Below are 60,948 nucleotides of genomic sequence, written 5' to 3' on the forward strand. Positions count from 1 at the left end.
ACGAAATAAAAAGAAATTAGTTTGGAAAAACAGATTAGAAGTCGCCACCATAATTTATTTTGGAAAACTATGGAAAACCATTAAAATAAGATAAAGTATGTGAAAACCAAATTTAGGGTCTAAAAGTCGGTTACAAGTAGGGAAGGTATTAGCACCTTACAACGTTCGCCCAAAGGCGGTACCTTTAATTACATTTGCAAAGGAGATGTGTTTATTTTATAATATTTATTTTTCCCAAAAATAACAAAATAAATTTAACAAATATATATTTTGTGTAAAAAGGACCTGACAAGGGTTAAAACCTTGGTCCTACGTATTCTCATTAAAAATAAAAAATTAGGGCTACATAGTTCTTTATAAAATGATTTGAAAATGATTTGAAAATGATTTCAAAAACCTTTTGATTTTTGGTAAGTGAATCTGACAAGGACTTGCCTTGCTCATACGTATCTTCATTCATAATAGAGAATCAAGGATCATGTAGATCTTGACAAAACATGATTAGATAATTTAATATTTAAAATTGTCTTTTGACATTTTTGAAAATAAGTGTCATGCGATGTGTGCGGCCGGGTTGACACCAATTTTTTTTTTATATTTTGTATTTTTGAAAGGGAGTGTCGTGCGACACGAGCGGTCGATTAGACACTAAAACATTTCTATAATTTTTATATTTTGAGAAGGAGTGTCGTGCGACGCGAGCGGTCGATGAGACACCAAAACTATTCTATGATTTTTATATTTTGAAAAGGAGTGTCATGCGACGTGAGTGAGTCGATTAGACACCAAAACAATTTTTATAATTTTAAAAAATGAGTGACGTGCGACGCGAGCGGTCGATTAGACACCAAAAAAGTTTTATAATTTTTTATTTTAAAAGGAAGTTTCGTGCGACGCGAATGGTCGATTAGACACTAAAAGAAAAAATAAAGAAAATAATTTTAAATTTTTATTTGTTCTTATTTTTATCATTTTTGAAAACTATTTTAATTTCTATTTCAATTTAAAATATTTTTATTATTTTTGAAAATAATGTGATTGAAATGTGATATTTTATTTAATTAGAAAAAAAGGTAAAATTGGAAATAGAAAATGGGAGTGCATAAGTGAATATATGGGTGCAATGAGAAAAATTATACACATGGAAATTGGATGCATAAAGAGAAATGTGTGGTGCACAAGGTAAACACATCCTAGCCTAAAACAAGTAAATTAAAAGAGTGGGGTGTGTGCTTCGCAGGTACATAAAGTAAAATAAAACTAAATGAAAAGGGGTGTGGAGTTATTACATTGGGGAGTACATGAAGTAAATAAATAAACAAAACCCAAATTAAAAATAGGGTTGCACAAATTAAATTATGGAGGTGCGTGCAGAAATAATTAAATCTGCCTTAAAATCATCAAAACGCAACAATTGACCTAACTCTTAAACTTCATCTTCTTCCTTCAGTAAAAGGCCACCATGAGAGCACCATCACTGCCCCTATTCAAGACCCATAACCAGAACACCGGCGGTGACACGGCCAACAACGCCATCGGCCGCCATCGTCAAACCATCACCAACAACGGCGACAACCACAAATTCACCTACCTCCATCCATACACCTAACATCTTCCTCATAAAGCCAGCGCCACTATCCGTGACTTTGACAGGACTACCAGCAGCGATAGTGCGACCCCAATGTCGTCAACGATGTCACTAGCGCCAACACGTTCTCGCATTCATCACATCATCCCATAATCAAAAACTGGTTCAACCGTGACACACCGTCTCCCTTGCCACGACCACCACAGCAACGTCAGTGACCACCGTGAACCACCACACCAGCATTATACACTACCAAGGCCATCATTAGAGTTGTCTCAAACACTAAAGCACACCTTGAACGTAAGCACCATCCATCGTGTATGAATTTCACTCCTCTGTTAAGACCAAAACCAAAAGGTTTCCTCTCCAATAACCTTTACTAAATGATTCCAACACCAACCATGGCTGGCCCGCGATTCCCACAACATCAATGCTCACTACCACAACCCTATTTTATAGTGGCAATCTAACTCCTTTCTATTTCTCTTCGATTTCATTGTTAATTGGTTTGTCATTGTATGAAAACTGAGAAGTGTTTTTTGACGTGATATTCATTTCAATTGGGATTTTTTTACTGGTATATAATCAACAACCATGCCCCCAACTCAGATCATCATACAACATTAAAAAAAAGTTTGTCGATAGAAAATGTGTACCTATTTTGAACCTCTGTTTCTTGATTCCAAATGTTGTTGTTTATTGATTGGTTCTCCTTTATTACAATTATGGATTCTCAAGAGAAGAAATAAGAAATCCCCTTTGATTATTAATGTGCCTTTCAAATTTGAACAAAATGGAGATTTAATGTGCTGACTGTTGTTTGTACCAATGATTGAATGAAGATTGTTTTGCATAGAAGTGGTGCAAAAGGATGTAGAGGATGTTTGATGATGGATCAACGTGTAAGTGGAAGATCCTGGTGCTTGTGGAGTTGTGATATATATGAAAATGAATGTGTCCCCCAAAACTTAATTAGAGGATGTCATGAGCGGTTGGAGGAACCGTGAGATGAAGTTGAAACCATGAGAAACTGCTATTCCAATTTTTAAAACTATTCTTTATTTTTTTCTATTTCTTAATATTTAATATTTAATTTTTGAATTTAATTATTTAAAAACGAAAAATATTTAATAATTAATAATTTTTTAATCTAAAACACAAAATTATTATTTTACTAAACTTTAAAAACATAAATTTAGGAAACTTTTTACTACTATTTATTTTAAGACAAATTATTTTTATCCTTTTTATTTAACATTTATTTTCTTTTAGATTTTTTGGAAACAATTTTTTTTAATCACCTGAACGAAATTGGGTGTTGACAGTTGCCCCTCTTTTCTTATAATTTACTTGATAATATAAAAATTTGATATTTTCATTTTATCATAGGTCATTCATATAAATGAAGAGGACCATCAATCCAAATAACCAGAGAATTCATGCTTTAATCATTTTTGTTTGAACATTGATGATGATATGCATATGATTTTTTTTATTCTAACACATGTTTATGTTTTTCATTTCAAATATAATGATGCATGATTATGCTAATATGTGAATGGAAAATGCATGGAAAATTTGTTCTTTTCTTTTCCTTCTAGATGGAATATTTATGTGTCAAATCTTCTGTGTTAGGATCAAGGTTTCGAAACCTCAATATGCACATGAACACATGAATGCATGACATTTTTTATTTATCTTTATTTCTTATTTTTCTTTCTCTCTTTCTCTTTTCTTCAATTTTTTGGAGTCAAATTGTTTTCTTTGAAATCATCAAATTCATGTTTGTTTCAAATTTCTTTTTTTCTTCTTCTCATTATTTATTTTCAACACTTTATTTCCAAAAAATGGGGATGTCACAAATTCTGAAGCCTAATTTTAAAATCATGTTTCAACACTGATGCATGCATGCTTGATTATGGATTGGCGAAAAACGTTAGGGATATGTGAAAAAATATTGGTAGAGATTGAGACAACCTTGCGTATGTTACTTCTCATAATCTTCTCCAGGAGGTAAATCTTATGAACATTATGATGAGACATATGTGAGACCATAAAGTTGCCCCAGTTTTGGTGTATAGAGAAAGGATCTATGAATGTTATGGTAAGAAATTAATGTGAGACCCGGAAAGTTGCCCCAGTTTTGTGCATGGAGAAAAATTTTGAATATGGAATTGATTGCCCAAATGCTTCATTTTTCCTTCACTTGCTTTTGGTTAATTTAGAGGGTATTCCCCTTTTCCCAAAGCACCATTTTCTTTTCCTTTTTTTCTTCCTTTCTTTTTTTAGCGACTATATTGTTAGCCATGTCATCTTATCATAAAATTAAGCTTTGTGAAAAATCAGAGCAGTCATATTTCAATCAGCATGGACTTTGTTAGGCTTGTAACGTGTCCATTGGCTAAAAGGCTATGAAAGAAATGGATATACAGGCCCAAATAAATATTTGCAGGCTTTTATTTTGAAACAAGGATTATCAACCATACGTCATGTCAACCATTATCTGGAGCTCTAAGTATTTATCTTTCTTTTCATTTTTCATTCTTCTCTTTTTTTTTTCTTGCCATATGAATCACTTTGTGATTTTCCTTTAAAACTTTCTCAATTCTTTAACTTTTTGTCTTGCTCCTTTTATTTGTTTTTCTTCATGTTTTCTCTTGAGCAGTCTTTGAAACATAGATAATCCTCGTTTAGGGAATATTTGAAAAAGATTGTGATTTTGGCTCAAAGTGGGTAGCAAAGGATATTCATATTTTACTTCTTCTCTTTTTTTGGATAAAGAAAAAATGGCCACCCATCATTTTGAATCATGACTGCTTTATTTTCACAAGGATTAATTTTGCAATAAAAATGATTGACTCAACACGGATCACTTTTTTCTTTTTATATTTGCTTTCTTTCCTAAACTACCCTTTCAGGTTTTCAGTTCAGCAAACAATCTCTTTTTTTTATTATTTTATTTTTATTATTATTTTAAAGTTTTGTTTGCCTTGGAGGATTCAGGGATTACCCAACTAATGCATACAAGAAAGATTTAATAAATTTGTCCTAGTGTGATGAAGATGTGACCACCTTATCAAGTTCTAAGGAGGCCAACCCTAAGAGGATCACTAGGAGCATGACAAAAGGGAAGGCATTATCCTCTATATCTTTATTTTGCATTTCTTTAGTTTCAACTTCTTGAAGTTGGTTGTGGTTGACTATTTTGAGTTGGCTTGTTGACCTTGACTTAAGGGTTGACTTGTTGACCCAAGATTAGCTTAACCTTAAACTAACATGCTAAAAAATTCCTTAATTTGCTTTTGTAGGAATAAGAAAGGAGGAGAACCACATGTGAGACACTTGGCGTCCTAAGGAAAAGAGAGAAGGAACAAGACTTTTTAGAAGCATCTAGAAAGGGGCAGCCCACATGCCTTGGACACCAAGACTTCTAGAAAGTTCTAGAACCCTCCTTTAGGAGCCTTGGCCATGAAGACTTGCCACCTAGATGGCTTGGACGAAAATTAGCCCATGTGCACCCTAGGATGACCTACTTTCTAGAACATGCTAGGTTTCTTTTGTAATCCTTTAACTTAGTTGTTTTGCTAAGGGGCCTCTAGACTTGTCTATTTAAGGGGACCTCTAACACTTGTACAAGGGTTGAACATTTTGGAGAAATTAAACACCTTTGTGTATCAACCATTGTGAGAGTCTTCCTCCTTAGGGAGTGAAGTTCTTTTAAGCCTTATCTTGAATCTTGATTCAAGTGGTAGCACACATCCACTCATCTTCAAGGTTGCCATGGCTTCTTCTAGCCTAGCCTTGTAGTGGCGTGCTTCTCACATTTTTATCATTATTTTCCTTTCCATTTTATGCTTTCTTCTTCCTTTGTGTGTGTGACTTGGGTTTTACTCTTTTTATGTGTTGTCCACTCTTATTTGCTTTGAATCAATCCATTTCTTCTCTTCTCTAGAACCTTGGAAAGGAATCTTCACATCTAGATAGCTTGCTATCTTAATGTCTAGTGGGGATTTCCTTAGTTTTCTTAATCAATCATCACCATATTCATTAATATTCTAAAAGGAACAAGATAATCCTACATCACAGTGTAAAACTCATATTTATTATTTGGACTTTATCACCATTACTAGGGCAAATCCTTTTGCTTTGGGGATGACACAAGTTTAAAGGTTATCAAACAATGTGCACAACTGTTGCAAAAGGGAATTGTCAACAAGTTAATGTTGATTAAGCATTTGACCACAGAAAAATATGACATCCTTTATGATTTTGTAACTCTTTATTGATTCATTTATTATTTTTTGGAAAGTCATAAATTTGAGGATTTGCGAAAAAAAAAATGATTCCCATGACTTTTTACATTCCTTTTTCTTGTTTTATCATTATTATTCTCCACGACACCTTTGGGACTCGCTCCAATGAAGCACACAATGTCCATAGGAAAATGTACTCATGATGATTAAAACATCGGTGCAACCACAATGAAGGTAGAACGAAGCTTAGGAAACACAAATTGATTTACATAGGAAAATAAATGTACCAAAACAAACATGAAAAGTATCATCAACATCATTTTTTCTCTCTCTTTTTTTTTTGTTGCGTCCACTTTCACACAAAATGATCAATCATATATGGAGGAACATCAAATTTTTCTTCTTTAAAACATAACAACCCAAAGTCTATCAAATATTTCACCTTATACTTTAGACTCATGCATTGCTCAATAGAATGCCCGACAACCCCTCCATGGTAATCACACTTTGCATATGCATCATAATGCTTTAGATAAGGAGGTTGTATAGGTCTTATAGGACATACAGTCACTAAAGCATTATGGAGAAAATTTGGTAACAATTTTGTGTAGGTCATGGGGATAAGAGTGAATTTCACAAACCTCTTGTCTAGATTAAAAGCCTTTTGGTTACGAACTTGGTCAGGGTTTTGAGTAGATTTGAATTTAGGTTTCCAGTTATTCTTAGGGTAAGGAAAGGTTCTTGGCTGATATGGTGGAGGGTAAAAAATGGGAGATACATTAGCAATAGATGAGAATTGAGTGGTGGAATTCCGGTGAGTTTTTTCTTCTTTATTCCCTCTAGAATGCCTCAACTCGTTTATATTCACCACCGTAGACGGGTCTTGTGCAATCTTTCCGCTTTTTATTCCAGCCTCAATTCTCTCTCCAATAATCACTATATTGGCAAAATTAGAGGAGACATTACCTATCATATGTTTATAGAATGGATATTCCACTATGCTTATAAATATTGCTAACATCTTTTTATCGCTTAAAGGGGGCTCCTCCTAGGATGCAACTTTTCTCCATCGTTGAGCATATTCCTTGAAGGTTTTTGTCTCGCTCTTAGCCATATTCTACAGTTGTATTCTATCAGGTTCTATATCGATCTTGTATTTATACTGCCTTAAGAATGCAACAACCAAATCTTCCCATGACCGGATACGGGTTGGATCCAAACGCATATACTAGTTTAAAGCCATGCTAGTTAAGCTTTCTGGAAGAAGTGAATTAATAGTTTCTCATCATGAACATAGGTAGTCATTTTTTTGTAGTACATGGTTATATGGCTCTTTGGACAAGTTTTCCCTCGATACTTCTCAAATTCTGGAAACCTGAACTTTGGAGGTGTAACCACATCAAGGAGTAAACATAGTCCTGCAGCATCACTGAATTCAAAAATTCCTTCTCCTTCTATAACTCTCAACCTCTTCTCAAGCATTTCTAATTTACTCTCGGTGTTGTCAACATCCAATGACATAGCAACATGTGGTGAAGACCTCACCTCGGGTTGCTTTGTCATATTTACGTGCACATCATTTGGCTAGATGGTTTTCTCGGAACCTGTGAAAGTGATTGCCCCAATTTGATAACGCTGTCGTTTACGCGATCAAATTAATACTACTAAGATATAAAAACTTCAGTATTGTTAGGAAACTAGTCAACAAAATAGAAAGGGCAAAGTAACCCAAAGTCGTCTCCCAATGAACACGGAATTGATTTTTAACAAATTAGTTTTTATAAAACTATACAAAAGAGTTAGTGAAATAAAATAATAAAAATATGGGGGATAAAGATAAAAAGATAAAATAGAAAAGATAAAAAGAGATAAAAACAATAGTAAAGAAAATAGATTGATTCCATTGCTTTTTCGAAATAGATTCATCATCGGTTATCTAAAGATTATTGCTCAATTAATTATTGTTGTAAATTTACAAATTAATCAATGTAAAGTCTCAATTAATTTGTTGGCGTTCTCACTTTTAACCAAAGTACAATCTCAATTAAAAGTGAGAACTTTTAGATTATCCATAGTAAATTCAACCAAAGTATAGTCTCAATCAAATTTACTATGCCTAATCATGTCTATTCTTTTATCTCCTCACCAAATAAAAAGCTTAATTAATCAAAGTAAAGTCTCAATTAATTGTAGTTAGAGTAAATACCTTTAACCAAAGTAAAGTCTCAATTATTGGTAAAAACTCATTTAATCATATGAAAGTTTCTAAATAAAATCAAAGTAAAGTCTCAATTCAATTTAAAAACCCTTGGACTCATATGACCAACATGCATATAGATTTAAAATCATTACTTCTTACGTGATTTAAAGATAAAAGACATAGATGAATGAAAACCTCAATAATAATAAAAAGAACAAAGAAATTAAATGATCTAACCTCAGATTCCAATTAAGAAATTACAATGGAATCAACCCAAGAAGTTTAGAACTCCATGAATGCAAAATAAAAATAGAAGAATGGAGACAGAGAAAGGAAACGAAATTAGGCCCCCCTAAGGGTTGAAAAACTCCGAAGTCCCGAGCTTGCTCTTTCTACTTCTCCCTTGGTCTCTTTATATAGGAATTGGACTGGGCTTTTCTGTTGCTAAAACCTCTCAAATATCTTTTAAAATACAGATAAAGATAAATATTCAAAGATATTTGGAGATATATAGACTATTTGACAAATATAGTTGGTTAATAATTTATGATATAATTAAATAAATTAATTATTTAAATATATCTGATAAATTATCACCAAATAATATTTGTATTTATATTCTAAATAGTCCATTTTCAATCCTGTAGTCCAATTTTGCAGAGACATCAAAAAATATCAATATTTGTAGTTAAACCCCTCTTGTTTGACCAGTCTTTGACCATATTTGAATATTTGACCAGCTTTGACCACTTTGACTGTGGAATGACAGGATGACACGTGGCAGCTCCTTCTCTCTCCCAAATTAGGGTTTCTTCCTCCTTTGACTGCGCTAGGGTTTCATGGAGGCTTGTGGCTGTCGTCGAACAGTGGTGGCGAAAGTGGCTCACAGTGCAAGTGGCGGTGCTGCGTCATGGTGCATGAAGACGCTGCAATGGCTGCGTGAACCTGTTCTGGTGTAGTGGCTCAAATTCACCGTTGTAGGTGGTTGACGATGCTCGGTGTTGGCTTGCTCGTGTTTCTAGCGTGTAGAACCTTGGCGCGGTGGAGAGAAGCTTCAATGGTGGTTGTTCTAATTCGCGGGATGGTGCAGATGCGTGAATGGGGTGGTCCGCAGGTGCAGGCGTTGCCATTGATGAACGTGGTGGCTGACTCGCGTAGGAGTGGAAGGAGGCTCGAACAAGTGGCACTGCTGAATGCGTTTATGGTGGACGTTGGTTCTGCTTCGTGAATGGATGAATGGTTGACGCTGCAGGTGCGAAACGGTGGTCGCGCAAATGGTGATGGTTCGCGTTGCTACAATCTAGTGCGTCAATGGAAGCAGCAGTTCTAGCTCACGAAAGTGCGGATGCAAGTGTTGAAACTTCGTTGGCCAGCGGCTTCAATGGATGACAGTGGTGCAGGTCTGTTCCGGGAAGAGTGGCGACTGGCGCGACTGACCTGATGGAGGCTGCTAGGGTTTCCAAGAGAAGAAGCTAGGGTTGAAGATGATGACGTGGCATGCCCTGATTGGTTCACATGCATGTGCAAGGATTAATGCCACGTGGAATGTTTTAATTGGACAGATTTAAAAGTTGGGGATTGCCACATGGCATGATCTGAGTGAGTTGGGTTTATGTGGTAGGAGGGGTGTAAATAGACATATTAGGGAGTGCATAATAGGTTTTTGGTGAGACCCATTTAGAAAGAGGGGAGTGTATACGTAAAAACTGGGGTGCAAAAGTGAATTTTCCAGAACTTACTAATATCAGCTTTATTAAAAGGTGTTTGTAATTTCAATCAATTTATTTTCCCACCTTTAAATAAGCTTAATCTTAACTTCAGTTGCATCAACAAACGTTAAAATATCCAAAAATAATTTATGCAGCTAAAAATCACTTTTTAAGACATTTTTATCACACAAGTTCAAATAGCCTAATTATCAGAATTGTCAATTAAATATCTCCTTAAGCACACAAATTCAATTAAATACCTAGAATTAAACACTGAATGAGGGCAAAAATACACACTCATCATACCCACACACTTATCTTTTTGCATTCCTGGGCAAAATTAAGCAATTTCAAAACTTCTTCTGAGGTATTTTATTTCACATCAACACTGGATCAAAGGAATGAACCTTACTTGAGATAAATAAATATTCTAGAAATGAAGTTACCATGCATAGACAAACGAAAAGATTCTATTTTTCACACGAGTTAATCTTTTGAATTCACAAGATAATCAATTATGAAAGAAAGCACTCAAGTTAAATGTGTATTTTCTCACCAAAATTTGCTCAAGTGTTTTGGCTTGTGTTTTCACTCAAAATACTCATGCAAGTAAACACTCATAATACTTAACAAGACTCTGATATTCACAAACTTTTAGAAAACATTCATTCAAAGATCATGAGGACTTTTTTACAAGTTATAATGGGGCCAAGGCAAAGGTAGGAAAAATTTTAGGATTTTTGGGTTTTTGAAATAGTAATGTAGGAAGAATAATGGAGCATAATTTCAAAAACAAATCTTTTTCGTTTATTGCTTGTTGCTCTCTCTTTTTCTTTTAGAAAGCAATTATTTCAATACTTTTTCATCAACAAATTTTCCTTTTGCCATTTTTATTAATTTGTGGGTGAGAGACTCACCCACACACTATATTCCTCAACCATTCCTGAACACAATCCATTAGCTCTTTCTTTCTTCCTAAGGTAGAATATTGTCCTTTTCTTTTCAAGGTTATGCAATAGGCTTAAAACAAGAAAAAGAGGTTTAAAAGCTCAAAGGGGCTACCAATGGATTAATATCAAGGTGGGCTTATTTGGCCAAGTAGCTAAAAACAAGAAATGCCTCAATCATATCAAATCATGCATATTCACCTAAGTTGCAAAACAAAAGAGTCAAGCTAAACATTTGAGTATAAACAAACATGAGCAAGTCACTCAAGAAAAAATAGGAATGGCACAAGACAGGCCATCCTTTACATTAAGGCTCAAGACTCACAAGGTCAAATTCTTTCACAAAAGATTTAATCAAGAAATTCTAAAATCAACTCAATTAAAAAATCATAGAAACAATCCACTCATATCAACATGACTTTTATTTTTTCCAAAATTATGATCATCCCAATTATTGAATCAAATCCTAAAAATCCAATGTTAATATGTTTTATTGAAAGCAAGGAAATATTTTTGGTGGATTTCTTATGAGACATATTGTTTAAAAGTTTCACTTAGTAAAAAGTTAATACTTTCACAATTTTCTCAAAAAGAAATCACAATTTCTTTTTAAATGAAAACAAAAACAAAAAATTGAAAAAAAAAATCATACCTACAGTTTGTCTCCCCCACACTTATTTCAAAAAAAAATGTCCTTGATGGACTTATTTTGGGGAGGAAACGAAAAAATTTGTGACATCTAGCTCAATCTAGCCATATGTCAAAGTTTATTTTCTTTAATTTTACAAAGTACAAATCAGCTTGTACCATTTTTTAAATTTTTTTATTTTTATAAAAACTAAAAAAAAACACATATTTTTGAAATTTTTTAAATTTTTCACTAAAATTAAAAACAGAAACAAAAAACAAACATGCATGCAATTTAACATTTTTATCAACAATGTTTTCAAAAGTATATGAGTCTAACCTCTTTTCCTTTTGCAGCAACCTTTCTTCTTTTTCTGCAGCCATGTCAACAAAGATAACCACTAAAAACTTATTTGCATCATTTACATCAACAAACTTGATGTGTGGAGTGTGTGGCTTCAACTCAACTTGAGCATCATCAGGTGCATTAGGATGGTTAAGTGTATCATCAGCAATCCTCATTATCTCATCTTTTGAGCAAAAATTTTCACCTGGTGTTGTTGACTCTATTGCTTCATCATTAACCAAGTCAGTTGCAATTGTAGATGCTTCAGTTGTATCTTCGAATATTGTTGGCTTTTCAACTACACTTGGTTCCTCTATTGTATTATCCTCACAACTTTGCTCTTGAAAGTGATCATTTGTACTCATATCCTCATCAATGGGTACAACCTTATTAAAAGGTGTTTGTAATTTCAATCAATTTATTTTCCCACCTTTAAATAAGCTTAATCTTAACTTCAGCTGCATCAACAAACGTTAAAATATCCAAAAATAATTTATGCAGCTAATTTTTAAGACATTTTTATCACACAAGTTCAAATAGCCTAATTATTAGAATTGTCAATTAAATCACTCCTTAAGCACACAAATTCAATTAAACACCTAGAATTAAACACTGAATGAGGACAAAAATACGCACTCATCACCCAAAGCTTATTTTCTCCAACAGTCGTGCTGTTTTCAGCCTTTTAAACGCAAACTTGCCCCAAGTTGGCTCCCATGGGTGGATTGTAATTCGGAGGTGGCCATGTGGAGGGAAAATTTGGGCCTCCTCATTTAGTTGTTGATGGTATGATGTGCACGTATCTCTTTGGCTTTGCAGGATCTTTAAGGCCTTTAAGATTTGGCCCATTTGCCCTTTTAACTCCTCAACATCGGCTTTCACCACTTCTTAAGCTTCTCCTTGGTTCTCCATGATTTTGCAATGGGCTCGTGTCCTCTAAGGTGTCTTGGAGGTTTTGTTGTACAATTATTTTTGCTGAATTTTATTAAATGAATAAATTAAGAAAAAGAAAAGACTAATGAAATGATAATGTAATGCAAATACTCTAATAAGAAACTATAAAGCTTTGAAAACAATATCAAAAGTACGAATTAGAAATTTACACAAAATAGAGTCCCCAAGGTAGTCCACAAAATAAATGACCAGACTATTTGTAAGCTCATAACACGTGAAGCAAAGGAAGTTATGATCAACTATCTCGGGCCCTAGCCATCATATTCTTCATTTCTCCTACCAACTCCTGGTAGTTACTGAGGAAGGCTTCATTCTCCTTGGGAGGATTAAAGACTGGCATTGCAGACTCAGCATCAACTAATAACTTGGGAACATTTTCCATAGCTACATTAGCAAGGGAAGCTAGTTGTGAGAAACATCTCTTTCAGTGCTCTATATCTTGTCCTTCTTCAATTGTATATTCTTTCATCTGAACCATCAATTCCTGGTGCCTTTTTTCTGATTTTGCACGGTGCCAACGTTCATTCTCTAGTTTTGCCATTGATTCTTTCACTTGTTGTTTAGAGTCATCAAGTGTTATCTGCATGTTGTGCAACTTCTTCAATGCTTTTTCTTTTTCTCTATTGATTTCACTTAACATTTTCTTTCGAACACGCTTTGCTGACTCAAATATACCGCATTCTAAGGCTTTAATCCTCAACTCAATGTGGGTTGCAGCCAGGTCTTCCTTTTGCTTTCTAAGCAACTCTTCATATACTCCCTTGCTTTCCACACTAACCCACTTCATTTATGTATAGTCTCGTTGCAGATTCTCAAGGTCGTTAGGCAATCTGATATTGTCTTGTTTCATCTTCTCCATATTTTCTCTTAGAAATTCCACCTCTTCGATTTCACTATCTAGCGATGGCTTTTTAGTACTCTGACAAAGAGAAATTGTCTTCAATGGCAATTTAATCTCCTGAACTCTCTCTACAACCCATTGATGGTAGGAGACTCTCTCATTTATGCTCCATGGTCTTGGATCCCTCTCGGCACGAACCACTCTCTTCCAAGTATTTCTAATCTGACGAAGAACTTCAGTAGGGAACCCTTCTTCATAATAAATTCGCAATGTCACGAGAGATGTAGGAATTGGAGCCCCTTTTATGAGAATCCCAAATTGCCTTTGAGCTAAAATAGGATTGTAATTAATACAACCTTGGGTTCCCATGAGAGGCACATTAGGGTAGTTATGACAATAATATATGATATGTGATTTTTGTATCCAAGACACGTGCCAGTTAACGTTTTCTTCATTCAAGTCTGCACAAAGTTGTACCATTCTTTTGGTTCTCTTAACTCTGGTTTGTAATGTAGCAACTCCTCCACAGGACATATAGCATTTAGAGTGCCCTTACTTACACATGAAACAAACCACACATATAACACTAGCAAACAACACAACATCTTTTTTCTCTTGAGTTCATAACACTGGTCCAAAGTCCCACAAACCTTAGCTAGGACAACAACGACGAGATTTTCAGATTGAGTTTTATATGCAACAAATGCATTAATAGCGGCATAGTCAACAAAATTCTCGTCATTAGGGAAAAGCATGACACCATATAGGACGAGAACTAGGACGTCTACAAATGTTGTCCATCTCTACTTCTCCATCAATTGATGCAAGTACTACTCTAAGTATCCCTGAGGAAGGCCCATGACCTTGCCCTTAACTATGACCTTTTTCTCCAACTTCATAGGATGTATCTTCGTGAGTTTTGCTAGTGTTAGGACAAGGGTGTATCGTCCAAGGTAGTTGTATGGAGTTTTTCCTTCCAAAGGTAAGTCCAAGATCTACTCAAATTCTTCCACTGTTGGTACCAATTGAAAGTCTAGAAAAGTGAAACATCTAAAAGGCGGGTCATAGTATTGAGCTAAAGCAATAATGGTTGGTGTCTGGACCTTCACCTCTAACAGGTTAAGCAAATTCCCATATCCCCTTCTGACAGTATCATTCTGGGTTGTCGTCATTTTCTTGACTAGTTCTCTCAAGCCATTCACATTTCCTTCCTTTACTTTGATAGGTATAATTTTCTTCAAAGTGTTTGAACTTGAATGCCCCTCAACTCCAACTCTCATGTCAATTTCCATTTTCTTTTAGATTCAATCACAACTTTATAATTCTTGGCCTCGTATCAATAAGATGCAATAAGATGATATGATAAAATGCATGCTGAACATGAACAAATTAAATAAAATGTCATGAAATTATGTACAAATGCATGACTTTTGAAATTGAAAATTAAAATGAGAATTAAATCAATGTACACATCTCCCTTTGTGCCCTAGCAAAGGTTCAACACTTTATTTGATTAAGGTTAAGTATATGCGCTCACCAGGAGGGTCTCTTACTATAAGACCCGAGGAATTTAAATAATTAAATAACTAATTATTTAATAAATGCGGGTGGTGGGATCCTTATGGCAATTAATGCTAACCTTTATGACATTGAAAAATACTAGCTCAAGTGGTTGAGAGGACTTGGGTTCAAGTCCTATGTATGCCAATTGTGTGTTATTTAATTTTTATTATTTTATATGATGTGTTTGGGCGTGATAAGTAAGTATAGATTTTTAGATCTATAAATATTATCACGAAACATGAATTGGTTGAATTGGTTGTGCATATACCTTGTGATTAAATGGTTGTAAGTTCAAACCTTGGCTTCAACAAAATAACTTTCTTTTTTTGTTAAAACCTACTTTGGCATGGATGTGAAGAGACACAGAAACCCTAGAGGGCAGATAAGAAGGGCTGGAAAAATAACTCCTTGAATGTCAATTAAATCCATTTTAAAGGCAATTTTCGTTTTTGCCTTCATCAAGACTTTTTAAGGCATAATTAAGAGAGAATGAGAGAGAGAGAGAGAGAGAACTTTAGAGGCTGTGAAATTGTGAGCATTGAGAGGGGGAGAATTCTGGACGTGTGGCTGACTTGGGAGGTTCATTGTAGTAGCTTGCAGCTAGTTTAAAGGGGTTCACAGTGCAAGAAGGGAGTTTAGCTTTTGTCTTGAGCAAGTACTATCCAGGTTATGGGAGTTCTTATTGTGTGTTTAAATTCTGTTATCGCATGAATGTGTGTTTGGGATTATGCTTGAATTGTAGGACGTTGCCATTCTGGAATCTCTCTTCACGTTTCTGTATTTTTCCAGAAACCGCCTAGCGGCACATGAACTGTCGCTAGGCGATGCATGTGATTTAAGCCCAGTTTTCTAGGTTTCCCATGAACCGCCTGGCGATTGAAGGACACCCACCAAGCGACGTGATTGTTGTTGCCCGTTTTCTTTCATTTGTTTGATTTATCAATGGGGTGGTGGTATTTGAACTGGATTTTTATTGTACCTATACGATTGGCATGGTAAGACTAATCTAAAAATTATTCAATTGGTAGAAATTGTATGAACTCTTGAATGAATTTGGCATTAGGGTTCATGATGGGGTTGGAAGTAATTATGTACGAATTGTGTGTATGATCAATGCACTGTTATATGGAATTGGTGTTATTATGAGTAAAGGATGAATTCTGTCATATGCGAGCATGTGAAATAATGTCAGCGTGAAGAATGGGTATTGTGATTGAAGTGCTTAGGAATCAGGGTTGAATTGAAACAAATATGGGCAGAACCCAATTTACCAAGCACCGCCTGGCAATAGTTTGTTGGTTATTTTGAGTTTCTGTTGTGATTACACATATTGAGTATTATGTTGGATAATTCGAGTGTATGTTAGGGATTAGTAGGGTAGTGGGGTGGAAGGAAACTCAATCATGGATTATGAAATGAAAATGTATGAGAAGGTAATAATTGAGTTATATGTGATAAGCTAAATAAAGTTTTATGTTGATATGCACTGAAGTTATTAGAAAACTATAATTATATGCACCATTTGATGAAGGATTGATCCTAACCAAGGATGAAGGCACATGCTTAAGAAGACTAAGCATGTTTAGAAGGGAAGTTCACTAATCCTTCATCCCTTTCATTTGTGTTTATTATTTTTGATTCCCTAAGTTGAATTAGTTGAATCAACTTTAGTTGATTTGTTGACCTTTGACTAGGTTTGACTTGTTGACTATAGTTGACTTGACTTAAGCCAACATGCTAATCTATGTTTATTTGCTTTGTAGGTTAATTAGGAGTAAGAAAGCAATGCTAGGTGGCGCATGGTGATTGGGGAGCATAAATGATGTGGATGAAAGAGTAAAGCAAAGGCATAAAGCATAAAGTAAAAGGCATAAAACAAGTGTACCTATGTACCTTTGGTCTCCTTTGTTTTTAGCACACTTTGGCCACTTTTTGGAGACATATGAGACACATTCTTTGTTTCCTTTTGTGCTAGAACGAAATCAGCCTTGCACACACCATAGTTGGCTCTTTTGTCTCTCATTTTTGTAACCTTATTTGACCTAGTTTCTAGAAGCTAGGGTTAGGTTTTTGTAGAGACATCCTTAGGTATCTTTTATTTGCTTAGAGGCCCCTCAACTCTTCTATATAAGGGGTGCTCCTAGACATGTAAAAGGGTTGAACATTTTGAAGTAAAAACACTCTTGTGTCTCAGCCATTTGTGAGAGTTTCCTCCCTAGGGAGTGAATACTTTTAAGCCTTATCTTGCATAGCAAGTGGCGGCACACATCCACTCATCTTCAAGGTTGCCATGGCTTCTAGCCTAGCCTTGTAGTGGCGTGCTTCTCACATTTTTGCCATTTCTTTTCTTTCCATTTTATCTTTTCTTCTTCCTTTAATTGTTCTTGGTTTTCTATGGTTTATGTGTTTTCCATTTCCTTTTTGTTTGAATCAATCCATCATCTTCTTCTCTTGAGCTTTGTGAAAGGAACCTTCACATCTAGATAGCATGCTATCTTAATGTCCATTGGGGATTTCACTTAGTTTTCTTAATTAACTCACACCATATTCAATAATCTGAAAAAGGAATAAGATAATCTTTCATCACCATGTAAGGTTAGGTTAAAATAAGTGAAGATGGAGAAAGGAAATATAGGGTAGTTGCTGACATTAAATGTTGGTTGAATGTGACAAACCATAATTCAGAATGTATGCTAGTTTAGTATTAACGGTGAGATGGATATAAGTGATATGGCATGGCTGGTGCATTTTCCTTAAACATTGGTTGTTGTGATGGTCGTCTTGTTACTAATATATAGGTGCTATATTGATAAATTTTAGTGACATGAGTTCATGTAAATATTAGATATGATACTTATTAAACTTGGAGTATGTTGAGTATGTGTGGCATGACTAAGGTAGTACATGAAGGAGAGTATGTGAGCTTGATAATAACTGAATTGATGGCATGACTGAATATATGCATTGTAATCTAGTTATAGAACTTGAACTGGAAATCACATTTGTACTATAATTTCGTGTATTGTATGATTGAGGTTCTTGGGGATCTGTTTTAAGTGCCAAAAACTAGTAGCATTGCGCTACTGGTATGGCGCCTGGCGACATTGAGCGAGCCGCCAGGCGGTAGGGTCTCAAAACAGTAGTAGTGGCCACTGCCTACGAGTGGCGTTTTGTGGCAAAGTTGAGTCCGCTAGGCATTGATGGAGCGACAAGGCTTCTGTAAGGCGCTTGTCGCCTAGCGGTGTGAGATGCCCGCCAGGCGGTCTGAAACCAGATTCCGCCTAGCAGCGTGAGAGGCGTGGCAGGCGGTTTCGGTACAGAGTTGGTGCACGAGGAGGATTTCTACACAGCTTTAGGTGATATTTTTTATGTGATGCTTCGGCTGGGGCCCTAGTTACGAGTGCATCTTGTATTGGGGTAACACGTGGCCACTCTAGGTTGTCGCCTGGTGGTTTAGGAAGTCCAGTGGAGTGTGCGAGATCGTGGCTCGTACGGTGAGGTTTCAGATGATTGCCCTCTTTAGTGCATATGATAGAGATCTGGTAGTTTGGGAACAGCTACGGACTTATGTTTGTTTTGGGGAACTCCACTTGGTGTTGCGGTGAGAGGCCATGGCAAAGTTATTCCCACGTGTGGACTATCAGGTGGTGGCCTGTAGTCAGAGCAGCGAGTAGACACTCGTGCGGCAAAGATCGATCATTGACCTCACCCAAAGGGTGATGAAATAATATACGTCTAAATTAAGGGTTGAAAGTTGAGGAACTAAGGAAAAAGGGAAATACTAACATGGGTTATAATCTTGAGATGTTGTATTTATTGTCATATTTTGTTGGTTTATTTAAATGAGCTCACCCTATCTGTGTGTGATTGGCGATGATCATGTAACTTGTTACATGGGAGCAGATGTTGATACAGGTGAGCATGTGGATGGTTAGAGACGGAGTGGGGGAAATCGCTATGGGAATTTCACTGGATTTTATTTATTTGAAAGCTTATGGATTATTGTATAGACTTCATAACTATTTTACGATTGTAATACTTGAACATTATGGTTTTATTTTGTTTATTACGCTGTTATAAATACTTCAAAATTTTCCTCCGTTTTGGGAAAGGCGTTGAGAATAAATGAGGTTGTTTTAAATATATTTAGTTTATTTTATTTTTTTTAAATAAGTAATTTCTGACTAGGACGTTACACTTACTTCTTAAGGATCAAGGTCACTAGAGCTATGGCCAACGTCACGGTATTTCCCAAAATAGTTGGTAAATAGTTATGAAGTCCCTAGTGGAGTCGCCATCTGTTGCAACCTAAATCGCGATGGGACGGCGAACTAAAAAGAAATTAGTTTGGAAAAAGAGATTAGAAGTCGCCACCATAATTTATTTTGGAAAACAATGGAAAACCATAAAAATAACATAAAATCTGCGAAAACCAAATTTAGGGTCTGAGAGTCGGTTACGCGTAGGGAAGGTATTAGCACCCTACAACGCTCGCCCAAAGGCGGTACCTTTAATTAAATATGCAAAATAGATGTGTTTATTTTATAATATTTATTTTTCCCAAAAATAAAAAAATAAATTGAACAAATATATATTTCGTGTGAAAGGGACCCGACAAGGGTTAAAACCTTGGTCCTACACATTCTCATTAAAAATGAGAAATCAGAACTACGTAGTTCTTTATAAAACTATTTGAAAATGATTTGAAAAACCTTTAGATTTTTGGGAAGTGAACCTGACAAGGACTTGCCTTACTCCTACGTATCTCCATTCACAATGGAGAATCAAGGATCACGTGTAAGGTCCATTATTTTTCTGTCCATATTTTATAGGGGTTGTCCCAAATCAGTTGGGCCTAGGGCTGGCCCATTGGGAGCCAAGGACCCTAAACTGCCCTAACCCCTTTCATTTCACTCCACTTTTAGAAAACAGTCACCCTTTTTCCTTAGAGCTGCTACCGTTTCTCTACTAGGGTTTGAGACATCTTTGCCTTCAAGAGAGTTCAACTCATTTCCTCGCTCATGTAAGTTGCTCTAAGTTCATGCTCTTTCCCCTTCAACTTATTCATCATGGTTCCAACTAGGGTTCGTACTAATAAACCCGTTTAAATTTGTTATACTACATTTTTCCAGCTCTATAATCTATTCCTAGAGCTGTGGTGCTCCATTTTTCGGTGCCGAGGTCTTATACTAGCTCTTTCTAGGTAAGGGAAGCTAGGGTTTCTTAGTTTAAATCGATTCTTTACCATTTTTGATCTGTTTCGTATTTCTGATGTATGTGTGGTGTGTACAATGTTGTGAATGAAATTTGTGCTTTGCTCTGATGGAATATCGAGGTTGGCCAACATGAACAGTGAAGGGTTCTGGTTTTCTCGCCCAAGCGAGCGTGTCTCGCGTAGGCGAGATTTGTAGCAACTGGCCCATGTTGTTTGTGTGAGTTGTCGCTCAGGCGACGAGCTCCTGTTTTGAGCGAGAGTTTATCTCGCTCAGGCGAGGAGGTCTCACCTAAGCGAGAGAATGCGTAAGCCACTGTTCCTCTCTACTCGAGCTCTCGCCTAGGCAAAGGGAGCTCGCCTGAGCAAAACCTTTCGGCCTGAACGAAGAGTTGGGAGAGGGTGCATTTTTATTTTGTTGCTTCTTTGTCCTTGGATGGTTGGCACATATTTGATTGGATTGTTATGTTAAAAGCATGAGAAGAATGATTGTGCATGAGTGATATGGTTCATGGGTTGTGAATGATAAGTCTGATATGATCTTGTGACTTGAATGGGATGGTTGGTTATCAAAGTGGCATGGTTATGGCATGATAAAGGACTTTATATAATTATTGGAAATATGATTTGTTTGTGGTTAGGGCGTAATTCCACAATAGTTTCGTGCTGATGCCTCATTGGTTAGGACGTAATTCCATGAGCCTCTAGGTGAGACCTCATGGTGGTGCCTGAGTTGGTCGAGACATAATTCCATGATCCCTGTTAGTGGGAGTTCATAGTGGTGCCCCATCTATATAATTTAGTAAGGATTCGAGGTAAGGTTGCATCCTAACACTCTAAAGAGTCAGTTAGTCTCACACAAAGCGTACTGACACTACTGGTGAAAGTAGCAGGAGGCTTGGAACTCATTAAGGGCTAACCTTGTGTTGTGGGGATGAGACATTATAACAATTAGCTTGGTAGAGCAGCTCGGTAGAGCAGCGAAGTCCACCACAAGTGCAAGCATCCGTTGAATCCGACTAATTATATGTATCTGGATGAGTCGTGTCTCGAGTCTTAGTCTATTGTGTGCAAGTCATAACATGATTGGGTGACATTTGCATTTTTGGATTATGGAGATGTATATAACTATATGATAACCTATTTTCTGCTCTAGCTTACCCTTCTACTTGTTTGTGTTCCTATGTGTGGTTTTCTCCTTTTTGTGATGATCATCAATTTATTGATCTGCGCAGATGTGAGAACTCCCCGTGGTCATCAAGGTGATGGAGGTTCCGCTGCTTAGCATCTCTAGATTGGATTTCCAGCTTTCTTTTAGGGCCACAGCCCATGTATTGTCTTGTTTAGCACTTCATTTTGTAAATTGTCGACTCTTACTCTACTTTGGTCACTGGCATCTTGGTGTGCCCAAATTTCTATTCTGGTTTCTCTTGGATAATTGTAAGTAGTAGTGTCTATACTCCAGTCCTTTGTTTCCAATATTATTTTGTGTGACATTTCCTTTAATTAGCGTTATTAATTAAATAGGGTGTTACATCACGTAGTTCTTGATAAAACTTGATTAGAATATTTAATTTTTAAAATTGTCTTTTGACATTTTTGAAAATAAGTGTAATCTGATGCATGCGCTTGGGTTGACACCAAAACATTTTTTTATATTTTGTATTTTTCAAAGGTAGTGTCGTGCGACGGGAGTGGTCGATTAGACACTAAAACATTTCTATAATTTTTATATTTTGAGAAGGAATGTCGTGCGACGCGAGCAGTTGATTAGACACAAACTATTCTATGATTTTTATATTTTGAAAAGGAGTGTCATGCGACGCGAGCGGTCGATTAGACACCAAAACTATTTTTATAATTTTTGTATTTTAAAAAAGGAGTAACGTGCGATGCGAGCGGTTGATTAGACACCAAAACAATTTTTATAATTTTTTATTTTAAAAAGAAGTATCGTGTGATGCAAACGGTCGATTAGACACTAAAGGAAAAAATAAAGAATAATTTTAAACTTTTAATTGTTCTTATTTTTATCATTTTTTAAAACTATTTTGATTTTTATTTCAATTTAAAATATTTTTATTATTTTTGAAAATGATGTGATTGAAATGTGATATTTTATTTAATTATAAAAATGGTAAAATTGGAAATAGAAAATGGGACTGCATAAGTGAATATGTGGGTGCAATGAGAAAAATTATACACATGGAAATGGGGTGCATAAAGAGAAACGCGTGGTACATAAGGTAAACACATCCTAACCTAAAACAAGGAAATTAAAAGAGTGGGGTGTGTGCTTAGTGAAAATGCAGGTACATAAGGTAAAATAAAACTAAATGAAAAGGGGTGTGGTGTTATTACATTGGGGAATGCATGAAGTAAATAAATAAACAGAACCTAAATTAAAAGTAGGGTGCACAAATTAAATTATGGAGGTGGGTGGAGAAAAAAATTAAATCTGCTTTAAAATCATTAAAATGCAACGGTTGACCTAACTCTTAAACTTCATCTTCTTCCTTCCGTAAAAGGCCACCATGCGAGCACCATCACTGCCCCTATTCGAGACCTACAACCAAAACAACGACGGTGACACGGCCAACAACGGCATCGACCGCAATCATCAAACTATCACCAACAGCGGTGACAACTACAAATTCACCTACCTCCATCCATACGCCTAACATCTTCCTCATCAAGCAACCACCATTGTCCGCCACTTCGACGGGACTACCAGCAGTGGCAGTGAGACCCCAATGTCGTCAACAATGTCACTAACGCCAACACGTTCTTACATTCATCGCATCATCCTATAATCAAACATGGGTTCAACCGTGACACACCATCTCCCTTGCCGCGACCACCATAGCAACGCCGATGACCACAGCGAACCACTACAACAACACTATACACTACCAAGGCCGTCATCAGAGTTGTCTCAAACACTGAAGCACACCTTGAACGTAAGCATCATCCATCGTGTACGAATTTCACTCCTCCGTTAAGACCAAAACCAAAAGGTTTCCTCTCCAATCACCTTTACTAAATGATTCCAACACCAACCATGGCTGCCCCGCAATTCTGACAACATCAATGCTCACTACCATAACCCTATTTTATAGCGGCAATCTAACTCCTTTCTATTTCTCTTCTATTTCATTGTTAATTGGTTTGCCATTGTTTGAAAACAAAGAAGTGTTTTTGTGACGTGATATTCATTTCAATTGGGATTTTTTTTACTGGTATATAATCAACAACCTTGCCCCCAACTCAGATCATCATACAACATTAAAAAAAAGTTTACAGATAGAAAATGTGTACCTATTTTGAACCTCTATTTCTTGATTCCAAATGTTGTTATTTATTGATTGGTTCTCCTTTGTTGCAAGCTATTTAAACAAACACATATAATGATTTGGTTAAAAGGTGAGTGAGGGAAATTCTGAGCATTTTCAATTAATTGAAAACTTGAGAATTCTAGTCGTTTGTGTTGGTGTAATGTGGCTCTAAGAGGAGGGATGAATATAGCTTGTAAATAAATTCAAACAATTCTTACACATACAAAGTATTCAAAGTAAAAGAGTAAGGATAAAAAATAACACATAAAGGATTTATATTAGTTCACTTCCCATTAAGGCTCACTCTAGTCTCTTAGGGAACCTATTTAAGATATTCCACTAATCAAAACCTTTTATCAATAACAAGTATCACCCTATCCAAATTACAACAAGTTTCAACCTCTCCAATTATCATGAGTATAAACCTATCCCAACTACACTAAGTATCAACCCGTCCAAGTATCCTTCTCAATCTCCCCCTAAGACCAAGGACTCTTAATTACAATGAATAAAAAAAACACTATCACAATAAGAGTGTATAATACAATGCATAGGTTACAACTTCACTTAGTGAAGGATTCACCATATGCAAGTTATCAACCCAATATCTCACTAGACACTATTGATGTGACAATTTCACAACACTTTGATATTACTTTCCTTTATCATTTATTTGTAAAATGATTTTTCTTATTTTTTTATTTTCCATAATTGATATTTTAATCTTTTTTACATTTTTAAATCTAAAAATGGAAATTAATTAGTCTTTTAAAGAAACTTTTACTTTACACATTCATTTATCAACAATTAAAAACTATTTCTAATTGATTTTTCTTTTCTAATAACTTTTATTCGCCCAAACAAAATTGGGTGTTGACAACAATCATAGACCTATGTTGAAGTCTTTGGAGTTTGCCCAAGAGTTACCTATTATAGTAAAAGGGAATGTGCCTCCTCCTAAGATCACTATGGCAATGCCTCTCTTGGACTAAAGAGGTCCTCCAATACATAGGATACCCTTGAAAGCTAAGGGTGAAATGAAATGGTTGGTTTAGCTAAGAATGGGAGGTTGAATTGGCTTTATAGAACTTTTTGAAAACTAAAGACCCCTTTTAATTGAATCAATCAGACCACAAATTCATAATTCTAAAGTTTCAGGACAGTACACTTTCAACTGATTAAAAATAAAAATAGTAGGTTAATCTGTTCATACACTATGAATCAACATATTAAAATATGAAATCAATCGGTTAAAATCATAGGAAATTATGTAGAAATGTAGAATACGTGAATCTCACTCAAACAACATGCTTTCTTAAGCAAGATACGTTACAATCAATACATCTAACTAGATTACACTACCAGATAAGGCAAAAAATCATGCACACTAAACAAAGATTGATTTGCTTGGTTTTCTTCAGATTTTAAAGGTGAACAAGATGAGAGAAAGAGGATCACAGGGTTCTTTTTATATTGGTTCACTCAATCATAAAGCTACGTCCAGTTTACCAGGACAACCTGTGTGACACCCCGACTACTATATTAAATAATTATTATTTGATAAAAAGATTAAATTAATTTTTTCTGTACAATAAGATTTTCCTTGAGAGAACACTAACAATAACATAACTTCATATCCATATATATATATATATATATATATATATATATATATATATATATATATATATATATATATATATATATATATATATATATATATATATATATATATATAAATAGTTTACATCTTTGTAATTGTTCATGAAATATTACAAAAAAATATATTTGTATAATATTCAGAGTTATACATCAGAATAGAAGATTATCTATATTTTTAATATCTCATCAAGAATATAATTTACTTTTACTTTACATTCATTTTTTAAATTGTAAAATAAAGATAAAATAAGAATCAAAGCAATAACTTTAAATAAATAATTAGATAAGGATTAGAATGTTAGAAATAAATATAATAATAAAAATATAAATTAAACATGAACCGTGCGTAACTGGAGATGAATTAAATAAAATAAATAAATAGGACCGGTGCATAACTGGAGATAAATAAAATAAAATAAATAAACATGACCAGTGCATAACTGGAGATTAAATAAAATAAATAAATAAGACCAATTCATAACTAGATATAAATAAAATAAAATAAATAAATAGGACTAGTGCATAAGTGAAGATTAAATAAAATGAATAAATAGGACCAGTGCATAATTGGAGATAAAATAAAATAAATAAATAGGACTAGTGCGTAATTGAAGAAAAATTAAATAATATAAATAAACATAACCAGTGCATAACTGGAGATAAATTGAATAAAATAAATAAATAGAACCAATGCATAACTAGATATAAATTAAATAAAATAAATAATCAAGACCAATGCATAATTGAAGATAAATTAAATAAAATAAATAAATAAACAAGATCATTGCATAACTGGAGATTAAATAAATTAAATAAAATAAGGAAACATGACCAGTGCATAACTAGAGATAAATTAAATAAATATAGGAGGATAATAAATTTGAATAAGTTAAATGGAAGTAAATAAAATAATATATGATTCAAAAACAAATAAAGGACTAATATAAAACCCATGAGTTTATCAAGATTAATATAAAAGAGCTTAACCTCACTCCCCATTACCTTATTTGATTGAAGGACACATTAATAATATTTGAAGAGGACTAGGATCTCTTTGAATCTTTTGCTCTAAACTTTCTCTCTATTCTCTCTTTCTCTTTCTCTCTTTTCTTTCTTTCTCTCCTTTCTTTCTCACTTTCTTACTTTCTTCGTAACTCACCTTCACTCTTTTTACATTTCTTCCATGTATTTATAGGTTAGGATAAGATTCCTTTCATTAATGAAAGGTAAGCCAAAACTTTCCAAAGTAATCCATGTAATACATGTGGATGAAGTAATCTTAGGTCATCTTTCTTTCATCATCCATTTCTTTCATCCATTTACAAGCCATGCATGTGCCAACTTGTCCAAGTAATCAGTGGATGCATTAAATGTAAGGTTATCACTTCTAATTATTCTTATCTTCCATGTATTAAGATAAAACTCCTTTAAATCTCCTTATCTTCTTTCTTTTTCTTTTATTTATTTTCTTTTCTTTGTTTTTCTTTTTCTTTTCTTTTTTTTTCTATTTATTTTCTTCTTATCTTCTTATCTCTTTAGAAGATTTTTTTAATACAGATACCTATTTAACAATATTTTTTACCTAATATTTTTTTAATATATATATATATATATATATACATATTTTATTAGTTTTGTTTTCTTTTTATTATTATTTTCAATAAGTAAAAATTGCGTAATGATAAAATATATTTTTAATGTTTAAACTACATCATAATAAAATACGAAACATTAGTAAAAATATAAGATTTTCAAGTGTTTTATTTAAAATAAATAATACAGTTTATTAAAAGTAGGGATGTTACAACCTGAGCTTGGTTTCCACTATTATCAAAAGTTTTACAAAAGTCACACCAAGAGTACACTTTTTAACAATAGAAACACCAATATTTTTTAATCACACAAAAATCTCAACCACAACATTGTAAGAAACCCACTTACAGAACTAGAAGCGCACTAGAAACACAACCAAAGGCACAAGAACTACAAAACCTGATGGAGGCTTTCCCTAACCAACCATACACGAGTTCTTTGAGCTCCCACCAAGCCAAAATGCCTCCAAGATCAACCAAGATCTGCAATCTACCACTTGCAGCTGTGTGATTCAAAGAGAGAGAGTTTTCTAGAGATGAATGACAATTTTTTGCACTCAAAAACTCAAAATCGTTCCTCAACTCTTTGAAAACCAGTTTATATAGTTATGTCGTAAGTGAATTCAATAGGTTGATTTGTCCATATAATCTGTTGATTTCACTTGACTTGAGTAAAATCAGTCAATTCAAAAATAATTCAACTAATTGAATACATTCATACCAAGACTTTAAGCCTATTAAAACCTATGTCATATAGCCTACATAGCAAGCCTTTAAACCTATTAAAACCATTTTCAACATATTGAAAGAGACACAATAAGACTAAAAAGATATCTAACCTATGTCATATAGCCTACGAATAAAGTACAATAATTAAACATCATAATCTTCACTTCATTTCCGTATTTAACACAATAAAAGCTTGATCATCAAAGGGATCTACATCAATCTTCATCAACCTCATGTAATCCCATGCACTTGTTTCATGCTACATGTTTCATGTTTCGTCAAATCTATGCACCAAGGTCTCTTGTTCTAAAAAAGGGTTGTTAGAGGCATTTTCCTATCTTCACAAACTTGGTGGCATGTAAGCAATTCACTTTCATTTGCCAGTCCAAGTATTCCTCAACGTTATCCTTGCCATATAAGTAAGGCAAATCAGCCTTAGTTTCTCTATGGGTGTGTTCTCTTCTTTACCGTTTAAATGCATAAGGTTGTTGGTAATACTCCCCTACTCTCATTACCTATTGATCATAAGCTGACTCCTCACTTCTATTTCACCTTGACTAGTGATTTTCTTTCTTTTGCATTTGTTCTTCTATTAAGGGTTCTTAAACTCCAAAGTTTTAAACTTACCTTTTCTGCTTCCCTATAGGCTCTTTATATAGGACTTGATTAGGCTTGGATCTGATGTTTCTGTTGTCAAAATCTCTTAAGTATCTTTAAAATAGTCATAAGTATCATTTATCTTTATAGTGGTTATGAATATCTAAAAATATTTGGAAAGATATAATCAGTTTTAAAACTATTTGACAAATATACTTAGTTGAGAATTTCTGATATAATTAAATAAATTAATTACTTATCTTATAAATTATCACCAATTAATCTCCCAATTCAGCCCATCAATCACGTAGTCCAAATTTGCAGGAAAAAATCCAAATATTTGCATTTTAACCCCTTTAGTTTGACCAGACTTTGACCAAAGTTGATTGTTTAACCTGTTGACTTCCAAATAGGTTTGCCACATGGCAGGTTATCTCCTTATCTTAAATCATGTTTCTTTTTTGTGGTGGGCTTCACCATTCTTGGAGTTTAATCAAAGGTGGTAGCTTCGTGATTTGGTTGGTTTCTCACGGTAGTTGGTGTGTCATGTTCACGTTTCTAGTAGCTGAAATTCAAATGAGGTTGGCATTGAAACCTGGCTTGCGATTTGGGCTCATGTGGTGGTCTAGAGATCTGGTGTGGTTCTGTTGGTTCGTTGCTCATGTTGGCGTAATGGCTCTAAATGGGTTTTTTAGTACTCTATTTTTCTTACTTTTTCTTTCTAAAAGTTTTGTTTTAGTTTAAAGAAATATGTTTTCGTCTTTAATTAATTAGTTTTTGTGAGTGTCTAGAAAAGTAGTTTTTATAAAAATGTGTTTAAAAGGTTAATTTAAGAGTATTTTAATGCATTTAATTTGTCCTTTTTAGATCTCCCTTTCTAATAAAAAATTTTCTTTGCCAGGAAGTCCTTTATTTTTGTTGAATTACATATGAACCCCTAATCCGATTTTTATCTTTGATGGGTCAACTAAAGCTTTGACCAGCCATTCTCTCATCAAAACACATGTTTAATTTAAATTGTGTGAACAGTAGTGATGCTAAATCATGAAAGAGACACTTCACCACGAAGAAAAGCTCGAGCCTTTGATGTTGTAGCCCATGTTCATGAGCAAAGCTTAATGGGCATGAAACCAACCTGATGTTTTAATCTGATATGTGAGGTGCGGATAGAGGTGTTTTGAAGTCTGATGCAAGATCAAGATGGAGATGAGGTTGTGGTAGATTTGAAATGGACGAACAAGGGAAAAGTAAAGTTGATCAAGGGCGCAAGATCTCTAGTTCATTATTGCGATTCTAGTTCGAGAAGCAAGGATGAGGGTTAGGCATTTTTCGTTTGTTTTTTAGGTTTTTTCTTTTGGGGTTTGAAAGGGCAGCGATTAGGGTTTTTTGCGGAAGCCCTGGAGTGTTAGATAAGAGTAATTTTGAGAGGCTTGAGTTCATCTTCGTGTTCTTGCGAAAGAGGGGAAAAGTGTAATATAAAAGGGTTTTCTCCATATCTGATGAGCGCAAAGTAGCCTTCAGAGAGTGAAGTTTTTCCTAGTGTGTTAGATAGCTCTACTTAGTTCACCCATAAGCAAAAAGAGGTCAGGATTGGGTTGAGTGAGACTCTCTTTCACCATTTTAATTTCTAGCACTTCCTTGATCTTATGTATTCTGTTATGATTCTACGATGAAATACAATGCTTCCATTTCAGTTTTGATTTACAGTTTTCCAGTTGTGATTATTTAAGTTTTGATTACATTTCATGCTTTCTACCTTTAGATTATGAATCACTTTACATTTCTTTTACTACTTTCTCAATGTTATTCCAATTTCAAGGTTCTGAATCAGTGTGTTGAACTTGGGTAAAATTTGCACACATCAAAGTTCCCTTTTACGGACTATATGTCCCCAAAGTGGTCACACATTATCAAAATGTTTTCTTGAGTGTAGATAAACCTTTGTTCACTCATTACATTAGATATGAATTTTTTGTTTATTCTGCTATGTTTATTCATGTTATGACACAATTTCTGCTTACTTTTATGCTGTTGTTTGTAGTTCTATTCTGATGATTAAGCTCTTGTTTTGTGTTTAAAGTTTTGCATCTACATTGCATACATGTTTCAATTTCTTTTGGCTACATATTACTTTGAATTTCTGGTTTTCATACATTTTAGTTACACAAACTTCTTAGTCATGTCGCATTCTAGTAGTTGATTATTGTTGTGAGTAATTCATTTCCATTAGAAATTTCCTTTTCATTCTAAATTCATTTTTGTCACACTTCACTATTGTTACAATTTTAGTTTCTAGTTTAGCTTTTGTAATCTATATATGTACAACATCACATTCATATTCTGATTTGGGGTGCAACATATCCTGCCACTTAGGTTTGAGCCATTTCTTTGTAGGTCTGATTTGACAATTGAATGATTTTGGAATATATGAAATATGATTGTTAGTTTCTATTGATGCATCAAGGTACAATCTTTTAGAGCAGACTATGTTTCCACTACTATAACTTTAGGCTTTCACGTTGGGTTATTGAATTAATAACATCGATAATTTTGATTAGCTCCTTTAAGACTCTAGCATGGTTTTAATTTTTGCATATTCATCTATACGCTTGCTACATAACGAAGTCAATTGAACCTATTCTTAGCTTGTTACTGCCATATGTCAGTTGATTGTTGTTGCAATATAGAATTATGTTGTTGTTTTCTGAATTTGTGTTGATGCTACCCATTTATTCCATTCATCCTTGCTCATCAGGAACATGTAGACTTCTAGTTGCATATTAGAACATTTTGGGTTTCTCATGCATATTCATTAATTTTTCATGCATAAAGCATTCACTTAAATTCATTTTTTATTTCATTTTAAATTCAATTCATACTCTCATTAGGATCCGTGCATTGCATTCAAGGCATACTTTCATTCGTGCATTTAATTTAGTTTTTAAATTCTACACTTTTCTCCTTTTTATTTCCTTTTTTAGCAAGATTTAATTATACAAGCTAGACTTAACACACATCATTTCCTTATATTCGATGTTGATTCATCTTCCCTACTACATTAAGGGGATAATTTAGGTTTTGTCACTCTAAGCGCGACTGAAAAATGGAGTTAACAAAATGTGTTGGTTTTGTTGGTTCTATTACTCTAGAGAGCTAATTTGTTTTTGTTGGTTCATTGCTCATGTTGGGGCAATGGCTTTGAATGGGTTCTATAGTGACGATATATGGTGGTTCTGCGCTAGAGATCTGATTCAACTGCAATCAATTCTCCAACTCTGAACCAAACACGCAATTTGACTATTTGTGTAAAGAATTCACATTGAATGAGAAATAACTAATTATTGTTTTTGCGCTAGAAAACTGATTCAACTACAACCAATTCTCCAACTCTGAACCAAGCACACAATTTGACTATTTGTGTATGTGGTGCATTAGACGACTTTTGTGCTAGACGTTGTGAGTATTAGACGCTTTGTGTGTCAAATCCCATGCATTAGATGACCCTAGTGTCAAACAACGACATGTTCTATTCATTTAACATGACATTACTCTCTTATTAAAACATGAGTTCTTTTTCGTTGAGGTTGCCTACGCGACTATTGCAATTGAAACAAAAACCTCTTCAAAACCCCAAGTATCTTTCTTTCTCATCATGTTTTCTCTTAAACACTCTCTCAAAGAGAAACTTAATCTCATTGAAAGTCACATTCTCCCCATCTCTACAAATGGCTTTTCTTGAGTCTCTCAACCTTGTGGAAATCAACAACACCTCCTATGGCAAAAGATCAAATGAATACACTCTATTAGTAGAGCATTATCTTAACCTCGAAGATTTTGATGCCTATGGTCTTGCTTTTTCGACACCTTTGATGATGACATTGGCTCAACTAGAGGCCTAATCACTAGAAGCATGTTTATAAGTATACAAGAAGATATGGAGAATACTAAGTCAAGTGGGCCTAATGGTCTTAAGCTCTTATTCACTTGGGTGAAAGAGGATATTAAAAAAGTCGATGGGCTTGTATTTATGCCAATAACATAGACTTAGTTTGAGCCATGTATTTTGGGCCTTGCTTAAAATAATTTGAAATTGTAATTTGGAATTAAGATCAAGATATATTACCTAAGGATTTAATTGGGCTTCCAAAGACCCAATTAAATCTTAGGTCATCCACCAAGCCAAGGGACCTCAAACATTTAACATATTTATCACATGTTGCAAAACATGTAAAGTGTGTGTGCCACATGGCACTTGATCCACAAATTCTACAACTATATCAGGAGCACATTGAATTCTCCCACCCTTTTTCTCAACCAAATGGAGTTTTTCCTCCTATAAATGGAGACCTCCACCCTTTTGTATTTCATTACTGAGTATTTTAATGAAATTTTGTCTAGATCACTCTAGACCTTTCTCTTAAGAGTCACCTTTGCTAGAACTTCCCTAAGACTCTAACCTCATTCCTCTAGGATTGGCCTCACATTCCTCGAGAGCATCTCCGCCACATTTCACTGAATCAATCTTCTTCCATTTCTTTTTGATGCATCTCATCCAAAGCTTCAATCATTAAGTCATCGAAAGTGAATGCATCATGTGGTATCATGCTCCATCTTAATTCATGGTCATCTCGAGCTAAATCTTGGTTTCTTTATTTTTTTCTTGTTGTTTAATTCAATTCCTTGATTGTCTTTCATGTTTTTACCGTTTAAATTATGTTGTATGTGTTTAAATTGAGGTTCTAATTTGTTGTCCATCCTTGAACCTCACGGTTTCTTATGTACGAATCCATAATTATTGTTCATCCATGATCTTGTTTAGAGTTTTTGTTCATTTTTATTCAATGATACCTACTACATTTGAGTCTGTTTTGATTTCTAAATCATATCTATGTTGTCTAGTCATGTTAATTGATTACATGTAATGATTCTTTTAACCGATTAAATTTCACCTTAATTGATTCAAAATTGCATGAATTTTTTTCAACATTTGGAGCCATGACCTATGCAAATGAGTTCATTGACATATTTGATTGGTGTAGTCATGATGTTTGCCATTTTCACCAAAGTGGTTTATCCTAGACTGCATTTTTTTTCATTTTCATGTTTAGTTCATGCTTAATAATAGATCATTATCAAGTTCCTGGAAATAAAATTTCCTTGTGTCTTGTTTGAGCTTTTAACATTTCTATCTTTTTTTGTTCTACATTTTGTTGTTGTTGTAAGACCCGCAAAAAATAAATAAATAAATAAATATTTAATAAATGTGAGGGTGGGGGTCCCTAAGTTATTTAATGAGGAGAGAGAAGACAAGGAATAGTACTAACTTAAGTGGTTGAGAGTACTTGGTGCTGTTGAGAGGACTTGGGTTCGAGTCATGTGTATGACATTAGGGTATTAATTTAATTGTTTTATTATTTTAATAAGATGATTGACCATAGTACGTGATGATATAATCCTAGATGTGTAAGAATTATCACGAAACATGAATTGGTTGAATGGTTGTGCACTTGCTTTGTAATTGAATGGTTGTGTGTTCGAAACAGGTTAGGGGAGCTGCACTTCGTGCTTTAACCTTTAATTATATAATTGTGTAATGTATGGGATGCATTTGTGTGTTTTTGTTTCTGCCAGGTTGATAGATTTTTCGTGTTTCTAGAATTTTCTAGAAACCACCTGGCGACAATGAAGGCTCGCCAAGCGTCTAGAAACCACCTGGCGACAATGAAGGCTCGCCAAGCGACGCATGATGTTTGAACTAAGATTCTGGGTTCTGCCCAGAAACCACTTGGCAGTAATAAAGGCGCACCAGGCGATACAAACTAGATTGGTTCGTTTCCTAGGACTTTGTGGTTTTTGTTTGAACATACACCTTTGGTTTTGGATAGTTTTATGTATGATAGATGAACCTTTTAAAAATTATACATATTTTAGTGCCTATAAATTGATCAAATCAGGTGCAAATACGTTGTTTTTCATATTTTACGTGCAGTAGGGACTGTCGGGCGGTGGTTTCTTATCGCCAAGCGCCAGGTCTTTGGTTTTGTTTCGCTAGGCAGCAAGATATAGTCGCTAGGTGACTACATTTTTCTAGTTTGCGTAGTTTTTGTAAATTGTGTTTCCTGGTTCGTTCACTATCCGATGTAGCTGAAATTTTGACAGGTGATCCATAACATTTGTTCTTTACTTTGAACGGTAGAGATTTGAATTGGAGGTCTGTAGATAGAGATATGTGTTACTCATGATTGTTGGTTTGATTTTCCTAAGAGTATGATTAATATTGGATTCTTAAATGTTAGTATGGCCTTGATTGGTGAATGCATATATATATATATATATATGTGTGTGTGTGTGTGTGTGTGTGTGTGTGTGTGTGTGTGTGTTTGTGTGTGTGTGTGTGTGTGTGTATGTGTGTGATTGATGAGTATGTTTTTTTGGTAGTACTTGCTGAGCCATGTTGAATATATAAATCTATATATGTTAGCTTGAATGTATGATGTTATAAGTGCGTGAAAAAGGCCACTATTGATGATATCACAATTTTCGAGTGTTGTATAATCGTGATGGGTTTTTGGCAAGTATGAGAACATGATGATTTTGGTTGCACTTAAGTTTTGGCATGAGAGTACATGGTTGTGCATACTGTGAATTTATATTATTGAACTATATAATATGTTGGAGTGTAATCTTAAGTAAGTTGTTAAATATAAACATGTGACTTATGCATGGACTATTTGAGGATATAAAACTGTTTTGGGGTGCTAAACTAGTAATTGTCACGTTACTGGTATAGCGCCTTACGGCGCTGGTAAGGTTGTCAGACGATAGAAGTACTAAGGATGTCCTTAGAGTGAGTGGCGCCTCGTGGTGAGGTGTGAACTGTAAGGCGATAGCCTTAAAACAATGGCTCTAGAATTTGTCTCGCGCCTGGTGACGAGAGAGATCCACCAGGGGGTCTGCGTTGGGATGCCATGAGCAGGTGGGTTCATGATTAGTGATGTACACGTGATTAATATGAGTAGGGAGGTTAATATTAATGATGCTCTCGTGTGAGGATACGAGCGGGGAGGTTCGTATGTTTGGTGCTCACACTTGAGTGTTGTTGCGAGCGGGGAAGTTCGTCGAGGTTGGACCATGAGCAGACAAGTTCATGGAAGCATGATATATCCTGGGTTCATGGTCAAGTAATTGTGTTGAGTTCCTATGTTAGTAGTTTCATTTGTATAATGAAGCGATAATGCAAGGGCAAAAGTTTGAATGCTTTGGATGTGCGTGGTTTACAAGGCTTTGGGTGATAGCTTACGGATGTACTTTGCTGGAGAATTCCTTGAGTGATGGCTTAGAATGGCATCCCTTGCATTGTGGCTTGGGATGGAGGGTAAACATGTGGTTTTCCTTGAGTTGTGGCTCGGAATGACATCCCTTGAGTTATGGCTCAGGATGGAGGATGAACATTGGGCATTCCTTGAGTTGTGGCTCGGAATGGTGTGTGTTACCAGTGTGGGTGTGCGAGTTGTGGCTCCTATGGAGGGTCTTCATTCGATTGAGCAATCGCAGGTTATGGCCAGCGATGTATGATGGGTCTCGAGTTGCTATTAAGATAGTTAGCAATATGTGATTTATGTAAAATAGTGTTTGTTTCTCATTTAACAGTTTTCCCTAAAAAATTGAGTTTTAAAATATGTTCTAGAACCATTCATTAAGTTTCCTTTTGAGTTCTTACTTTGTTTTTAACCTTTGTTTATTGCTTGTCATTTTTGGAAGTTCATTCATCTTGTCCAATTGAATTTCATCTATATTTTAGTTTAGCAATTATTGTTTGGATCTTTTCTTGCTTTTAGTTCTTGGACTTCTCGATTTGGTGTTGAAATTGTGGTGCAAATTTTTCTCTTTAAAGGTGGACTACTTCTAGTGGTAAGATCTTAGGAGTTGGAAATCTAGTGAAATTCCAAGCTTGGGAAATCTCGCAAGAGAGGCTTCAAACACATTTTGAAAAGGATATTAAGAGAAAACACGCAAGGACAAGATAGACTTGAGTCTCGGATTTGGCCATTGTTGGCAATGTACCGTTTTGATTTCTCACAAATTGTAACGACCTTAAGTTAATTGTCTTGGAAGATCCTTTGGTGTTCTTCCATCTTTTGCTTTGTGACTTTCTTGTAATAGCTTGGTGTAGTCGGTGAGTATATCTTGGGAGCCAAAGCTACAAGCCTCACCTTAGGAATTTTCCTACTTGTTCTTTACCTTTCATGTTTATGAGTAGCTTGGCCAAAGATCTCAAATTCTAAGCCTCTCTACTTTGGAATCCGTTTTAGCGTTTAGGTCTTTTATAAGTAATTGTTTGTTTTGTTGTAGAGTCATATCTTCAAAGTTTAAAATCACATCCTTTTGTGAAAGAGGTGTAATAAGTAGTGAGGTAAACTTTGGTTAGGTAAGACTTGGTACTTAAGAAGTCCTAGTGACTCACGTCTCTTACTTGGGAGTGAACTTATGAACACTTCTAAACTTTCAAACTAGGAAAACTTTTGAAATTAAAAGATTTCTAAACATTCATCTCACTATGGTGGAAGTTGCTCTAAGGAATCCATTCATACTTTGAAACAAATTTCTAACAAACTCAGAGCATTAAACCTATGGTGACAAGAAAAAGTTCAACTAAGAATAGATAAAATGGACAAAGAAATTCAAATTGTTATCATGATGGGTGACATAAGGTTGGTTACACTATAATTTCATTATGGATTCTGAGGTTAGAATGAAATAATTTCTTTGTTTTTTTTTATTATTGTTGAGGTTTTAATTTATCTATGTTTTTTGTCTCTTAATCAAATAAAAAGTAATGATTTTTACATGCTAGCTAATTAGCGAAATGTTTAAACCAGGAACAGTGTACAAGAATGATCAAGACAAGTTCTAAATGATTATGCAAACATGCTCAATGTTGCATATGTCATGAAAACATGCAAGAACACGAAAAAGATGATTGAAACACAATTTCTTTAAACTTTAAATGATTATACAAGAGAGAAAGGTTAGAGAAAAGATGAGATCACAAGATTTTTATATTGGTTCACTCAAACCTGAGCTACATCCAGTTTGTCAAGGCAACCTGAGCTTGAATTTTCACTATTTCAAAAGATTTACAAAGTATTCATCCTTACACTTTCAAAATATGCAAAAACCACAAACAAGACTCTTGAATCACACAAGAGTCACACCATCACAACAAGAACCTTCTTGCAGACCTGGAAAACCACCAAACACACACACATAGCTTAAGAAAGATCAACCCTTAGTGGTAGCACAGCCCAGCCTACCATAAACCACTTTCTCCAAGCTTCAAACCAAGCCAAAAGCACCAAGAATTGATCTAAGATCAATCTTCAACTACTGCAATCTGAATGATCACAAAGGAGAGAGTTTCCACGAGTTTCCAGAACAATTTCGTGCTAAAAAATGATCAGAATTCCTCTCTTTAGAAAATCACAACTCTTATAGTCAAACTGTTACGAAATTCAACAGGTTGATTTCCAAATCAATCGGTTGATCTCACTTGAGTTAAGTGAAATCAGTCGATTAAAAAATAAATCAACTGATTGAATTAGTTGCAGTTTAAGACTATTGTAGCCAACCTTTTAACATGTTAAAAAACCATTCAATAGACTAAAAGAGACATTTTAACTTGTTGAAAACCCATTCAACAGATTAAAAAACACAACAAAGACCAAAGACATCTAATTAATGCTACAAGGTCTACAATATGAATTACAAACATCAAATACACTTTCTTAATGATGTATCCACGTGGAGAGCACATGTTCCAGCCTTGATCAACGTGAATACCATCAAATCTCCTATCCTTCATCAATGTAGATTTTATTCCAATGGTAATGACTTCAAGGTAGTTCAAAAGGGTTTCATCAAATCTTCATCAAATCTTCAAGAAGCATACCACCTTGGCTTCACATGTCAACATTCAATACTTACAACATTCACCTAAAGCTACATCGAGTCTCTTAAGCCACTTACTTAAGAAATTCACTAATTAAATCCTTTAACTAGCACAAGTATCAACCTTTCTAAGTTTCACGAGTATCACTTCTTTCCTTTTCAGTCATTCAACAATTTAAATTCAAAATATCATAACATTGTGACTTCAATCTTCTGAATATTCTTTTGTAGTCATTGATTTGTAGAGGCTTTCTCTTTCTCGTGATCGCTTGATAAATATATGATAACATTCACAATATTCAATCAAAGAATTTTTCCCTTTATGTGATCAATCTTCTTTGATAATTATTCATAGTAAATGTTCAATCAAAATATCTTCTAACAATGTTGAGATTTGATACACAATCTTCATAGCTTGATAAACTAACAAACTCTTTATCAATTTCAACATTTATGTTTCTTTGACCAATTTAGGTATGATCAATATATCACCTTGTGATTTGATAATACTCTTTCGCAACATCTTAACTTGACTCATTTGTCCTCATTTAACTCATCTAGTAATTCTTCCATTGGAGTCATCTAATGGAAGTACTCGATTATAATGGATATTCAACATTTAGCTTCATGAGTTGACTTTGACTCTTCTAACACTAATACTCGTTTAACACTTTTCTTTGACTTGTCTACTATTTGTAGGAGTCTAATATCTTGCCTAATTATGTTGACTCATTTGGTTAATAATCTTATCTACTGAGTTATATACATATACATATACATATACATATATATATATATATATATATATATATATATATATATATTCTAATCATTCTTAGTTATCTTAGAATATTACTATACTTGCTTATCATCCTATTTCATTATAGATTTTGTTATCATCAAAGCCTCACTACCATAGAAAAGGCTTTTTACGTCTAGTGTATTTGGATTTTTACGTCTGACTTAGGTCAAACATAAATTCGAAAGACATAAATTTATGTTTGTTAAAGTAATAGACATACATTTATGTTTGATGCTTAGATGACAAACATAAGTTTATGCTTGATGTAAATTTTTGCCTGTATTTCCCCCAATTTAGTGTTATAATTTACGTGGGCATGCCATGTCAAGATGTTTGCATCTTCTTCAATGGAAACAATCGTTTTAACCTAGGTATTATCGGAAGGTACCCCAACACCTTAGTGGGTGACCATACATTTCTTCATCAACATTATTTCTATCAACTTTCTTGGCCCAATAGTTACGATTAGGTAATGTGTTTTTTTCTAGAAGAATCTCCTTTAAAAACTCCAAAAGTTTTGTGAAACTTTTATTTGTCCATCCATTTCTTGCTTTTAAATTGAACAATGTCAAAGTTGTTGATAACCGTGTAAAGTTAGCGCATCCTAGTACAATTGTTCCTTTGAATCATACTTCAAAGTATCATATAAACGAGCTCTTCCAAGATTTTCTTAATCAACATCATGTACCATGTCCTCTAAATGATCATTCATCCATTCTTTCACATGTTTAGTTGTTCGGGATGTTGTAAGGTTGTCTAATACTTCTCCATGCCAAGTCCAAATTGTATAACTCCTTATTATACTAAAGATGAATAGGCGATCATGTATTTCGCTCAAATCCTAAAGTATTTGATTCAAGCAACGAACATAAGGACAATAATATGCCCAGTTCACAAAGATAATATGTTCTTAAGCATATTGCAAGAACTCAAAACTTTTTTTCATACTCTTCACTAACGCAATGTGGATTTGTCTAGCTTCGGTTCATATTACATTGGTAACAAATTTCATCATTCTCAAAATTTTAATTCTCACAAGGTAGGGTGCTACCTATTTAGAAAAAAATAGTTCTCATAATTCATTAACATGTACACGAAGAAGTCTATCCTCATAAATTTGAAAATTTTTTGATAACATGTTGCATTGATCTCCGAAGTACACAAAATGAAAATGGTCACTCGTGACCACAATCAAGTATGCAACTTGAGAACAACACAAAATGGTATGAACCAAAATTTTATCAAATTTATGCATAAACTTACAATGTACACATATTAACAACTTATGAAAAATAATTTTTCCAAATTGTCCGATCGGATAATTCAAGATTTAATACAACGATTAAAGTTTAATCATTTGCACTAAATCTCAAACAGTAACTAAGGTTCACTCTATGTCTCTCTACATCTAAAATTAGAATAAACCACCAAATAATATTTTACAAACATTCAACATCTAATAAATATAAAATTATATAAACATTCAACATCTAACAAATCTAAAATTTATCAAATATCTAATATAAACTAAAAATACAATTTAATCAAACACCTAATAAATCTTAATATAAAATAACTATTTCTTAACCAAATCACATAAAATAAAATTAACAAAAAGATAATTTTAATACATACTACAAATGTTGTACAATTTAAATAAAACATAAAATGTCAAAAAAGCAACTGAAACAAGTTTCTTAAACAAACTTCTTTCAAAATCCTTTTTCAACGTTGCAAAACCAATGGAAATGAAAAAATTATACAAATGCAACAACATGAAATGAACAATAGAAAAAAGGATTTTGAAGAGATGGCAATAATGGCAACAATAAGTAATTTAAATGCGAAAAATAATCGGAGAGAACGAACCCTTGAGAGAAAATGAACAATAGAGTGGAGAAACCAAGCTTTCGAAGAAAAATAAAGCCACATTGTAAGACCCAGGAAAATAATTATAATTTTAAGGGATAGTTGGATGCATAAATATCAATTGAATTGATATCCAAGGTCATAAACATAGGTGGGAAGTACCACAATTGGTTAGAGCCTTGTTAAAGGATGGATGATCATGGATTTGATTCTTTATGTGTGCATTTGGAACAAATATTTTTTTATATATTATTTTATAATTGCTTAGGAGTGCCTAGGTGTATGCTTGAATGTGAAAAATAACTTAACATTTTATTTGTCATGTTTAGAATATATATTTGGTTGTTTTATTTCTTGGATGCATTGAATGAGTGGATGCATTGTAATGTTACTATGCGTGTGGAATGACAAGAAAGTTGCAATGGTTAATATGGTTTAAAGAGTTGCTTGAATATTGGTGGTTATGTGTTCAAATCCCGTCTAGAGCAAAAAGGTAAAATTATGGATATTTTTTTAGTAAATGCGTGACACACCTAGGGATGACTAAGTGATGAGAATTTAAGACGAGAGTTAATAGTTAAGACCAAAATAAAGTTATTTTATTATATTTTTAATTTGGGCAACTGAAATAGTTAGAAAGTTAAGTTAGGAAATTTGGTAAAGGGAGCTACACCTTGTGTCTATGATTCATTGTTTATGAGATTAATGTCAATGGATTAATGGGATGGTGAATTGTAAAATTGGGATTAAGTTTTAGCGTAAGGGGAGCTACACCTTGTATCTATGATTATTTGTTTACATGATGAATGTCTTGTATATGAGATAAGAAGTGTTTATCCTTGTGGTAAAAGAACGTTGGGTTTTAGTGTGAGGGATGCTAAACCATTTTCTTGATATCCTTGATTTATGGAATGGAGGAATTGTGAAATGCATCTTTAGGTTACGTTGTGTTTTCTTGCGATGATGAAATTATGGTTTGTGTTGGAGTACTATGAATTGGTTAAATTTGGGGTCTTGGATAAAGTTAGTGGAGTGAGTATGGTTCCTAAGGGTACTGTTAATTTGGGTTCATGTATAGTAAGATTTGATGAGTTTATTAAGAATCCATCAGTTGTGTCAATGCTTGGGTGAATTTTAGTTCTTGGTTTGCCTATTTTATTTTCGAAGCCAAATCCACAAGTTGTGGTAAAATACCAGGTCACTGTTGGAACTCACTGTTTTGACTCTTGCACATTCGAAGTCAAATCTACAGGTTGTGGGAAAATCCAATGGTCACTTGTGGAACTCGCTGTTTTGACTCTTGTATATTCGAAGCCAAATCCACAAGTTGTGGAAGAATCCACAAATCACTTGTGGAGCTTGCTGGTTCACATTTTTTTGTTTTCTGGAGATAAATCCACAAGTTGTGGAAAACTCCACTGGTCACACGTGGAACTTACTATTTTGTTGTGGTGGTTTGTTTTAACATGATGTTGTTGCTAGATTAAAAATGTGGTTGTTTCTTTATTATTTGGTGTTGAATTTTTGGGTAAGTTGTATGTTAAAATCCTTAAATGTAAGGAAATAATGCTTGGGTTATGATATGATAATGATTTATTATTAATCTTATGATGATGTGACATGATATGATGTAATTGCACGATGAGTTGAGGTATGTTGATATTGTGATGAGGTATGCTATGTATGGATGTACATATGTGATGAGACAGTATGAACTCTCTAATAGCTGTAAAGCCAGGATGGTTTCTTTACCCAGAGGACTTTGCCGAGTCAGGGTAAAAGGGTTTTGTTCCTTTGTAAGTCTTTGGTATAAGCTTAGCAAGAGTGCTTCAACCAAGGCTTTGTTGAGCAGGTGGAGTTGTTATTAGTAAGTCTATGGAAAGCATGCGAAAAGATTTTTCCAATAGGTGTTGGTGCGCAAGAAAAGTATAATGGTTGGCTAAGAGATAGTGACATACCGTTAATATTACTTGGTGGTAATATTTTGATGAGTTCAGTTGTGGTGTTGAGAACATGTACTGATCATTTTTTTATGAATGAGTTATGTACATTATATATGCAACGTGTGTTACATGTTAATATGCATGTTATGTGATGCCATACATGGTTAGCTCACCCTTGCATGTTTGTGGATATGGTTTCCACCTACGATGATCGTATGACTTACGTTGTACGGGAGTAGATGTGGATGCAGATGCTAGTGGAGAAGCTTAGTTGTGAGGAGCTTGTGGGAAAGCTTTATGGGAGTTTTTATGAAAAGCATTTGGAAGGGTTACTTTTGAATAAGCAAAATGTATTAGTTTGGCTGAGTTTTGAACTTGAAATGACTTGTAATGAGTTTTGATTTTGACAACTTAAACCGATTTGGTTTATTTTATTATTGCCTTATTTTGAATAATAAAGTTTTATTCAGATGCACTTTTTGGCAAGTGGTTGTCGAAAAACATTGTGAAGTTTCCTATTTAATAGGTGGTATCAGAGTTTTATATTTTGGAATTTTGGAAATAATAAAATTACACGTGGCATCTCAGAAGGGGTGTTACACAAACCATTTTCACGTCATCGCCATCGTTGCTCTTTGAGTGAGTTTGGGAGGAAGAAAAACATTGTGCGTAGAGAAGTGAGGGGGCGTTCTTTTGGGAGTCTTAAAAAACTCAAAATTTACGTCTAGACCCTAAGTAACAAATGTAAATTTTGATATTTATGTTTGACCAAAGTGCAATCAAGCATAAATTTATGTCTGATGCACTCTGGTCAGGCTTATATCTCAAAATTTATGCATGTTACTAGGGCATCAGACATAAATTTTGAGCAATTAATTACAAGTATGCCATCAGTCATTTTTTACGTTTGGTCCTTATGGGTCAAACATAAATATAGGATGTGGTAGGAAAAATTTTTTGTTAGTGCCTACTTACTATCAAGCTCATCTAATGGCCTTGCCAATGTTTAATGCTAGCAAAGTTGTGTTAGATCACTAAGAGAGAATGTCTAACAAATATAATGAGGTTAAGTAATTCATCAACATGGTCTAAAGATCAAGATATATGATTTGTACTTACGCTTTCATGTTCTTAATGATTAATATTAATATATCATATATGTTAGTGAAAACAAGAAGTCTGGTAAATGCAAGGCCAAGTCTTAACATTAGACGAGTATATGAAATAGACAATTCAAGGTGTTATACATGTACACAAATGATAATCACCAAGTTTGAGCATTAGATGACCCAAGTCATTAGACCCCTCAATCCACAAGGTGTTAGACGACCTAAGTGAAACAAAGCAGTAGACGACTAAAGTGTTAGATGATTTAAACAATAGAACGAATTATAACACACTTTGTGATGAGCGGAAGCTCGCGAATCTTCGTCGGAATCGCGTTCTGAATGACGGAAATCCTCGTGAACCTTCCATGCTTTAATTTTTTCGGTGGCAATCGACCAAACTTGCAGTGCAAGACTTAGATCTCTCGATGAAAAAGATTGATTCTCTCTCGAACGGAGTTCTAGTGGAGAACTCTCACAATCTCACTGAGTCGTAAACCCTAAGAGGCGATTACCTCTCAAGAAGGTGAGCTAGACGAAAAATAGGGATAAAACCACTCTCAGATATTCATCAAGTTGCCGATTATAAACATTGGCCTGCCTTTTATATATAACAAGGAAACCATGTGAAACGTTAATGAAACCCTAACGCTAAAGAGGGAAAAGAACTAACGGCAAAGTTGCCATGTACAACGAAAAGGAAAACGTGAGCAAAAACCCTAGCACAAGGCACGTTTCAGGAGAAAGTGAAGGGTTTGATTCGTGGGTGTTTGCAGATTGGCTTCTCATTTATGTGTGGATGGATTTTGGGTTGATTTCAAAAAGTTAGCTCGATGTTGAATCAAGATGCTTCCTCACATGATATTGGACTGTTCCAAGCCCAAAAATAAAATCACGCGTAGAAGGAAGATTTGGCTACTGGATACCTTGCATGTTGGGCCCTTACTGGCGCTAACAGAAACCTTGCATACTCGTGTTGGGCTTGTGGAAAGGTTATTGGCCCAAAACAACTTACAAAGAAAAGAAAGCAACAACACTTGAAAAGTAGGCCAGAATACAAGCCCAGAAAATGTTGTGTTAATTACATAACTCAAATTAATACACCTATACATTTAACTATGTATTTAAAAGTATAAAAACTAAATTGGGTCAGACCATTGGCCCATGCTGAAAGCCCTTTTAGGGTGATATTCATCACTTTATTATTATGAATGCTATAATTTATAGTTTATTGATATAATGGACAAGTAATATAAGCATTAATTAAATGTTATGATTGATAAATGATTTGTTTGATTGATTGAGATATTATTATTGATCTAACAATTCAAATGTAAAAGCACGTTGCACATAGTTTCCTTAACATAAAAACTGTCAACATTGAAGAAAGAGTAGAATTCAAATCAAGTCTTAGCTCAATCATAAAAGGAAAGAAGATATCTTGAAGAACATCAATAGATTTAGAATTGAAGTCTTAAAGAATGACATTGAAGATTCAAGTAGAAAATTCAAATTAAAGAAGATTGTAATGAAGAGTTGTAATTTGAATTCTCAATAGCTATCAAATGCAACAACTATATAAAGGATGCAAAGCCATAAAAGAAGAATACGAAAAATAATGATGAAATTACAAAAGGCCTAAATGATGAGAAATTGTCATATCATTAGTGATTAGTGAATTGGGTTGAGAGCTTACATATTGCAAATCCTTCACTGAGTGAAGTTGTAACTTGTGAGCTGAATTGTCAAATCCTACTAGAAGAGTGTTATCTGATTATTCATTGTAATTGAGAGTTTTTTTTATCTTAGGGAGAGATTCAAAAGGAGACCTGGAGAGGTTGATACCGACGATTATTTTAATTATTAGAAATTTCATTTGTGACGGTTTACAACGTCTAAAATATAAAATTTTAACATTCACAAATATAATATTCTTTTATAATGTCTTAGTTATAGGGATGTATTTAATTTCTATTGATTTGAGAAAATTACTTATTTTTTAATGTTTGAAAAATTAAAATAACACAATATTTACTTAGAATGATATAGTAAACTAGGGATGGCAATGTGGGGTGAGCCATGTAGGCAAAACTACAAACCGCAAGAAAAAGTGAAGGATAGACTGAGTATATTAGCTCATTGATTCTCTCTGTATAACTCAAAGCCTGCGCGAGCCAACGATGAGTTGCCTCACATTAACTTACATTTATAAAATCCAACAACACCAACACTACACATCATTTATGTTTCTTCTAAACAACTTTCTCATTCACATTTTCTCTTTGGTCCATCCAAAAGTATGTTGCCCATTTTGTCCAATCCATCCAAAAGTAGGTCCCTCATTCGCATTTATTTCCTTGTTTCAGTAAAGCCATTTCTCTTTTCAATAGGATTGTACTTAAAGAAATTATAATTTATAAAATTATGAATATTACTTATTTTAGAAAATAGGCTTATAGATTTTATTGTTTTTACTATTTTGATTAAATAAAAATAAATTTATTAAAATCATGCACCGTAATATTTTATAGAAAAAAAATTATAAAACAAATTATTTTTTATGCAGGTCGTGGGTCGGCATGTAAACCCATAAACAAAATATTATGTGGGACGTCTAAAGGAATTAGCTTGCATTTCTTATACTGGTCAGGCCGGCCTGATCTACTTTTTGTGCGTCAAATATGAGACGAACCAAAATGGAGTGTACCTACCCGTATGGTAAACCTTGATTTACACATATAATTGTTATAATCAACTTATTTTAAATAATGTATAAATTATATATATATATATATATTAGTAGTGTTAAATATGTTTTTGGTCCTTCAACTTTGAGTAAAAATTGGAATTAGTCCCTCTTGAAAACTTTGAACCAATTTAGTCCTTCAACTCTGTAAATGCGTGAATTTAGTCCTTTTAACCAAATCTTATTAAGTTTATTTGACGTTTCAAACACATTTCATTATATTATTTTAATTTGTTTATACTGTTTGTCATATCTTCTCTTCAATGTTAGCTGATAAACGCATTTGAAATGTCAAATAAACTTAAAAAAAAAGTTTATAGGACTAAATCCATGCATCTCTAAATATGAGGGACTAAATTGGTTTACGATTTTCAAGAGGGACTAATTCTAATTTTCACTCAAAGTTGAAGGACCAAAAACATATTTAACCTTTTAAATAGAATACACCACTTCGGTTCGTGTATCTTCTCTCTAGATCTTGGTTCGTTAAAAAACTTTTTGATCATTATTTTTTCTTTGGTTTCTTAAATTAAAAAAAATTATATTCTTAACTTAACTAATTTTATCTAACATCTTCCTATAATATCTCATCAAATTTTCTTAAAAAAATAATCTCCAACTCATTTTAATCATTAAAAGAATAAATAATTATTCATTCTCTTTGATTTTCTCTTTTTATTAATAACAAGATAATCTTATTAATCAACTATTGTATCCAATATTAGTTTGTTTTACACTATATTTTTACTTATGTAGAAAACGTAAAAATCACACCAACGGATTAACGACTAATATTGTTTTAACCAATCAACATCTAGATTTCGAAGTGAGCAGAGTAGGGATGACAACGGAGCGGGGCGGGGACAAATTTTGTTATTCTATACCTATTCCCGTAAAAAAAAATCCATCCTCATACCCATACCCAAATCCAACGGGTATCAAACTTTTATCTCATCCCCATCCCCACCAGGTAACGAGTATAATCTCGTACCCATACCCGTACCCGTTTCCTTACTACTTCAATATAAATTTTAATTATTTTATAAAATAATAAAAAATTACGGTAAAGGAAACATAATATTATCAAATATTCAATATTAGGAGGATGATTATTTCTTCGATATCAAATATTTGAAATAAATTATAATTGTTTACATTTTAGATTAGAATACCAAATAAAATTTCATTAGAATCAAAATATTTATTAAATTTGCAAACTGTAAACATTAATGAAACCCAATTTATAAAATTTAAAAATATTTTTCTAAAAATTTAATGGAAAACAAATATTCAAATTAAAATATATTTTAAATGTTTGTATATTTCAATTTTTTAAATTCTAATGAATCTATTTTTTATACACTAATAAAAATGATAATACATCACTTAATCAAAATGACGCAAATAACAAATAATAAACAAAATAATAAAATTTTGACATAGATATTGTATCTTTTGAACTCTAATATATGTTGGATGGTGATAAAAAAATATTCATGCCAATTACATTAAATTTTGATATTGTAGTAAATAAAAGTTATTTATAAAATTATAGTAAAAAAAATTACAGTATGATTTATATAATGAGTTAGAAAATAAAAAATAGTTAGATAAAATGTACTGAAATAGTATTCTACATTATGAGAATAAACATTAAATAAAAATATTAAAATATTAACAAATGTGTGTCCTAATATTCACCACTTACTCACTTCCTAATATAGTTATGGATTGTATAATCCAAAATATATATAGATTATACAATCCAAAACTATAATTTCAGGGGTATAATTAGAATTTTAAAAGCTATCGAGTGCGGGAAGAAAACAAGGAGGTGCATGAAGAAATTAACTTATTTAGATAGTCAATACATGGACGCCCAAAAGACACAGTACCTAAATATATAAAACCATGTTTTAAAGGGAAAAAAAGCATAAAAAATAAGCAGATTCCTAAACCTGTAGAGCGTATTTTGATTATTGGAAGACCAAATCGAGGAATTCGGAAAAGGGAGCCCCGTTCGTTCTTCCCGTTCCGTTTCGGTTCCCTTTTCTCTTTCCGATTGAAATTCCTTTTACCTTTCCAATTTCCTCACAATTCTTTTCCTTCTGATCAAAAGAGGTTGGGTCGATCGCTGAACGCAGAAGATGGGAATGAAACAAGTCATTAAAAGCCTCGACGCGTTTCCACGCGCCGAGGATCACTTGTTGCAGAAAACCCAATCTGGGGCTCTTGGTATTCCCCTTTTTGCTCCCAATTTGTTTAATTTAGTTAGTTATTTGTTTGTGACCTTTTTCTTCAATTTAATGTTCATTTTTGCATTATTGTTTTTGTTGCAGTATCCGTAATTGGTTTGATTATAATGGCCACATTGTTTGTGCACGAGCTGGGTTATTATCTTACAACCTACACCGTTCACCAGGTTTTTTTTTTCTTTTCTGCGCACATGAGTTGAAATTGCATTAGTAAACAAATATTATGATTGAAAAGATAATTAAAAAATGGTTTTGACTTGTGCAGATGTCAGTGGACTTGAAGCGGGGGGAAACTCTTCCAATTCATATTAACATGACGTTCCCTTCTTTGCCTTGTGATGGTTAGTTAGTGAGGTGTTTTGGTCTGTTTGAATTTTTTTTCTTTTTTGGAATGATGTGGGGTTGTGTGTGTATGGAATTCTGAATGTTTGTTCTGTGTTTGCGGGCAGTTTTGAGTGTAGACGCCATTGATATGTCGGGCAAGCACGAGGTGGATCTTGATACTAACATATGGAAAGTAAGTTGGTTTGTAGTTCGTAATAATGTACCACGTTTGAAGTGTTTAGAATGTTGTGTCGTGTGTTTGTTGAGATGTAGTGATACGTCAAAGTATATATTTAAGATGTAGTGCCGAAACTTAAAGGATGTCATTGAGATGAAGAGATATGTCTAGGAATGGGTGTTGGGACGTGGTGTGATAGTACGTACCTTGTAATATATCATTGAGATGTAACAATGTGTCTTGATGTAGGCCAAAGGCGCTTCATGAATAGGCCTCAATTTTTGAGATGAGTGTTATTCTTGTATTGTTGAGTGTTCTGCTAATGGGCAGGCTCCCCTACTGATTGAAGAGACAACGCACATGCATGTGTTTAAGAAAAGTCAGTAGTGCAAGAGAATAATGATTTTGTACTGTGTTGTGGTAGCGTTTTATTGTAGCTGTCACATTGTTGAGATTTTTAGTGGTGCTGAGATTGCTGCAGTTTACCAATCTGAAGTTGTAGTGGTATGCCTTGCTTGAGAGAGAACAATGAAAACATTTATATACAAATATGTAAAGATTCATTGTTTTAGAGGCTAACCAAATTATACTCTAATTAGGAAATTTTATCATTGTATTTATCATATTAATTTGTTATATTCAGCCTCATTGCGTAATGGAGACACATGGTTCATCATATATTATGTGTGCATCCTAGAGAGTAGAGCTTTCAAAATGGGTTAAAGCCCATGAGTTAACCCGAACCACCACAGGTTCGAGTAGGATTGTGTTTAAAAAAGTTTGCACATTGCAGTACGAGCCAAAAATGGATCTGGTCCACATGTTGAACCTGTTTGAGCCGGGTTGGTGAACCAACTCGAACATAAAAAAAACCCACCTCACTCTTAACCGTCTAACCCAAAACACAAGCAAACCTTTTTTTTTGTTGTTGAAATTTTGGGGAGAGAGGCCCACACCCATGACACTTCATTCACTCTCTACTTGGTCTCTCATTAGTTATTTTCTTTTCCTAAGGTAGTAAGATATATTGTAGATTTTATTTAGAATTATGATTTAGTTTTTAGGATAATGATTTATTTATTGTTTAAAATGAGAAAAAACATTTTTTTAAAATAGGTTTGGATTTTTTGGATTTTGGTTACATATTAAAAAAATGTTAGATCAAAGAAAAAAAGTTATAATTTTTCTTAATTAAGTGAGCCAACTCGTTTTACCCACCAACCGTGGCCGGGCTCAAATTTCTTGAGCTCACTAATAAGGGTTGGCTCACTAAGTGACCAACCTGTGGTGGGGCGGGTCAGGTCAGGCGACCCGTTTTGACAGTTCTACTAGAAAGTAGATTTTAAGTCTAATTCAACTTCATAGAACCGGTTTGTAAGATGAGGTTTACACTTGTTTATTTGCTATAATTTGGTTATATCTTTAGTCCATGTAGAATCTCCAACACATCCTCTCATGCGAAGGACTGAATATCTTAAGTGTGAGACTAGATATTTGTGGGTGGTCTAATAGTAGGTGGCATGATAGACCCAATAAACTCTGCAAAGATAGGCTTTGATACCATCTTAGAAAATTAATATTATGGTACAAAACTCATTTGTAAAGCGAGGTTTGCATTCACTTATATGTTTTAATTTATATGTTTTAATTTAACCACATCTCTAGTTTATGTGGAATCTCCAACAATGCACAATGATTATTATCTTGCGTCAAGTAAATTTATCTAATAGTTGTTTCTTGTTAAATTCTTTTATGATTAATAATTATTTACCCTTTGTTTGAACTTGTTGCAGCTACGCTTGAACAGGGATGGCCATATAATTGGCACTGAATATATATCCGATCTTGTTGAAAAGGAGCATACCCATCATAAGCATGGTAATGTCTTGTTGCTTTATGTCTATATGGTTTAAGAAGTCTAGTTTAAAACTTCATAATTTATATATGCCTAGATTCAATTCATTTATTGAGTATTGGGTTCATGTCTATTATAATTATTTTGGATGATAAAGGGATGCTCTCCTACTAATTTTTCAAAATTGTTTTCAAACAATTAGTCATTAATGTTTGAATGAAGTTACCTGTTGTAGTTTATATATTACTTGGCTATGAGTAGCTGTTCATATAAAAATCATTCGCATACTTCATCCAATCAAATTACTTAAGCTCATGGGAGAGTAGGTTCTTGGCATGGTATCAAAACATCTGTAAGATTATGACTATGAGCTATTGTCAAGTCTTTCTGATCTCCATTCTTTCAAATGAAAAGTTAAATTCAGTACAAAGTTTAAGAGGATATGCATTAGCCACACATCAAGACCAAAAAATAAGGTTCTTTTGTTGTGGGTGTGTTACATATGAAAACATTTTTTCACCTTCACCACATATCTTAAACTTTGGGTTATTTGATTTTGGAATGAAACTATTTCTTGTTAAACCTCCACCTGGCTCTTTCTGCTTCACAAATTTCTGTTGGCAGAATAAAATGCTCAGAATTGTGGAAGTTGAGGAGTATAGGACGGTGTGTGGGTTGCTCACAATCGGAGAGACAACGATCCAATATCAATGGAGACTTTAGAAGTTGGAATATTTGGTGTTGCTATAAGATAATTTACATTCGCCTCTGAATTTGCAGTATGAGTAAAAAGTCATTGTAATTTGAGTACTAGGTTTTAGTGATAATGTTATCTACAAATATGAGGGCATTATCTAAAATTACCTACAAAGACTATGAAAATTCTTCTTAGTCTCAACCCTTATGATTTAATATTTATGTCTGAGTACAATTTAAATCATATGTAAGTTTTAAATCCTAATCTATAGAGATAAAGCTAAGGATATTGTTTATAGTAATTAATGTTCCCGCTCATGTTGGTGTATATATGTCATGTGCATCAAGCTTGTTGTGTTCTAGACAAAAAAGGTTTAGGGGAAGATGTAGTAGTTGATCACTGGAGTTCGCTAATGTTTCCAGGGTTGTCAAAATCAAAATCTTACCTTGGATCAGAGGGAGGAGAAAACACAAATTATGTGTTCATGACAAAGATCATAAAATCATATTTAAAATCATAAAATAACATAAATAGAAAATAATACTTAAAAAAATTTAATTGAATTTTAATGTAAGGGATCATAGATACATAATATAAAAAAATATGTAGTATTTTACATATTACCCATGACATTAAAGGTCAGATATAATATAAAATGTTTATACTTAATACAAAATAGATCAAATTATTTTGTAGGTCCTTGGATTATTTGACAATTTTAATTATGTTTCTGTTAGAAGTGAGTTTTAAGTTTAACTCAACCCTACAAAATCGGCTTGTAAGGAGAGGATTGCACCCAATTATATATTGTGAATTGGCCTTATCTCTAGTCGATGTAGGACTTCCAACACAGTCCTTCACGCCAAGGTATATTCATCTCGTGCGTGGAACAAGAAATTAGTGGGTGGTCCGTTAGCGACCCGATATCTGGTGGAACAGAATGTCCAAGAAATCTCACTATGATAGGTTCTAACTTGGCTCTGATACCATGTTAGAAGTGAGTTTTAAGTCTAACTCAACACCACAAAACCGGTTTGTAAGGTGAGGATTGCACCCAATTATATATTGTGAATTGGCCTTATCTCTAGTCGATGTGGGACTTCCAACACACCCCCTCACGCCGAGGTATATTCATCTTGTGCGTGGAACAAGAAATTAGTGGGTGGTTCGTTAGCGGCCCGATATCGGGTGGAACTGAATGTCCAAGAAATTTCGCTAGGATAGGCTCTAACTTGGCTCTGATACCATATTAGAAATGAGTTTTAAGCCTAACTCAACCCCACAAAACCGGCTTGTAAGGTGAGGATTGCACCCAATTATATATTGTGAATTGGCCTTATCTCTAGTCGATGTGGGACTTCCAATAGTTTCCAAGCTTTTTTTTTAATTGAATCCTTGAATTTGTATGTGTTGTTTTTTAATTAGGTTCTTTCGTCTAATTGCCATTAGGATATGTGAACTATCTAGCACAATTGGGAGTTGGCAATAAGGTTGTTGTAGTGTGAAGCTTGAAGAGACTTGTTATAGAATACTTGGGTTGAGTGGACCTAGTGAGGAGAGAATACTTGTTGAAGAACCCAGTAGAAAATATTATGTTCATGATTGAACTTGAAGTAGCCAAAATATTGGCATGGATAGATGGAAATACTCAATGCAGATGTATGATTGGAACAATGCAAGATTGTCGGAAACTCGTCAGTTTGAGTTGTATTTTGGGTCAGCAGTGTTCATTCCTTTCAAGCCCAATAAAAAAATGGATAATGATATTTTGACCCACTTTTTTGACTCACTTTTAACTCATCACTGTAATCAACCTTCAATTATCTATTTTTATTTTTTTAGAGTGGTGTGATGTGAGATCTAAGGATGATTGAAGTGGTGGGTTAAAAATGGGTCAAAAAATGTGGGTCAAAATATCATTATCCTAAACAAATTGGCTTTCCCTCTTCTCATACAAACACATATTTTTGCTTCCACTCTTTCATCTTCAACTTTGTGCACGGGCCTTCAACAAATTCAGTCATAGCTCTTTTAACAATGTGTCTCTTTGGTGAGTAAGCTGATTAATTTCAACTCAAGAAGGAATATTGGACCTCTTAGTGAGGGAGGACGGTCTCAATCATAAAGTGATCTAAAAGGAGACATTCACGTAGATACATTATAAAGTGTTGAACCAAATCTCTGCCTAAGGTAAGTGTAAGGGCCACTACCTTGGTTTTGTATCTGTCGGAGACATCGTAAGTGAACCTCTTAAGCACCTATTGACAACCTCAATTTGTGAATCCATTTGTGGATTTGTAGATGATAAGTTGTGCTCATGCGAAGTTGAGTTCCTATTAGCAAAAAAGATCTAATGAAAGTTGGTCTCAATCTGAAACAATGGTAGCTAGAAATCCATGTAGACGTACCACCTCCTTGACAAACAATTCTGCTATAGTCTCTTATGAAAAAGGGTGTGATAATGCAATAGCATATTTAGTTAGATGATTCACAACCACTAGAATAGAATATTTTCCTTGATGCTTTGGAAGACCACCCGTAGAGTCTATTGATATGTCAACCCAACTTTTATGTGGAACTTGGAAAGGTTGTAAGAATCCTGCTAGAGACAACGTACTATATTTATTTCGTTGACAAGCATCACAAGAAGCTACATACTCTTTGATATTAGTTCTCGTACCCATCCAATAAAAAAATCCTTGTATTCGTTTGTATGTTTGAAAAAACCCAGAATGCCCCCGAACATATGAGTAATGAAATACTTTTAAAAGATGTGTCCGTCGTTGTTAGCCTTTACCTCATTAGTTCCCTTGCTAGTAACAAATTGAGAAAGAGAAAGATACTACTAATGGTTTGGGTGGTGTTGAATTTGTTGCGGCCCTTGATCTTGGCAGTGCTACTATCCTTTTTGAATAGGAAAACTCCTACTTCGTCTTGTGCCCCTATAATCTTTTGCTGTCATTGCTACTAGTATATTCTTTCCTTCAATAGCATGGACTTTGTTCATCATTTATGAGAGATTTCTAGTTTTGTATAACTTCAAATTTTCTCTAATCTCCTCTTGCAACCCATTCAAAAAGAACCTCATCATTGCTACTAGTATATTCTTTCCTTCAATAGCATGGACTTTGTTCATCATTTATGAGAGATTTCTAGTTTTGTATAACTTCAAATTTTCTCTAATCTCCTCTTGCAACCCATTCAAAAAGAACCTCATCAAATACTGCTCATCCAACCCTTTAATAACTCTAGTAAGTCTTTCAAACTATGTTATAAATTCAGTCATCGAATTCTACTTTAGAGCACTTGAGATTAATAAGAGAGAATATAAAATTGGAGGGCCTGAAAGACCCCTCCTATGATCTTCGATTTATAATGATAGAAAATTGATATAATGAGGAGATAAAAGATCAAAAGACCACCCTAGACTACTAGGTACAACTCATAGAGTGCACTAGACTCCTAGGTACTAATCATAATTATAGCAGATAAATGGTTCCCAATGCACTACTTATTTCAATAAGAGCCTACTCCGGTTCGAAGGGGTCTCCTATCAAAACTGGTTGGAAACTTTGAATGAGCATTTCGAAACCAAACCAAGACTGGTTTAGGTTGCACATTTCCCACCATGAAACCGAGATAGCGCATTGCCTTCCATCACCACCATAAGTGCTTCAATTTTCTCCTCTTCTTGAACACCTCTTAAACGGAAATAGCAATCAACTTTTCTTATCCTTCCCACAACATCTTCTCCCTCAAATATAGGAATATCCTCAATTTGTCACAGTGTTATTGAATTTCGACCATGGCGGCGACCTGGCGGAAACAAAGCGGAGGCGAATTGGATTTTCTGTGGCGGTCCATGATGGCCGCTTTAGGCATGGCGGGTGGTGGTGGCGGAACGGTGATGGCAATTGGACTGAAGAAAGGAAAAAGCCAGGAACTTGAACAAAAAGAGAAAGAATGGTAGATGGAAGCATACAACATCGGTGTGGGAGAAAGTGGGAGAAAGAAGGGCGTGGGAGAAAGTGAGAGAAAGAAGGGATACAGAAAACCCTAGTTGCATTTGGGTTCTGAGGCTTTAAAAAATGGGCCTGGCTCACTAAAACTTTGTTTAATTAACCTTACCTACTCTTCACTCTTATTTTCTTTTTTTACCCTAAATTTTTTATCCTAAGTTACTGCAGCGGTAAAATTATTTTAACTTAAAACACATTCTTTTACCCTAAGTTACTACAAAAGTAAATCTCCTTTAACCTCTCCCTTCCCAACTTTACTTCCCAACTTTACTTCCCAACATCAAGTATCAACTTTTGTAACTAGGCAGCCACCATTGCCAAGCGCTGCCACCGATATACCTCGTTATCCTATATTGTCACAATTCTTGTTTTCCAAGGATGTTGCACTCACAAGTTCTTCTTGTAAACCTTCATCAAAGACTCCCTGGTTCATAGAAATTGCTGCACTCACACTTTTCCCACATCCTTCTTTCACAAACCTATCCACAAGCCTCTTCAACCAAGCCATTCGAGAATCTTGTTATAAAAGATTGGCTTCCAAATCAACATACATTTGGGATAATCTTTCATTCAATCTTTCTTCAAAACCTTCAAGTAGCTGAATCCTAGTGGCTAGAGTCTTCTCCAATGCCTCCACTCTTGATTCCATCATTCTTGTAGTCATCGTGTGTAATAACCCACAAAGCCTAGATTGAGCTTTGGTACCAGTTTATAGAAACTGGATCAGAAAACTCAAAAGGGAAAGAACACTTGAAAAGGAAAGGTGAGAATTGTGTATAAAAGTTTCAATAGTACAAAATTTTACACATACACTTCTGTCACTTTAAGGGTCTAGAAATCTCCCACTGACCAACTATCTTTTCATATCTCCCAAAACCCGAAAACGCACCTATATATAAAAGCTTCCCAATCCAGCAATATAACCACTAGCAGATTTCTCAGCTGTTTGAATTAAATCAATTAGCTGTATTTTCTTCCTCCCTTATTTCTTCTTTCACGGACCTTTGTAATAGGAGGCGTAACCAACATAATCTCTCTTCTAAAGACCCTCTTCTTTGGATGCTGCACCAGTTTATGCTTTCAGAGTTTGCTGATGAAAAACTGGAATAGCTTGGTTATCACAAATAAATTTCATAGGGTTTATCTTTCCAAACCTCGAATATTTAAAAAATTGTTTCAAATGTATTATTTCACTAGTTTCAAGGGTGATTTGCTGTTCAGTGCCGTTATTAGGCTCTGACTGTATTGTTTCAATCTCTGCACCTTTCTTCTTTAGTGCTTGTGCCTTTTCTGGATTGTTCTTACTATGAACTTGGTTTAGGCTCATCTATTCTATTAGTCATATTCTTCTAAATTCAAACTGTTGTTTAACTAGTGTGGTTTTCAGGGCTAAAGATTTGATTGTATATATCATATTCTTGTTACGTTCTTTTCTTCACCACTTACAGCCTTCTAAAAACTGTGAACAGATGATCATAAAGATCATGATGAGCATTCAGAACAGAAGATTCATTTGCAAAATCTTGATGAATCTACAGAAAATATTATCAAGAAAGTGAAGGAAGCAATAAAAAATGGGGAAGGATGCCGGGTATGAATAAATTGCAATTTATGAATTATTTTTGGTGAATTTGTGTTCAACCTTCAAAATTCTTGACATTTTCTTTGATGCTATTAATCCTATTGCAGGTTTATGGCGTTTTAGATGTTCAAAGGGTTGCTGGAAATTTCCATATTTCAGTACATGGACTTAATATATATGTTGCACAAATGGTAAACTTTTTTTTTTTTTTCATTAATCTTGTATACACAAATAGGATATGTTTGGAATAGCTACGAAAAATAAATTATATGCATAATCAATTATTGATATCATAAAATCAGAATCAGTTTTTGTTTGGGTGAGTTTGAAGTGGTTAAGATAACAGTAAGAAATATTTGATGATATCATCTTAGAATATTTTAGAGTATCTTCAATGATATTATTGTTTTAAATTTTAGGACTTATTTTCTTATTTAATTAGGATCTTATTATTCTAGGAATATCTTATTATTAGATTTATCAGAATTTGATTTTTAGGCATATCATAACATGTGATAGACTGCACTATTCAATGCACAAACTCTACTCACGACAATTTGTATCAACCTGCGATCTTGAATGGATCCAACCACTTCTCCGAGATCGAAGTTTTGTGAGATTCATAAGGTTAAATTATTTTTGTGAAAATCATGCAACCCTTCACATTGTCTCTACTCCCGAGTTCCATAAAAGAACCCAACACAGAAACTGATTGTCATTTTTTGGGATACGTTGTTGTCCAAGGAAATTAATACTAATTAATTTGTCCAATGATCAGGTTGCCTATGTTTCAACCAAATCCGTAAGGGACCTCAAATTCGGTTCATATGTTACAACCTTGGCTCATACAACCTACATAGTTCAGTTTGAGGAAGAGTGTTAGAAAAAACTTTTTATGTTTTCTGGGTTATTTTGTGAAAGTTGTTTTGGCTGTGCCTGTCTATCCTATAGGGTCCTAGGTGTATGTCTTTTGTTAGCCTTTTTGGTATTACTGTTCATATTGAATCTAGGTCTAACAGACTAACACACTTTGAACTGTTTACATAAAGTACCCTAATAAAGAGTCATGTGTCTCAAGAGTATACAGTACTTTAATAAAGAGTCACGCGTATCCTTTAATCTTTTCTATCTTACTTTTCGGTCAAATAGTTTTAGCCATTAGATTAGTTTATTTTAATGGATAAGATTTGGTGTATGTCTTAACCTGGTGTAGACGGATCTCATCCTATGTGTGTAGAGAGGGAGAGTAAGATAAGCTCGGTTCTATAAAGAGATAAACCCTCTGTTTAGGGCCGAACCATAAGAAAGCTTTCACTCCTGGATATAACTGAATTGTCAAGGCCAACTATAGGAAAACGACCCCCACTCTAGATGAAGAGCAATTACAATGCTGAAACTTAGCACAACTAGTAGGGACTTCCAAAAACCATTACCACGTATTTGCAAATTATATCCATTTATTCAGGGATATATTTTCCATTTATAGACTTAATTTGGAATATGCACATAAATTTATTCCAATGTCACTTTTTTGTAACATGAGACCTTCCTGTCTAAAATTTGCTTAGAAAGACGTTCGTCATATTGATGAATTCTATTATATCTGATAGTTAACTGAGTTGTGATGGCTTTCTGCAGATCTTTGATGGAGCAAAGAATGTGAATGTTAGTCATGTCATCCATGATTTATCATTTGGCCCCAAATATCCAGGACTTCACAACCCACTTGATGACACAAATAGGATTCTGCATGATACCAGTGGAACATTTAAATATTATATAAAGGTTTGTGCTTTGAGCATTTAGTTTTCTTTCTACTTAGCCTAAGCAACAGTGTAGGTGGCCATGATTACTCCTCCGTGCTGCTCTGATAGTTTAGAGGATGCCAATTATCTATTTTTCTCCTCCTTTTCCTTTGTCTAGATTGATTCTTGCCTGCCTGCTGATGAAATGGGTTGCCAAATATTTGTTGCGTCCTTAGTCTGAGATCCAATCTAAATACAGATAATTGAATTGGAATTTTTGCTGGAAAGAGCTTGATTTCTAGTTTTCTAAATTTGGGTCTTGTTTTCCAGCACCTATTTTTGGTAAACTTCATAAATTTCCTAAACTGATGCAGGTTGTTCCAACCGAATATAGATATATCTCAAAAGAAGTTCTACCAACTAATCAGTTCTCAGTATCAGAATATTATTCACCAATTAATCAGTTTGATCGGACTTGGCCAGGTTCGTTTTATATATTTATCATTGGCTTTGTTCATATTTTGGTCTAAATCTTCATTATTGTTTCCCATTTCTACTTTCCATGCAGCTGTCTACTTTTTGTATGATCTATCGCCCATTACTGTCACTATCAAGGAAGAGCGCCGTAGTTTTCTCCATTTTATTACTCGGCTATGTGCTGTGCTAGGTGGAACCTTTGCTGTGACAGGTTTTGTTCTTAATTACTGACTCTACTATTCTTCTTCCAGTGATCATTGCATCCACACGGTTGGCCTATATTTTTCCGCCAAAAAAGTGAATTGTTGTTTTCGGTACTCCAGAGACAATAAAATAGTGAAGTTTCCGCGATATGATCATTTCTGCTGGTTTTAGCATATTACAAAATTATGATAAGATTTTCACAAATTAGTTCTCATATCATATGTTAGTTTTCTGGAGTCTTTATCCGCTAAAATTCTTCTTGCCGCAGTCTACTCCGTTTCTTTGACTCACATTCTTGTCTAAAAGCTCATTTATAACGACAGGAATGCTTGACCGTTGGATGTACAGACTTATTGAATCTCTGACTAAATCAAAGTCTAAACGGTAGATCATGAAAGCCATTATACGTCTCCAACCAAGGGATTTCAGGCACTGAATGGAATTTACTGCGACCAATTATTTAGAAAATATTGGTGGCACAGTTTAATCAGGCATGAGCTTTAAAACACGTGTTCATACAGTTGCATGTATTGTCTGACATCAATGACTAGCTGATCCGATCCTTTTCTTTTGGATGAATGTTTTGGGGTTCGATTTGAGTGTAGACAACATTGTACAACATTGTCTTATCAATCAAGCCTGTGGAATTTACTAGAACTCAAATTTTGAATATAGTGATTATGATAGGTTGTGTTTCTCGTAGTTGTGCAAGTCCATATTTGGATTTCCCTGATTATATTATTCCAATGTGGCACAGAGGATATTTCTGTTGGAGCACTTTGTCTAGTGTTACCAAGGAAATTTTAGGGCACTGCACTCGAAAGAGATTGGAGTATTTAAGTCATAGTTTGTGTACGATTTAAAACTTGATTTATTTGGCAATATACACGAATGTGGGAAACACAATTCCTAATACTTGACGGTTTTTAAGAAACAATTCAATGTGAGTCAAATTTGTAAAAAATTGGATTTAGATGACTGAATCCATATTTGTGGGCACTATAAACAAATTATTTAGTCTAATTGTTCCCAGGAAAAGTTGG

The 60,948-nt window shown here is 34.2% G+C and overlaps 1 protein-coding gene and 1 long non-coding RNA gene across 2 annotated transcripts; both read left to right on the forward strand.

Annotated features, from left to right (window-relative positions):
• Positions 1-32,556: 32,556 nt before the first annotated feature.
• Positions 32,557-34,274, forward strand: LOC146885400 (uncharacterized). Its single transcript, XR_014995737.1, has 3 exons — positions 32,557-32,752; positions 33,787-33,982; positions 34,145-34,274. It is a non-coding gene; the product is annotated as an uncharacterized LOC146885400 (long non-coding RNA).
• Positions 34,275-48,502: 14,228 nt separating this feature from the next.
• Positions 48,503-60,562, forward strand: LOC114189086 (Endoplasmic reticulum vesicle transporter protein). The gene is made up of 11 exons (XM_028077793.2): positions 48,503-48,804; positions 48,909-48,991; positions 49,090-49,165; positions 49,274-49,341; positions 51,120-51,204; positions 57,367-57,488; positions 57,587-57,670; positions 59,118-59,264; positions 59,599-59,707; positions 59,793-59,912; positions 60,229-60,562. The coding sequence occupies exons 1-11, from the start codon at positions 48,717-48,719 to the stop codon at positions 60,291-60,293; spliced, it is 1,047 nt and encodes a 348-aa protein (XP_027933594.1). The 5' UTR covers positions 48,503-48,716; the 3' UTR covers positions 60,294-60,562.
• Positions 60,563-60,948: the final 386 nt, after the last annotated feature.

The sequence above is a fragment of the Vigna unguiculata genome, chromosome 6, assembly GCF_037176805.1.
Source record: "Vigna unguiculata cultivar grain cowpea cultivar isolate G323 ecotype 2 chromosome 6, ASM3717680v1, whole genome shotgun sequence".
Lineage (NCBI taxonomy): Eukaryota > Viridiplantae > Streptophyta > Magnoliopsida > Fabales > Fabaceae > Vigna > Vigna unguiculata.

Excerpts from the sequence above, each read along its gene's own strand:
- LOC114189086 (XM_028077793.2), top strand. The coding sequence starts at position 48,717 with ATGGGAATGAAACAAGTCATTAAAAGCCTCGACGCGTTTCCACGCGCC. Across the intron at positions 48,992-49,089 it reads CAACCTACACCGTTCACCAG|ATGTCAGTGGACTTGAAGCG; the intron begins GTTTTTTTTTTC and ends TGACTTGTGCAG. Across the intron at positions 59,913-60,228 it reads TGGAACCTTTGCTGTGACAG|GAATGCTTGACCGTTGGATG; the intron begins GTTTTGTTCTTA and ends TTATAACGACAG.